The sequence below is a fragment of the Mustela putorius genome, unplaced genomic scaffold (genome assembly GCF_011764305.1).
Source record: "Mustela putorius furo isolate JIRA1106 unplaced genomic scaffold, ASM1176430v1.1 tig00003863_pilon_pilon_pilon, whole genome shotgun sequence".
Taxonomy (NCBI): Eukaryota; Metazoa; Chordata; class Mammalia; order Carnivora; family Mustelidae; genus Mustela; species Mustela putorius.
Genome location: NW_025422015.1, coordinates 15337620 through 15409353, shown reverse-complemented (window position 1 = coordinate 15409353; position 71734 = coordinate 15337620). Strand labels below are relative to the sequence as shown.

The 71734-nt window shown below is 41.3% G+C and overlaps 1 protein-coding gene across 6 annotated transcripts; it reads left to right on the top strand.

Annotated features, from left to right (window-relative positions):
- Positions 1-25298: 25298 nt before the first annotated feature.
- HECA (hdc homolog, cell cycle regulator) lies at positions 25299-69923 on the top strand. Of its 6 annotated transcripts, XR_006602326.1 has the most exons (6): positions 25303-25876; positions 56169-57209; positions 62414-62568; positions 66305-66684; positions 67911-67941; positions 69459-69923. XR_006602326.1 is itself a non-coding variant. In XM_045066300.1 (4 exons), the coding sequence occupies exons 1-4, from the start codon at positions 25606-25608 to the stop codon at positions 66467-66469; spliced, it is 1632 nt and encodes a 543-aa protein (XP_044922235.1). In that variant the 5' UTR covers positions 25303-25605; the 3' UTR covers positions 66470-69923. The 6 variants fall into 6 exon arrangements, 3 of the variants coding, with proteins under 3 accessions (XP_044922237.1, XP_044922238.1, XP_044922235.1); XR_006602324.1 differs by having other exon boundaries at positions 67911-69923; XR_006602325.1 differs by having other exon boundaries at positions 66305-67941.
- The last annotated feature ends 1811 nt before the right edge of the window (positions 69924-71734 follow it).

The following is a 71734-nucleotide window of genomic DNA, read 5'->3' as shown; positions in this document are numbered from 1 at the left end:
GCTTCTTTGCTTGCTGTGTGGTACCATGAACCTCCTAAACTAGAAATTAACATAAGAATTGATCTCAAATCGGAGAAGAGAAAAACACAAAACTCCCTTGGAGGCACTGTCTTTTAATCTAGGCTGAATGGGATTTCAACAGAATTAAACCTGTTAAAACAAATTCACTGGCATACACAGAAAGTTGTAAAACAAACAGGGAAACAAGCTACCATGGGGGAGAGCCAGCAGGTGCAACAAATAAGATTCATGCCCCCAGGAATTTGAAATGTAAGATAAAAAATGAAATAAAATATGAAAAAGAGTATAATTAAGTCAGTCTGTAAAACAAATAGTAATGTCTATTTGTGGAGTTAAAAACAAGGTTTACTAGAAACAGTTCTATGTAAGATGGGGGGGAGTTATTAGAGTGTCAGTATTTCAAATACTTTTACTGTCAAATATGAAATCTAAGATAGTAATTAATTTAGATTCTATAAAGTATCTACAGGTAAAGTAGTTCTGCAGAGGACTGATTCTAGATCTTGAAGAAAATGAAGACTTTGCCTAATAAACTGTGTACTACTTACATTTTACTGTCATGAACTCTAAACATAATAGAACATCAGATAGAACATCAGACAGACAGATATTCAGTGAACTTCTCATGTCTCCTTCAGTGTTTCACAGACATGCTTGTATTGGGCAATAATATTCTGCCTGTTGAAGGTAGAGCAATGTTTATGAAGCCTCTTAGTACCTCAGTTTCTCAACTTCAACATAATCAGCTTTCATGGTTTCATGCCATCTTTATATAGTTATGTCATCGAATAGTTCTGGGCACAGAAGTTGTGTCATGATGTTTAGGCTGTGGTAGCCTGCAGACAGTCATTGGGGTTTCAAATTTGAGGATCAGTTAGGTATGGCAAGCTTGCCTATAACCTACCACAGCATGGTAAAATTTAAGAAAAGGTGAAGTAAAGTAGTCGTAGGAAGAGGAGAAGGAGGAGGAGGAATATAAGGTAAGACCTCCAAAAGAGTTGAAAAAGAAAAGGGAATCTAAAAAATTAAATTCACTGAAATGAGAGATAGACAGATCCACACAGGGAAGGAGGGAAAGAAAAAGAGAGAGAGAATATAAACCAATAGTTTAAAAAATCTACCTATAAACATAAACCAAGCACAAAAACCAAGCACATGAAGCCAAAATGATTTTATAAGCAACTTCTGAATTTTCAATCAACAGAACAGAATTTTCATCTTATATATAATATTCCAGAGAGCAGTGAAATAGAAACAATCCCCCAGCTCATTTTATGAGAATAAGGTAACCTTGATTTCAAGAACTGAACAAGAAAGGAGAATTATTAGGTAAATGTACCAGAAGACACAGGTAGGTATAAATGTTATTAGATGAGAGAGGTTTAACTACATCATCGACTCTTCCAGCAGGGGGGGCCCATGGACAGTATCCTCATGGCAGCTTCTTTCCAATGGTTGAGGAGTTGCAACTGCTAGATTAGGTCCCTATCTGAGAATTTAACTGTTTTAGTCTCTCACAGTAGAATGTCAAATTGGTACCTATTATGAATTGAATTATGTCCTCCTGGTCAAAATATGCTTAAGTCCTAAACCCCAATATCTGTCAATATGACCTTATTTAGGAATAGGTTCTTTGCAGATGATCAAGTTAAGATGAGGTTATTAGGGTTGGCCCTAATACTATGTGATTGGTGTTCTTATTACACAGGAGATATTTGGACATAAACACAGTCACACCGGGAGAACACCATGTGAAAAGTGTATTTAAAAGATTCAGACTACCAGAGGGTAGAAGACTCTCTTTCAGAGCCCTCAGAAAGGGCCAATTCTGCCAACACCTTGATTTTAGACTTCCAGCCTCCAGAACTTTGAGGAAATACATTTGTATTATTTGCACTATTTTAAGCCACCTAATTTATGGTTCTTGGTTATAGCTTCCCTAGGAAACTAATACAGTATCTAAACTTTAGTTCCAAGGCTAAATTCCCCCCACCCTATGACAAGCTTGGATGGGGCCAAGATGGCATAAAGATATTCCTGGTTCCCATTCCTCTGTTACATTAGTGGTCTTCCAGATACCCATGCCCAACGGTAGACATAGTTGTCCAGTCTGCTATTAAAGTGTTTTATAGACATCATGAGGTAGAGGCTTCAGAGAGGGCGTTATATAGAATGCCACTACTTTCCCCCAATATCATATCTTGATAGAAGTCTCCTCTGGGTCTTGGAGGAGGGCAGCACTCAAGCCCACTCCTATATAACTCAGAGAAGGTAGAATTGTGATTCTCAACTGTGCAGTGTGAAGGTGGGATACCCTCTTATCGTGATTAATATCAGAGATTAATATCTCTGGGAATGGATGGACTACAAAATTTTTTTAAAAACATCTTCATTAATTTATTGCCTTTAGTCATGATTTTCCATTTTTTATCTTTTTATTTTATGAAATAATTATAGAGTCACGGGAAGTTACTTTTCCATTTATTTTGAAATTTTGAATAGATCTGTAAGAGGGTACATTAGTATGCTAGGGCTGCCAGAGCCAAGAACCACAAACTGGGTGGCTTAAAACAACAAAATCCGGGCGCCTGGGTGGCTCAGTGGGTTAAGCCTCTGCCTTCGGCTCAGGTCATGGTCTCAGGGTCCTGGGATCGAGCCCCACATTGGGCTCTCTGCTCAGAGGGGAGCCTGCTTCCCTTCCTCTCTCTCTCTGCCTGCTGCTCTGCCTACTTGTGATCTCTGTCAAATAAATAAATAAAATCTGTAAAACAACAACAACAACAACAAAATCCATTGCCTTATGGTTCTGGGAGCTCGAAGTCCAAGACTGAGGTATCAACAGCTTTGGTTACTTTGGAGGGAGAACTTGTTTCAGGCCTCTCACCTAGTTTCTGGTGGTTTGCTGACCATCTTTGGCATTCTGGACTTGTGGACGCATCACTCTGACCTCTGCCTTCATCTTCAAATGTTCATAGTTTCTTCATAGTTCCTGTGAGATATGTCTCTGCCCAAATTTCCCCTTTTTATAAGGATACAGTCATGTGGGATTAAGGTCCTCCTTACCGACCTCAACTTAACTTGATCATTTGCAAAGACTACATTTCTAAACAAGGTTACATCCACAGATACTGAGGATTAGGACTTCAATAAAAGGAGGGGGGAGAAGGACACAATTCAACCCAAAAACAGAGTATATAAGCTTTTTATGTTTATTAAAAGTAGAAAGGGTTTACAAGGTTGAGAACTTCAAAGCTTAAAAGGTGTACTGAAGGGGCACCTGGGTGGCTCAGTCTGTTCCCTCTGTCTTCCTTCTGCTCAGGTCATGATCCCTGGGTACTGGAATCTAGCCCTGCGTTGGGCTCCCTGCTCAGCCAGGAGTCTCATTCTCCCTCTCCCTCTGCCCTTCCCCCACACTCGTGCTCACATGCGCTTGTGCTTTCTCTCTGTCTCAAATAAATAAGTAAGTAAGTAAGTAAATAAATAAATAAATAAATACTTTTTCTAAAAAAAAAAAAAGGTGTATTGAGACAGGGAAAGAGACAGACTGCATAAAAATCTGCTTTTTCTCCCATTTTTGGGAACCAGAACTACCCCTCAAGCAATAAAAACTCCCTGGATGGACAGCTCTGGGGGCTCCAACACAGAACACTATGTTCCTTGGGTCTTTGCCTTAGTTAAGAGATAAACCAGAAAGATGAGCTTAAGGAAAAATATGGAACAAAGGCTGGTGGGTACAAGCCGGTAAGTAGTTTTGGGGTCTGGCTGGTGACAAAAATGTATCTTCTCCTGCTGGAGCTACAGCTGCTGATCTTTAAGCGTTGATTGGACAATCCCCAAGGAAGGATGTTTCAGGAAGGTCATGTTTGATTTTCAAGCAAGTCTCCTTAAAATTTCACTGTCAATTAATTAACCAGCAGTTTCTTTATATATCGCACAAACTATCCATGTTTGACCATTCTCTCTTGAAAAGAGATTACTTAGGGGTGCCGGATGGTTCAGTCGGGTAAACATCTGCCTTCAGCTCAGGGTCCTGGAATTGAGCCCTTTGTCAGCCTCCCTGCTCAGTGGGGAGTCTGTTTCTCCCTCTCCTTCTGCCCCTCTCTCTACTCATGCTCTCTTTCTCTCTCTCTCTCAAAAAAATAAATAAATAAATAAATAAATAAAAATAAAAAATAAATTAAAAAAAGAGAAAATATTTAAAAGAATGAGAAATATTTTACAATTGTTAAAAAGAAACTAGTATAACTCTTAAAATATTAGATTCTAAATTTCAGTGAAAATGTATTATTAAAGTATCTTTTTTCCTATGGTCATGGGACCATCATCATAGAACATTTAAGAGCTATCCACTGTGTTGGTGGATATGGGGAAACTTTATAAGACCTTGAAGTTATTTTTCACTGAATGGGGTCAGAGTAACCTTTGGGCTGCTGAAAATAAGGAGTGGAAGTTGCTAAGGGGATGAATTTCCATTCATTGTGCTCCTGGAAAGATAATATGCAGTGGGAAGAAAGAGAGAACAGTGATCTTTGAGCTCAATATTTCTAAACCTTTGAGAGCAGATCCAGGCTTAAATGGATACAGTGATAAGTACAAAACTTAATTCAAGCCACTTAATGATTTTCCATTAAGATTATTTCAATTCAATTACAATGAAATTTAATTAGTATTTATTGAGTGCCTTGAGGAAACAAAGTTTTGATCATGGGTTTCTTGGTATTCCTTGATAGTTCTCAGTTAAAAGCTCTGTTCTAGCTCTGGACATAATTCATTCTTACTCTGCTAAGTCCCTGACCTAATCTTGGCTCCTCTATTCTTATAATAAAATTATACTCTGTTCTCTTTTGAAACTCTGCTTAGGCTTCATCTCCTTTAAAAGCCTTTCCAGTCTAATACCAACAGATGCCTGTTGCAAAGTTTTATTCACACAATTCCTGTAATACAAGTAGGAATATAGACTCTCTCTTTTTTTCTAAAATTTAAGATTTTCTCTTTTTAAGAATCTAAAATGTAGATTCCCAAAAAGAGACAGTCTTCTGCCCAACTTGTATTCTCCAGATGCCTCCCAGACACCCACAACGCACCCCAAATCAGTGGCTCTCAGTCCTGGCTGCACATTAGAATTAACGTGGGGAACTTTAAAGTTCTTTGTAGGAAGTTTAAGAAAAACATTTAATTTGGGAGCTCTTTGCCAGGCTAACTAAACCATCATCTCTGAGGGTGAGACTCTCAATGAATTTTTTATTTTTGTCTTTTTAAATTTCTAGGTCATTTTATTTTTTTTCTTCCCCTCTCCATGGCCCTAATTTCTAGGTCTGTTTAAAATTTGCCCAAGGAAGAGACTATTTAAAAAAAACAACTCAACAGGGAACATTTGAAGCTTTATTTGGCTTTATTAAGCAATTCATAAATATGGTATATAGGAAGCAGAGAGGTACTCCCAGGCGTCAGAACATGGAAAGTTTTTATCGGAAGGAGGGTGGAGCAAGGAAACTATTAGCAAAAGAAAAGGATTGTCTGCTTACCCTTGGGGAGAGGGGGGAAAGAATAGGGGATCTTGTCCTGCAGGTTACCTCATCCAGCTTTGGGGGTTGGAGAGAGCCCCTGAGGCAGATTACTCCCTTGGCGTTGATCAGAGAATTCCAGACTGACCAGTTAAGACTAAATTTCTGGGGTTCGTTGAAACTGCAGTTAGGTTAGGTATTAAGGCCCAATCCGGCGCCAAGTCCCACCATTTCTGGAGCTTGTAGTTTTCTCTTTAACAAGACTCTGTCTTATGCAAATATATGTCTATAGCTCAGCCTCTGTTTTTCTCTGCCTTTGCGATTGTAAATTTCATAGGCTCAAGAGTTTTAAAGTTAAAACGTACCTCAGAGGGCATTTCTTCATATTCATTTTTAGAAATCTCCTGCAAAGGATCCAGCTTATTCACCCATACATGGAAGATAATTTTGAAAAATTTCAAGACTTTGTAAGATGACGATGTTTGGAGATAATTATATAAAAAAGCAAACTTTATGTGGAACAGCAGCCCGAAGCATGCCCACATGTCCCCGGAGTGGCTGTGCGATAGTGGGCATACCTGGGCTCTGATGGCAGGAGACTTTTTCAAGTTTGGCCCTTGGGATGTTGGGCAAGTCTCAGTTCTTGCTATTTAAACCACTTCCTTATTTTTATTTTAATTTTTTAAAAAGATTTTATTTATTTATTTATTTTATTTATTTTTACTATTTTTTTTAAAGATTTTATTTATTTGACAGAGAGAAATCACAAGCAGGCAGAGAGGCAGGCAGAGAGAGAGAGGAGGAAGCAGGCTCCCTGCTGAGCAGAGAGCCCGATGCGGGACTTGATCCCAGGACCCTGAGATCATGACCTGAGCCGAAGGCAGCGGCTTAACCCACTGAGCCACCCAGGCGCCCCGATTTTATTTATTTTTTGACAGACAGAGATCACAAGTAGTCAGAGGGGTAGGCTGAGAGAGAGGGAGAAGCAGGCTCCCCGCTGAGCAGAGAACCCAATGTGGGGCTCCATCTCAGGACCATGACCTGAGCCGAAGGCGGAGGCTTTAACCCACTGAGCCACCCAGGTGCCCCTAAACCATTCCTTATTTTTTAAAAAAAATGTGCAGGATAATGCCCCTGGGCTTGTTTTGGGGTTGAAATTGGATAAATATTTATAAAAGTGGGTGATATATAGTTTGATTGCTTTTAATAGTTGTAAAAATTGCCAGAACTTTCTTTCACTGACCTTAAAAGAGAAAGTGAAAAAGAATTAGTTACTTTGCATTTGAATAGGTACTTCTTACTTCTGTCAGTTCTTTAAATATCTCAGATTCCCAGCATAATCTCTCTTAATTTTGCCAGTTGGATTAAAAAAATGTATCTGGAGTGCTTCCTAGAGTTCATTGCTGTCCTCAATTCTGCTCTATTCTTTGAAGCCTGTGAAAGAAATGTAAACTCCATTATTGTTCCCTAAAGGCATTTAGTATGTTAGTAACCTATGAAAGAACTAATCTATGTTAAAAATACATCCTTCTAAAAATTATTTTAGAGAAAGAAAAAAAGAAGAATTAGTTACATGATGAGAATAAATCTCTTTTATGAATTTATTGTTACCAAAACCCAAAGCAGGTAGAGGACATGGTGCTTTACCCATCACACATGAGGAAGGAGAGTTGAAAACCCAGCAGCAGTGGGGCTCCCCGTCTCAAGGGCGACTGTAAAGCATTGGCTGTTGTGACTGCAGGTTCCTGACGAGCTTCTTTCAGTTTGAGCCTCAAGGAGAGCAAATATCAAAACACTTTTCTATTTTGTCCAGAAGAAGTACCAGGGCAGCCTATCAGAGAAAAAAAAAAAAAAAAAAACAAGAGAAGATAAGATCTTAGCTAGAGTATCTAGGGCAAGCATTTGCTTTTAACCTCAGAACCAAGAGGAAGTGGTAGCTTGTCAGAGTGTTGTTTGCGAAGGCTGAAGTTCTGCTCGAGCCTGGAGCAATGCAGATGTCTCCCAAGGCCTCTGATAATAAGTGACAATTTCAACATCAAGTTTATTGGGCTAAAAATAAAACAGAAAGAAATGCCATCCCCTAATATTTTTAGGGAAAAGATTCTTGGAGAAATTATTTCCCTATGTCTCTTACTCTTAAAGCCTTTAACCTGCTTGATCTTAGGCTGGGGAGATTACTGAAATCAGAACAACATGAGAAACTGAATGATGACAGTTGAGTCAAGTTAGAAAAAGTATCACATTGTACTTAGTAGTGACATACCCTTAAATCTTGACTACTTATACTAAGTCTTCGTATGCAAGTCCCTTGCATGTAAATTGGAATAATGATTTATGCTATTTGCCTTGATCCAGAAGATGTTGTTGGTTATAAAACTATATATTATTAAAAAGAAAATGACAGGTCCAAGGTGGAGTCATGTGCTCCCAGGACAGAAAACCAAGACTTAATTTCAATTTCAACCTCTCTAAGGAGTGGAAGTTTTAATTCAATCAATCTGGAATATATATATGTGTATATATATATATGTGTATATATATATATATATATATATATATATATATATATATATTTTTTTTTTTTTTTTGGTCAACACCAAAGCGTAATTTATCACTGGAGGCCCTCTCCCTGCAAGGGAAAATGAGGTTATCCGCCTGAAAAGACCTCCTACCACTTCCTCTAAGGGAAGGTGACCTTGCCTGTAATCCTTTCTTTTCTTTTGCTAATAACGTCTTGCCCCTCCTCCTTCACATAAAAGCTTTCCTTTTTGTACAACACCTCAGAGCTCTCCTCTGCTCGTCAGATGAATTTAGTTTTTTAAACAGTATTTTATTTTACCTTTTAAAATTCCCTACTATTTGGACCCAAGATAGCTCAGATTGTCACTCTGTCTGCCTGATGGCTTCTCTACAGATTATAACATAGCAGCCTCCAGATAGCAAAACCGTGACCCATGGATAGGAATTAAGTAGGTGAAGTATTCACCTGAGAACTCTCTGGGAGCTAAAAATGTACAGCAATGTAGTAGGTTGCCTTCCAGTGGGCTTAGCTTACTGTCATGGGAAGTATGGAAGCTAAGCCTAAATGATCATCTGCTCACGAAGTTGTGGAAGGAATTCTGGGGCTCTGGAGGAGGTAGACTGCAAGGTCTCTGACCAATATAAGGTTATATGACTTTGAAGTAAATTTGACAGAAAACTTCGGTTTCTGCCACTTTTTTTTTTTCCCACCCAAATTTTTGTTTAAATTCTATTTAGAACATACATTACAATATTGGTTTTGGGAGTGGTTTCTGCTGCCTTTCTGATTTTAGATGATAATGAAAGCCATCCAAGTACTTAAGAATAAAAACACTAATTTAAATGTGAGATAATGAAGAGTATGGTCTATTTGTAAGCTGAGCCCTCTCAAGCTCTACTGGGGGTTTGTTAAAGAAGAAAAATTCAACCGAGTAAATTTGAAGATCTAATTGGCTTTATTAAGTGATGGATGATTCTGGCAATATCCTATATAGCAAGCAGCAGCAGGAGCTTTGAGGAGTTGTACAAGATGGAAGATTTTTTTATAGGAAGGAGGGTGGAGCAAGAAGTCATTGGCAAAAGTGAAAAGAAACAAAACAAAACAAAACAAAACTATTCCAGGCAAGGCTACCTTAAGGGAGAGGCCAAGGTGCTTACCTCATCTTCCTTTGGGGGATGGAGAGGGCCCATATGACAGGTTATCTCATTGGTGCTGATTAGAAGATTCCTGACTGATTAGGTAGGACTATATCTGGGTGAGGGGCTTAAAAATGCAATTAGGTGAGGTATATATTAAGCTTTGATTTGGTGGCTGGACCTAAGTGACGCCATTTTGGGCCTGTGGTTTTTCTTTTTAACAGATTCCTTAGACGACTGTGTGAGTACTTTTAAAAACTGAAATGTCACTCAGCTTTATTGTCTCAGATTCCTTTCCCGTGTATTCCCTGGTCCCTCTTCTGTCTTACTTTGCCAGTGTGTTCTGTTTCATGTCTTACCTATTCATTAGATCCATTAAACCCAATTACAAGATACTTTCATGGTGGATTGATTTTCATGGCAGACTCCAGTGAAATTGCATACATCAGTTCACCAATAACCTTGGCATCCCGGAGTCCTGTGCTCTGTATCTACTTCAGACATTAGGAGAGACACAAAGGGTCGATCATTGGTGCTTTGCATGAGAAGTACATTGCATAAAACATAATTTATCTCCTTAATTCTTTGTGAGCTCTTTCAAAGCTGATTTCCAAGTTTATTCCTTCCCCAAAAAGGTGAGGCTGCAGATAAAATAGAGTCCTCTTCCCCAGTGCCTGGGCATGGCACATGTTGGGATAACAGCTGGCACGGGGGATATTAATAAACAGCCATTGTCCTTGCACCTGGCTGGGGGATCGCAGTCAAAGCCTAGAACCAGTGCAGCTGCACAGGGGCTTGTCAGATTTTTTGGAGCCACAGAAATGAGAAAAATAATTATTTAGAAATACAGAGTATACTAGCCTCCATGAAATACTTAAAATACTAAGAAAGGGTAAATGAAGTACACAGTAAAATAAAACTATTTTGAATCATCTCCAAACTACTTAATCCACTTGCCCATTATCATAAAGATAAAGAACATTGACTGTAGAGAAAAATAAAATAGAAGAGCTATTTGAGTAGCATAAAAATATGGGGCTAATATTAGTATTGGAATATGTACAAATGCCATGTAGCTTCAGTTGTTCGGAGGTTGCACTAGGATGCCCAATCTAAGTAAATTAAGTTAGGGTGGGCTCCGCTGGATAAATGAAGTAGAGAAAAGTGTGAGGGGCATTGAGGGGTGGGAGAGTTTGGGTTCTGCCAGCAAGCAGGGAAGGTCGTGCCGGTAAAATGGCTGTGGAAATAGAGTGGAGGGGGGGGGGTCTACTTTTGAGAGACTGTGGAGGCAGAATCCGTAGGATTTGGAAACTCAACGGATAAAGTAAACAAAATGAGGTGGAGACAAAGATGCTTTCAGCCTTTTAGTTACTTGTACTGCTTCCTCACGGAGTTAAGGAAAACACAGCGGATGAATGTACCGATCCTCTCATGGCAGCCTCTGTTCTTGGTCCTCTCCAGCTGGGAAGTAGGATTAAACGCTACTATTGATTCCACCAAAGAAAACCCACTTCATAAGCCAGCATTCAGAGGCTGGTCCTATCCGTGGCGGTGGGGGAGTGTGTGTGTGTGTGTGTGTGTGTGTGTGTGTGCTGGGCGGGTGGAAGGTGGTTACAGTTCATTATATGAGGTGGGTCTCCTCCCCCAAATACCTTCTTCAAATATCATTCTGCGCTGCCTGCGTCGCCCTAGTTCATAGTCTCCTGCTCCCCGTCTTTCCTCCTCCATCCCATGGATAAAACCTCCAGCCTCCTCGCTTTCTTGGTTCCTCTGCACTTACTCTCCACTCTCTGATACGATCTCCTCACCCATCGCCTCCTACAGTCTGCAGGTGTCTGTGATTCTGAAGATGACTTCATTCGCACTCAACAAACAAGATCCTTAAACTGAAAGATTCATCCCCTTTACAGGACCGCCAATGGATTTTAAACACCCGGATTTTATTTCTGTCGCACACAAAAATGTCAAGCTTGGTATCTAAAGCCCTGCTCGGTGAAGATTTTAAATATCCTTTTGTAATCTCAGCAACCAAGCACATGTCCTAGGAGATAGAGAAGTCGATGCAAATGTTTCCGAGTGCTCTCTGACTGGTGGTTGTCAAGTAGGATCTCTCCTGATTTTGCACCTGTGCCAATCCTTCTCATTTTGTGCATTTTTATTTGTAGGGGTTTAACATTATCCTCTGTTATTTGGTGTTAGCCCCAGTCTCAGTGTTATGGAGGTGACTCTTTCTGCCACTCACCTCCATGGTCCACGGAAGCCACTCTATACCTATCAATGTGGAAGTTAGTCACAGTATAAGAGAAGCCAGAAAATGCTACTCCCCTTTCATACTTGGCTGAACACTGAAGAAAAATACGATCTTCATAAAACCAAACACAGAAGCATTTTCCATTCTTCCTGCCTTTCCTTTCCTTCAATACACATCTTGTCACCTCTTTTTATTGAATGGATTAGAAATTCAAGACTTTCTCTTTGATGTCAAAAAATTTATTTTTTTTTTATGTTGAGAACTTCTTTTCTGTTTGCTCTTTTCTTTTCCTGTTGTTTGGTAGAAATATAACTCTTGACCATATCATTTTTTAAAAAATGCAGTTCAACAGGGAACCAGAACTAATCCCCAAAGAATTCCTTTAGTTCTGTAGTCTTGGATTTCTTGGGGATCCTACTTTAAACTTGATACAACTGTAAACCCTCACTGATTCTGTGAGCACCCACCCTTCAGGTAGGTAAACTCTATTTTCTCAATTTATTATTCATTGTATTTAGTAACAAGGGTGAGCCAAGATACGTAAACGACAAAGAAAATAAGAATCTTTCAATGGAAGGTGGGTTTTTTTTTTTTTTTAAGATTTCATTTTTAGGTAATCTCTCCACCCAATGTGGGGCTCAAACTCACAACCTCGAGAGCAAAGCTCGCATACTCCACCAACTGAGCCAGCCATGTGCCCCGAAGGTGTGTTTTGATTTTTTTAATGTGAATTTTGCTGTGATGAGGATGCCCTTCTAAAACAGCATTCCATCCATAATAAATATTGGAATTCTAAGAAAGTTAGGTGTTTACAACAAAACCTGTATTTCTTTTGGAAATTGAATAGAGGCTGCCAGAGTCTCTCCTTGGCGGTGATGTCTGCTCCAACCTTGAATAATGAAATTGCACCTGGGCCCCCTCTGTTCTCCCACAGCTCTTTATGCATATTTCTATTACTGTACCTATCATGTTATAATGGAACTTTCTGCTTAAGTGAATTCCTACAAAATTGCTTTTACTGAACTGCTTTTAAAGACTTTGATGATAAGCCATCAGTCCATACTTTGATGTGCTGTAAGAAATAGCTCCACTTTGTCTGGTGTAAGGATATTACTGAGGATATTGTCACTATATTCATAGCATTTTATTTGCAGGACACTTGAGGGTTTGTTTGGGCCTTATAGCAGGACTAGTTATGTTCTTCCTGAGCAATTGGTCTGCTGTTATCTGGTGGAACCTGTAGATTGTATAACTGGTTATGTTTCTCCTTTTAAAGAGAATGCTGAAAAGCTTAGAACCAATTTCCTGGTGGATCCTTAGCAAATACAAGTAGGCCTTCATTGTATTTATTTTGTGTGTTTAGCCTACCTCTGTTGAGTTCCTTTCTGCCTCATCTTTCTTACTTGCTTCTAATATACTTTACTTTCTTAAGTTGTGCATCTCTTTGTTCTCTGTAAGACCTTTTGAAGAAAAGCATGAAAATAAACATACATCTGCATCTTTCTCTCACCAGGCTGTGGGCTCCTTGAGTGGACTGGATTGTTTTCACATCACTTTGTGTTTGGAACTGGAACAGAACTTCATCGTAGGCTTAGTGAATGTTTTTGAAGATAATGGCCAACGAAGTTGCCATTATGGAACAGAAAAGAATTATCTGTTCATTTAAACAATGATAGTTTTCTTTTTCATGGTAAAACAAAGGGAAAATACTGTGAATCAAACTGTTACTTATAGACAAAAAGTTGGAAGATGTTCCTTAAGTGAGTCAAGGATGATAAGATGGACTAAATAAAAAGTTCCTTCCTTTTAACCTGTTGTTGCTGTGGTCATGAGTCTTGTGTGGCCTATAAACTAAGGGAAAAGAAAGGTGTTTGCTGTCTGTCTGGTGCACAACATCATGCAAAACTGGTACTAGATAAATACATGTTGAGTTAAGTCTACTCCTCTGGATGTTAGGTGGGGAAACAGAGTATCTAGAATCCTTGGCAGAAAATGTCTGGCCCTTCTTTTGTCTCAAACAGGAACCTAAAAATGTCTTAGGAAACCACTGAAGCAGGATTGCCAACCTAATTTAGAGTCGTTAATGGGATAATGTCTTTAATGGTAAGATGTCCAGTTTTACCTAGAACTTTCAAGTCTTGATGAATAGTAAATTAACTTTTCCTTTAAAAGCAAACAAACCAACATAATAAATATTGGGTTCTCTTTTACCCTTCTGGGATTCCTTAGAATAGAAGATGCTCACAACTTACTTGTAACTTGAAATCCATGGTATCCATTTGAACAGAGCAAGGTGATGATGAAGTTGCCTTTTTTTTTTTTTTAAATCAAAGATTTTTGTCTTTAAGTTCTATGGATGCATCCCTAAAAATGTCTGCCATGTACATCCTTTCCTCCTCATTCCCCTGTTAAACTATCCAGTCCCAAACTTTCAAGATCTCATCCCAGCAATGATACAATAGATTTTTCAGCTGGCTTCCCTGTCACTACTTTTTTCTATCAGTTCAATCCTGAATGTTACTGTTAGACTATTCTTCTAAAAATAATGTTTTCACCATATCATTTTTTAAAAGATTTTTTTTATTTATTTGAGGGAGAGCTCTAGGCAGCAGCGGTGTGGAGGGGGCGCTGTCAGAGGGAGAAGCTGACTCCCCACTGAGCAGGAAACCCAGGGCAAGGCTCCATCCCAAGGACCAAGGACCCGGAGATCAGGATCTGAGCCAAAGGCAGACGCTTACCTGCCTGAGCCACCTGGGCACCCCTCATTGCAATAATTTCTGTCCACACAAATCAACATCAAATTTTTGGGTAAAGGGGCACCTGGGTGGCTCAGTTGGTTAAGCCTCTGTCTTCGGCTCTTGTCATGGTCTTGGGGTCCTGGGATTGAGCCCCGTGTCAGCCTCTCTGCTGGGTAGGGAGCCTGCTTGCCCCTCTCTCTCTGCCTGCCTCTCTGCCTACTTGTGATCTCAATCTCTGTCAAATAAATAAATAAAATCTTAAAAAAAAAAAAATTCTTGGGTAAAGCACAATGTTTCATCCTGGCTTCCAGTTGTGTACACCAGAGTGCGCTCTGTGGCAATCTTAAGCATCCTGTCTGGGTCCCCTGTCTTGACTGGCCCTTTAAGGTACCCATATTTGCATGCAACAGGAAATAGGGTGTGGTTTGTTCTTGAATGAGACAAAAGTTGAAGGCCAAAAGCAGCTTATCCTTGACCTAGAACAGGCACTGCTTTTAGAAAAAAAATCTTGTTTACAGTTAAAACGTAGAACGTTAAGTAGCATTTATAGTTAGAAGGAAGAAAGTAAACAGCAACTGTGAATACAAACTTTTAAATACTCCTGCTAATATAATAGCTATGATTTACTGAGAGCTTACTATGTGCTAGGCACTACCTACTGTCTAACTTAACTGTTAAATAGATACTATTATTATCCGTATTTTCACAAATGTGTTCCCCAAGGTCATACAACTAGTAAACCAAGACTGAAAACAAGGAAGTTTGGCTGCCTGGATAGTCTCCTAACCACAAAACTAAAATAACTTTTAATAGAACCGAAATCCAGTGTCCACCCTAAAAACCTAAGAAATGGCTGCTCTAGGAAATAACAAAGCATGTTTTGGGCTCATATGCAAGAAGAAATTGCCTCTATCTGGAAGGAAAAGATTATTTCTGAATAAAAGTGTGCTCTAGCATGAGCCCAAACCTGGCACGGGTGATCCTCTTGTTCTCCTAGTTTCTTTTGGCCTAGCTCCTTTACCTGTTGTCCAGACGTTTCTTTTCACCAAGAAAACCCACTGTTTAGTGAGGGCAACCTTTTATTCCATATCGAACTGCTGACCTCAGTCACCACAATTTTGAGGGTGTTGAGGGATGACTTCAGAGTGGGGTCCACTCTATGATCCTCGGTGGCAGCCTCTGGGCTAAACCCAGTCAGTTCATTTTAACGATGCAAAAAATGGTGCAAGCCAGAAAGACTGCGGAGGAATCGATGTGTCAGCATTTCAAGGAGATGCTTCCAATAGAAATGTGACTGTAATATACAAGTAGAGAGCCCTGACCAGGCAGTCCACCCGATACAGGAAATGCCCATGATTAGAATTCAGAAAAAAACAAAAAAAACAAAACTACTTTGAACACAGGATGTTGCCTCAGTTTTCTGTTGCAGTGTGGACAAGCCCTGCTGGCTCCCAGAGCTGACTATGCACACTTCTTCCCAGCCTTGAGGGCAGTGGCTCATCCTTGGTAGCCTAAAATTGGCCATGGTAGGAGTATTCAGACCACAGGCTCCCTCCTTCCGCCCCCCTCAGTGGTTTAACAATAGCACACCATTGAAATTACCCCAATAGTTGCTTAAAGCAGCAGCTCTGTATTATTTCTCCCAGTTCCGTGGATTGACTGGGCTCATCTGGGCAATCTGTTCCGCATGGTGAAGCGAGGGTGACTCATACGGCCGCTTTCCGCTGGAAGAGGATTTCTCAACCCTCTCACTACATTTGGGGCTAGGGAATTATTTGTTGTGGAGGCTGCTCTGTGCACTGTAGGATTTAGCAGCATCCTTGGCCTCAACCTACTGGATGCTAATAATAGTCCACAGTCAGAACTGTCCCTCGGGGCAGAAGAACCCAGGCTGAGAACTACTGAGCCAGAAGCTTGGTGGAGGCAAACCTCAAAGATGGCTCCCGGGAATGGTAAAATTGAATGGGGTTGCTTATGTCATGGGGTTTTAAGATGGAGTTAGGAGGCTATTAAGGGGGGTGGGCCTTATGCATGTCCTCACTGGTGGAAGCCTGAACTTTTGAACTGGGCCAAACCACAAATATTCCAAGGACTCAGTCAGAACACGTGCAACTTGCTACAGTAAGAGATTTTGCTTAGTGATAGCCTTAGCAACCAATTATGTTCAGTCAAGGTTAGCTTTCTGCTGCCAACACCAATCAAAAATTCTTTGTAAATGATGTATACAAGCATTCCCTTTTTGCTTTAAAAACTCCTGACTTTTACTCCTGAATGGGACACTATTTAGTTTGCTACCCAAATCTGTATACCCTGAACTGCAAATCTTTGATCCCATATAAATGCTCTGGCTAATTATTGGTTCCTTAGGTTGACACTTCTCATCTTCCAGGTGTCTGGGATTCTTTGTTAAAAAGATATTTGTTTACGATACTTGTTAAAGATGTTAACCCAAGATATTATTCACGATACTTGTTAAAGATGTTAACCCAAGATATTATTCACGATACTTGTTAAAGATGTTAACCCAGTGTTTATCTAGAGGGACCACTACAATGGAGTTTGTAGTAAGGGAGTGAGAGTAGGCTCAGCTTTGAATACAACAAGGAAAAGTGGGAATTTAAAGCCAAGGAGCAGGGTTGTGGGGTCCGTGGATGGAAAAATCACCAAGAGGAAATATCAGGGTTGTGGAACCCTGGCTAAACTGGCATGACAGGATTCTTGTTGAAGGAAGCCAGAGTGATAAGAGACTGAGGGTGATCAGGTATTAAGAGGAGGTATTTTCAATAGACTAATTCAGCAGGATTTTTGCTAAAATGGAGTGAGTAGACCAAGGACAGAGCCTAGGGTAAGGACTTCTTCAAAAAGAGGACCCGGAGGAGCCTGATACAAGTTTGGGTCAAGGAGAGAGTCTTTGTTGGGCGCCTGGGTGGCTCAGTGGGTTAAAGCCTCTGCCTTCAGCTCAGGGCATGATCCCAGGGTTCTGGGATCGAGCATTGGGCTCTCTGCTCAGTGGGGAGCCTGCTTCCTCCTCTCTCTGCCTGCCTCTCTGCCTACTTGTGATCTCTCTGTCAAATAAATAAATAAAATCTTTAAAAAAAAAAAAGAAAGGAGAGCGTCTTTGTCACCACCTCCGTTTGGCCTGTCATAATTCCACAGCATGATGGATGGCTTTAAACTAAAAGCTTTTAAGCAAAAGCTAAAGGGATGGGAACCATCCTGTATTTCTTGTTCATCAAAGCAAGTCCCAAGGCCAAATCAGATTCAAGGGGAGGGAAAATAGACTCCACGTGTTGGAGAGAGGAGTAACCAACTCGTGGCCATCTCTAATCTGCGTAGTACCATATTTGCATTCAAGGATTCAGTATGAATATTCTGCAGATGGAAGGGAAATTTTGTGAGAGAATTCTATTGAACATCAATCAAAATGAACTCCAAAAACGGACATAAAAGCCCTTATCTAGACCAAATGATTATCCATGTGATGCTAAAGAAGAGAACTGTATCATATACAGAGAGTACAAAGCAATATATTTTTAGATTCTATAGTTCTCTTACATCAAAGATTTGTAACAAAAGTTGGAATTTGCTTCTCTGGTTAGAATATTAGTAATGATGTCTTTCCACTAGAAAAAAAAAAAGTAGTCCTTACAGGGTTGTTGACATAAATTTTTGTTCTTTGATGGAACAATGATAACATTATTGATGTTTCTGAAAATGGAAGCAGTATTGTGAGTGTTCAACTATTTTACATTAGTATTCAATGCATTTATATCACTATAAATGTTGGAGATTGCAGAGTTTTAGAGATATTTCTCAAGACATTTTCTGAAGACCTGGTTGTTTATGAGAAGGATCCAGTGCCTATCTTTTCACTTGAATTTTTGCCAGTGCATCAACTCACCTGAATGCTAAAGATAGAAGTAGGTATTTTTTGCTCCAAGGCACTCTCCCAAAAAAAGTATTTAGCAGAACTCTAGTTTCACAGGATGTTAACGGGTATTGCATGCAAAAGGATCTATGGGTTGTATAAGCTTGGGAAATTCTAAATTGAGAGTAGGCTGGTTTCTTTATTGCTGGATTTTTTAGGGTCTTCACTACGGTCATGTATATTATAAGTATTAAAGTATACAGGGTTTTCTAGACTTACTTAGCCATAGAAATAGAGGCATGTCTTACATAACTAGTGTTCTTCAGGGCACTCTTGGTAGAACTTGTTCTAAGTAGAAATAAAGGAGGAGGAGGAATCTTGAAACAATTCTATTCAAGCTCAATCAAAATTAACTCAACAAACAGGCAGAGCGTAGCCTTAGCACTTAAAAAATAGGTGTCTGTGAAGCCGGCCCTCTGTCCAATAATGTACTACACTGTTGGGTTCGTTCCATGCATCAGTAGAGTTTTGAATACAGAGGACTGAAACAGTTTAAATAAAGATTATTTTGCAGAAGTTATTTTAGATGCATGAAATTGACTCATCCAAGATCACCAAAGATTAATTAGTTGAAACAGTAATTTAGAAAGGAAGAACCAGAATAAGTGCAGACCTTTTTCTCTCTTCTTGTCTTATTAGCAAATAGCAATTGTATATATTTACAATGTACAAAGACCAATGTTTTGACATATGTATATACTGTGAAGTGATTACCACAATCCTCCCTCATCTTATAAAATAAATCTGAAGCCCTTAGGAATTAGAATTTGGATTGCAAGCAATACGTTAACTTAGCTGTGGTAGGCAGCTTCTAGGATGGTTTTCACTGATCCCCGTCCCCTGGTATTTATGCCCTTGTAAAACCCCCTCCCTCTGAGCTGTGCTGAACCTGGTGACTAGCTTCTTGCTTCTGATATTAGGTTACAGAAGAGACTGTCTTCTGTCTTGCTTATCCTTCTCTTGCTCACTTGTATGAAGCCAGCTGTTCTCTGCAGAGGCTCATATGATAAGGAACTAAGGGAGGCCTCTGGCCAGTTACCCTGAGGAACTGAATCCGGCCAACAACCTCAGGAGTGAGTCTGGACATGGATTCTCCCTGAGCTGAGTTTCGACATAACTGCAGTCTTATGAGAGATCTGAGCCTGAGGACCCAGCTAAACCATGCCTAGATTCCTGACACAGAAATTGTGAGATAGTACATGTGTGTTCTGAGCTGCTACGTTGTAGGGTAATTTGTTAGGCAGCAGTAGATAATTAGTGCAGAATTAAAAGAGGTACTTTTTAAAAGGTTTTATTTATTTGAGAGAGAGAGAGAGAATGAGAGAGAGCACGAGAAGGGGAAGGGGCAGGCTGAGGGAGAAGCCAACTCCCTGCCCAGCAGGGAGTCCAATGCAGGTCTCAATCCTGGCACTCCAGGGTCATAACCTGAGCCGAAGGTACTCGCTTAACCAACTGAGCCACCCAGGCACCCTAGAAGAGGCACTTAGAGAGGGTCAGTGTTGTATTATCCAAGTCAAACCTTGCAGGTAGCCAAAAGAAGGACTAAAGCGCTGTGGTTAAATTGTGCTTTTGAATGACAGCATAGAAAAATACTGATTTAATTGGGGAAGAACCTGGAGGATCCTGAAGATGAAATCTAGGTGATATAAATCTGAATTTTCAGTGCTACTTCCAGGGGAGCTATCACAAATACAAGGTGTAGAAATTGATAATTGCCTGGCCACTGTGATTGCTGAAGAAGCTATTGCTATGATAGGGTCCCTTGCTATAAAACTTGCCTCAAACACAGCCACCCGTTTTGGTTTAAATATTTTAGCTACTGGGGAAGGATGTTATGTCTGCCCAGAGCATAGTAGTGTTGGTTTAGAAGGCTTCCTCTCTCTCCTCCTTTTTTTCTTGAGGTCTGGTTTGGATTATTTCTTTTGGGTGTCCTTTTATGTGTTCTTGAATTCCACAACTATGAATCAAACACTAGTGCTAGGTGTTGATTTAGGCACTAAGGAATCTTATTTCATTTTATTTTTAAGTAATCCCCACATCCAGCACAGGCCTCGAACTCACAACCATGAGATCAAGAGTCTCACACTCCACCAACTGAGCCAACCAGGGGCCCCTGCACTAAGGGTTCCATGGAAAAATCCTCACTCTGTTGAAACTTCCATACTAGTGAGGAAAGACAGAAAGTAACAAAGCAAATAAAAGTAATTAGGTAGTATCAGCAAAAAGAAGGAAGGGAAAGAGAGAAGGATGGTGAGTTCTAGCTTCTGTACCAGTTATCAAGGTCTGACTATAACCAGCTGTATGTCCATTGCTGCACGGTGCCCACTGTGATCTGCTTTCCAACTGTACCCAAGAACACCAGAGTCTCTATGGCTTCCTCGCTTCCCTCCGTAAGTGCTATTCTCATTCTTGCTTTCATGTCCTTTTATTATTAATTTATTTTTTAAGTTTATTTATTTTTTAGTAATCTCTACACGAAACGTGTGGCTCAAACTCACAATCCCTGAGATCAAGAGTCACATACTCGTCCAACTAAATCAGCCAGGTGCTCCTGCTCTCATGCCCTTTTAAAAGACTGATCTTCATGGCTTCCCCCTGAAGACTTCTTTGATAATTTTGCTTCCATTAACCCCTCTGTCTTCTGGGGATCTGAGGAGACCATTACCCCTCTAAAATAAAAGGTACCGAAACAAAACAAAACAAAACACAACTTACCCATCTTTTTTGTTTTCTTTGTTTCAGGTTGATAGTTGATTTTTACTTTTTCCTTTGTGTGTATATGTGTGTGTGTGTTTTAAAGATTTTATTTATTTTTGAGAGAGAGATAGAGAAAGAGAGTGCATGAACAGTGGGGAAGGGCGGAGGGAGAAGCCGACTTCCTGCTGAGCAGGGAACTCAATGTGGGGCTCATTCCCAGGACCCCAAGATCATGACCTGAACTGAAGGCAGAGACTCAACCAACTGAGCCACCCAGGCTCATCTTTTGTGTTTGTTGTTTTGTTGTACATCCCTCCTCTTCACCAATAGAATTTCAGGTTTTTGAGTTTGGTGAGTTTTTACACTAAAACTCAATATATAAGTATGTATGGAATATGCAAGCAAAACAATCTTGATGGTAGCTTCATTAGAAGAAATATGAAAGATAAAAGATATGATGTCTGTCTTTGCAGAATTTAATATATATTTGGAGAGAGAAAATGCTCTTCCTTAGGTGGGAAAACCATGGAAAGACAGCTCATACAAATCAAATGCTTCATGGTATGTTATAGCAAGTGGCTTCCAAATATTTTTGGGTTGCAACCACAATGAGAAATGGACTATACAACATGATTCTCTATGTATATACATATTTGCATGTGTGCATATAAGTGGAATTTTACAAAAATAATATGTTTTACAGAACAATACTTAATTTCTATATGGAATACATTCTGATGTTTCCTCTTCTGTTCCAGTTTTCAAGAAATGCTGGTGGAAACCCTCTGAACTGATCTCACAAAGAACAAGACCCCCATTTTGGAAAACATTGGTATAGCCAGGTGGTGGAAGCACAGAGGTGTGAAGTAAAAGATTATTGAATAGTATGAGTCCAGGGATGTTGTCCTGGAAAAGATAATTGATATATCTCTTGAAAGGAGTGCCTTATTTAAATTATTGGGATCCATGACAGTGTTGATGCTGAGTTGGGACAATAGTATGAGCAAAGAAGGCACAAAGGTTAGAGTAAGATGCAAGTTCAGGGATTTGAAGAACAGAATTCTGGTCTTCTATATGACTGCTTTTGTAGATTATGGAAATAATATAAAAGTCAAACTAAAGGCCTAAAACAGATTATGAGGATACATATTTGAGAAAAATGTTACTATTGATAATTGGGAAGGTTTAATAGGAGAGCAGATCTATGGTATTTAATAATTCGTGCCATTATTTGCATTAGTATTCCCTTTTGTAAAAATTCTTTATAATCAGAATTATTACCATTCCTCAAAGTAAACCTCTGGGCATAGGAAAGACTATTTCTAGAAGAAGAAACTGGTGCATACAGATAATAGGCATTGTTCAAGGTATGTTTGCTTGAAGTGACTTTAGTAGATCAGGCTAATTCTAGCCCAAAGGACTTAGTTGACCCCAAGACTTTAGAAGACAGGTACACATGTCAAGCAAAAATGGAAACAGAACAAGAACATTGAAACAATGACCACTTATTCTGATGCAGTCTGAAAATTGGCTTGTCTCTTTCCTCGGGGGTATAAATTGTTTACCCTTGGTGACCTGGATTGTTGCTGTGTTTTACTCAGTTTTGTGAAGACCTGGGTATGGAGTGGGTGATGAACTTTGGGGGAAGGAAACATTGGGTATAGGTATACTTTTTAAAAAAATTTATTTCAGTGTGCATGGGTTGATCAGAGAAATTAAAAAAGGGAAGCCAGGTGTGGAGGTACAGAGCATAGGGGCTCGCATGGTTTCCTAGAGTTCTTCATATTTCCTTCTAGAAGCATCTGAGGGGAGGGCTTTGTGTCACCATCCATCTTTTGCTCTTTAGATAGACTTTCTCCTTTTCTCTCTCCTTTAGAAATGGTGTGAAAAGAGAAAGATAAAAGGGCTAGAATTCCAAGGAAATTCCACATGTTGTATGGAAGTAGGAAATGGAGTCACTAAATTTATTTAAAAATTTTGTTCCTAATATCTTCATTTTAGTACTTTTTTTCAGAATAAAATTGCAACTGTTGCCTCTGCATCAAATTTGACTAAGGCTAAAAATAGATGAGCAAGGTTAAGCGTGGAAGAAGTGGCCCAGCATCTCCTTCCTCCTTTTGATTTTGTTTTCGTTTGAATGAGAAGGAGGTGGCTTACACAATAAACAAGAACAACAACTGGCTGGATGACTGTGTGCTTTGAGCCAATTATGATATTTTTGTGGGAAAGCTTCCAGTTCTTAAGTCTCTGTTATGTAGAGGTGGGAGGCAGCTGGTGTGAATATCTGTCTGCAGGGTACATGTATACTTACTCTGATCCAATATGGCATGACAGCAATGTGCTTATTCAAGAAAATAGTTATCTCAATTTTCTTGTATTCTAACATAAAACTTCTTCATTCTTCCCACTCAAAAGAAAAAGGAAAAAAAAAAAAAAAGAAAGGCCAAAGTCAAGGTCACCAAAATACTGTGAGATCGCTTAGCCGCCTTCAGTGAAGGACCTTAGTAATGAAATTAACCTACGTCCGAACTGGCCACATTAACTCATTATCTCTGTCCCCAGCTCCTCCCACTTCCCTCCTGAAGTCTCCATTTAATCAACCACTGGCAGCATTTCCTTCAGTTTTCAGAATTTTTTGACTTTACAGGTCCAGGTGGTGATCAAATCCTGCTGCATATACCTTCAAAGCATTTGTCCATTCATTTATTCATGTAATTTTCATGCATTTAATAAATACTTATTGTGTACCATGCACTGTTTTAAGTACCAAGGATACAGTGATCACTAAGGTAGACACAATGTCTGCCATAATAGGGCTGGTAGTACAGTGGGGCCCCCGGCAGACGAGTAAACGCATTTTCAATACCTTTCTGAGCAAGCTGTTTTGGTGGGGAAGATACCGGGAGCACAGGGGGCAAATCTAGCTTTGGGCTCTCAGAGGAGACTTCCTAGATAACTGATGATTTAGTTGAGACTTCAAGGTTCAGAAAAATGTAGCCAGAAGAATGTAGGCTCCTCCATTCAACAGATTTGTACTGACTGCTTTCTGTGGGTCAGGCTTTCTGTTAGATTCTGAAGAGTTAGGTAGAAAGATAGACTCAATCCCTGCTCTTCTAGTGCTTAGAGGAAGTCAGGTTAGGGTAGAAATAGATGTAAAAATATAGGAACGAAATATCTATCTAATGTAACCATCAATATACACTAGGGAATTAAATGGTTCATCATTTTCTTGCTGAAAAGTCTAACCAGCAATTGCTCCTAAGTATCCACCATTCCTCCTTGTAGCTCCAAGCTCTGCTATGGGCTCTGTTCCCAGTCAGAATCCCTCCATTAGGTGAGAAGCACGGGGAGGGTTCTCTTCCTTGTGCTTCCCTGCCTGTCTCTCACCAAGCCTTTACTGGAGAGCTGGGTTAATTAAAAAAGATTACACTATAGGAGGGGAAAACTGTAAATTGTCAGCTAAAATACTTTTTCCTTTATAGTTTATGAAAAAAGAATCTAATTTATACACTCAACAAATACAAGCTAGCTGTTGTTCCCTGAGGTGTCCAAGACTGATAAAATCTACTACCTGTGGAGCTTCATGTGAGTAAGAAGGAGATGGATAGGAAAGAAGTAAACATGTACATTGACAACTTAAAGAGAGATGGATGAAACAAACAGTGATACTTCTGATAGCTCCTCCGGGAAGGTGTTTCTGTTATAACATCCTGAAGGAAATGCGCTTGATTTGGGACCTGAGGTTTGGGAAGGAGCTGGTCTGTGAAAAGACAATAAAGTTGCAGAAATGCGAGCCCATGTAAAACTCTCCCCACGGGTCTTTCTCCTGCCCTCATGTCTTTGCCTCTCTTCACAGGTGTCACGTTCTAACCTTAGCCTGCTCACAACGCAGCCATCTCTTTTTCAGGACAGCTCAGCCCTATCCATGGGGGTTGGGTATTCCCCTCACCCGCTTCGTGATCGCAGGCAACGTTTAGTTTCATCCCTGGATGGTGGGTCCTGATTGTATGAACTACTTTCACCACCACACTGTGCCGGGTTCTCATTCAGGGACTGTGCTGTTCATTTCCATTGTCTGGGAACTCAATCTTGCATCTGTAATTACCGACCCTAGAACTGATGTTGAAGGGGAAGGTGTTTTGATGGATTACTAATCCGAAATCCTTTGTTTGCACTTCTTGTTTTAGTTACCTGCCTATTTTTCCGGACCATATTGTTCTAAGACTTGATCACATGAAGGTCAGGAGGCGACGGAATAACTACTTGAGACGCTCCCGGATTGGCTTAGGGGGCGACTTCACGTAGCTCGCTTCGCAGATGCCCGGGAGCTCCGCAAGCCCTCGGTGAGGGCGCCGGGATGACGTCACTCGAAAGTGGCCGGCTCAGCGCGAGCGTGACGTCACGCGGGCGGGCCAGTCCGCCGTGAGGTCACCTGGTGGGCGCGGCCAGGCCGAATCCCCAGTGTCGTCACGGGCGTGGGCGGGGCCAGAGCGTGTCAGCGGAGCCGAATCAAAACAAGCCGGAGACCCGCCTTTTCCCTCCGGCTCGGGAGCGTCTCGCTCGCGTCCCGAGCCCGCGGCGCTCGCGCGGCTGCGAGCCTCGGGTGGCCGCGCGCCGGCTCCAGGAAGCCGGAGAGGGCGCGGCGGCCGGGATGGCGCGGCGCGGGCCGCGCGGCTAGACGGGCGCCGGAGGAGCCGCCGGCCCGCGCCCTCCATTCTCTGCCTCCCGGAGCCCGCTCCGCGCGGCCCGGGAGCGGCCGTGCGGCGGGGAGTCGCCTTCGCTGACGCCGGGCACCTGGACGCTCGCGAGATGCCCAACCCCAAAAACAGCAAAGGCGGCCGCAAAAACAAGCGCGCCAACAGCAGCGGGGACGAGCAGGAAAATGGAGCCGGGGCCCTGGCAGCGGCGGGCGCGGCGGGCGCGGCGGCCGGGGGGGGCCTGGCGGCGGCGGCCGGCTGCGGAGCGGCGGCGGCGGGAGCGCCGGGCACCGGGGGCGCGGCGGGCACCGGAGGCGCGGGGACTGGCGCCGCCAACGCCGCGGTCGCCGCGGGGGCTGCAGCCGCGGGCGACGCCAAGAACGGTAAGACGGGGCTGGCGGGGCGAGCGCCAACTTCCTCCCCGACGGGGACGGCGCGGTGGCGGGGCGCGGGCGGTGCGTGGACAATGCGAGAGTCAGGAAGTGCTCACCCCGCCTCTCCGCCCCGCGGCGGCTGCCCCTTCCCGGTCCCCACGCCTGGCGGCGGCGGTAACGATTCCTCGGCCCCTTCCTGGGGTCTCTGCCGCTCCCGGGTCGCGCGCCCGGGGTCGGCTGCGCCTCGGACTCCCGACTCCTTCTCCGACTCCGAGGGGCGCCCGGGTGCTCGGTGGCGGCCGTGCTCCCCTCGGGCCCTGCGCGTCCTGGCGGGACCAAGTGTGTGCCCCGGGCCGCGGGGGAAGGGCGGGGGAAGAAGAGAGCTGCCCAAGTTGAGAAGAGGGATCCGATTGGAAACTTAGACACCAGTTCGTTCTTCCCGGTGTCCCCCTCAGCTCCCCGTCTTTCCTTCCGAATGAGGAAGTGCCTTAAATCCCTGCAGATCCGGGCTTGCTGCGGCAACTGCCACAGGTGAAGAGGCCCCGAGACATTTTTACTATAGGGCGTGTGTGTGTGCGTGCGTGTGTGTGTGTGTGTGTGTGTGTGCTGGCGCGCGCGCTCTTTAATTCTCTTGCTCGCTTGAGGAAGGAAGAGAATCTGAACTTGACTTCCGTTCTCAGACCCGAGTTAAAAAAAAAAAAAAAAAGAACCTCTGTATGATTCTGTTTCACAGTTTTAGAAGGAAGCCAACTAATCTTAGGCAGTGCCTGAATGCACCTTTGGAGGGGCACGTAGGGAAGAGTGGACAGGGTTCCCGTTGTCACTGCACAGGCATGGCTTTCGTTACACGGTGCCTGGCAAACACTTCTTTCTTGGACAGTTCTTGGAATTCCTCTGTTCAGGCGGTTTTTCAGGGAAGGAAATAGAGGTATATTTAATAAAGGGAGAATAGGATTTTTGTATCTGGCTTTTAACTTGTAGTTTTTCAGCTTTTGAAGCCATTCTTTATGCAGATCAGTCACTTTTTAAACGGCCACCTGCACTTAGAAAAACCCCACAGTGCTCTGAACATAGGAGATTGAAGTGTAGCCTGTTAAGAACAGAACCATAGGCCCCATTGGCTGTGTGTCTGCAATATTGAAATAAGTTTTTTCTTTTTTCTAGGAATAGACATTCTGGTTTTGAATGTGTGATAATGCAGTTTTTGGTCAGGCTATCTTCTCCATGTTCTTTTGTTTTCCAAGCTCTACAGTTCATTTTGGTATTGATGTGCTAGAGGAAAGGAAGACAGACTTGTGGCTTAGCCCTTTAGAGCTCTGCCTTCTTGGGAACGTTGGTCTTTCTCAGACTTGATTTCCTCAACTTTAAAATTGAAAAAATATTATATATATTATTACATTGGCTCCCTCATAGGGTTATGGTGAGGCTTGGAGCGTCACTTTCTTGCCCAGTTTGCTGTTCTTGTTTAAAGTCTTGTTATGTTTCAAATGTGCTTACTAAATTTCCTCAAGGAAAGTGATCAATGAGTGATAGCTGTCATTCACTTTTTCAAAACTATTAAACACTTACAGTGTTACCACTACTGTGCTAAGTATTAAAGGGTACAGTGGTAATTAAGAGAGGACATCCTGGTCCTCAAGGAGCTTGCATTCCAGGTCTGGTGGCGGTGTGGCTTGCCTTTTTTTTTTTTTTTTTTGTCTGTATGGAAGCTTCAAGTTCTCTGTTTCCTTATTCTCCAAAAGATTGACTACTTTCACAGAACTCTATCTCTGAAACTAATAATACATTCCATGTTAATTAAATAAAAAAAATTCTTTAAAAAAAAGATTAGACCGCTTTAAGGTGGTGTGGAGAAATTTTTTTCTCAGGCTGGTGATATCTCCTCCTTTGTAAACTTCAAGCTAGTTACGACGTCCTGATTATTTCCTTGGAAATGGCAGACTCAGGTATATTTAGCAGTTCTGTATATGTTTGTGTGAAGCTGTGTGTTTCTGATTTGGAGCTTGTTTTAGGAAATGAATGGGGAAAAAAGGGAGGAAATGGGCCAAACATTGCCATAGTCAGGGTTAGAGAAGGTACAAACTTTGATCAGTGAGCTGTATTTTATGATGCCACATTTGGTTCTAACATCGTATCATGTCTCAGTGAATGATCCACCTTAATTTGAAGAACTTCTCACCGGAGTTGATACCTGAACATGGATGCTAAGGCCTCCTGTGTGCAAAACTGATAAGTAAAGTAAGGAAATTATAAATGCTCCCCCCCCCCCCCCCGCCATGTAACACTGTACTTTATAATGTTGGGGTGGGAGAGGTGGTATGGGTGAATTTTAAAGGAAGGGGTAATAGATATGCAGATTCTCAAGAATCAACCAATAAGGCCAATTATTTTTGAATTTTGGAATGACGTCAGTTGGACTAGTATAGTATTTCTTTTTTTTAAAAAGATTTATTTATTGAGAGTGAGAGAATAAGCAGGGAGAACAGCAGAGGGAGAGGGAGAAGCAGACACCCTGCTGAGCAGGGAGTCCAATCTTTTTTTTTTTTAAGATTTTATTTATTTATTTATTTGACAGAGAGAGAGAGAGAGAGAGAGAGAGAGCGAACAAGCAAGAAGAGCAGAGGCTGAGGGACAGCAGGCTTCCATTAGAGCAGGGAGCCCAATGGGGGGCTCAGGCTCCATCCCAGGGCTCTGGGATCATGACTTGAGCTGAAGGCAGACACTTAACTGACTGAGCTGCCCAGGGGTCCCAGTTTTTGTTGGTTTGTTTGTTTTTTTTTTTTTTTTAAAGATTATTTACTTGAGAGAGAGCACGTATGAGTGGTGTGGGGTTGGGGAGGGTCAGAGGGAGAGGAAGAAGCAGACTTTGCACTGAGCAGGGAGCCTGACAACACGGGATTCACTCCCAGACAATTCGATCCCAGATGGCAAGATCCTGACCTGGGCGGAAGGCAGACGCTTGACTGCTTAAGTGACTTAAGTATACCCCAATTTAGTATTTCTAAGTATATTCAATTTTTTTTTTAACTGTGACATTAGATTTTGCAGTTATGAATATTGCAAATCAAATAATTCTAAGGATGTAATCTGAATTCTGTTAAAATTTTAAAGGGTTTGTTTTCACTGTGCAACTTCATTGTGATCTGCATATGCAAGCATGCCAGTTTCATGAAGTTAATAGTAGTTGTAGCTTGTACTTGTTTGGAATTTATAGAATTGTTTTATGTCTTGTAGTTCTTGGGCATTATGGCCACCAGGGAAGGGTACTATTAGTTCTTAGTTGTTCACTGCCTGTCAGTAGGTATAAATAGCTGCTTATTTGATAAAAGAGGACTGCTAGTTAGGGAAAGCTGGGGAAGCTATGGTAGGATTGTAGGTGAAGAAATTGAACTGGTTGCAGTTGTGCATCTTGAGTAAGATGAATATTAATCGCAAGGACTTTGTACGCCTAATAAATTTCTTAGTACATTTTTAGATCCTGGTTTATGAAGCCTTTTGTAGGAATTGGAGTAAAAGATGAAGTGCCATCCTATTCCTACATAGTAAACATCTGTGCACATACTGTAGCATTTTGATTGTAGGTGGACAAGATTTGCCAATCATTATTTTTAGGATCTAGTAATCATGCAGTCACTTATAACTATGCAGTTTCATTCTGGAATTCTGGTTCCATTAGGCCACTGCTTTTTCGCTTAAGGCCTAAAAAAATATGAACCCTTGATCACAGTATCTAGTTTTCAGTGGGCCTGGATCCCAGATCCTTTTATTAATTCCCGTTTTATGGATGATGGTGGTTCATCACGCCACTCATTCCTGACTGCCACCAGAGCCCCTGGGTAGCTGAATCTGCCTTTAATCCATTCAACAACACTTTCTAGTAAATGGAGCTAGTTTGTATGGTAGGCATAGATTCCTGTCCTGGTTCCTCAAATTATTTGCCATATGATCTCAGGCAAATCATTTGGCTTCTTTGAGACTCAGTTTCTGCATATTTAAAATGGGATTACAATACCTACCCATACATATACAGTAAGACCTATAACATATATTACAGACATATTACTTATATACACATATATGTTGTTTGACTTATAATATGAGCTTACTAAGTGTTAATTTGGCAGATTCTGGAAATAGTCTTTGAAACAGAGATTTTATGTGTAGGAATTTTACTGGAAATGTGCTAGCTGGGCAGTGAGGGAAGCAGGATTGAACAGAGGGAGGAATTGAACTGCTCTGCAGTGCAGCTGAGACTTCTGGAGCTGGGATGGTCCTGCAGAGTTATCTCACCTTGAGACATGGAGGCAGGGCCTTTAAACTCACCATCCCCCCTTGACTGGTCATTTGGACATGGGTTGCCCCCAGAAAGAAGGTATATGACCTGGGAAGTGGCATCTCTTAGTTAGAGAGGTTTCTGCTTTGAGGGAAGCTCTTTTAATTGCCCTAGCATTATCTCTTTCTTCACTTAGAACACTAGTGCTGTTCATCTAAGACATAGGTGTGGAATAGTTCTCACTCCTCTTTATGGATCAGGTTGGGAGTTCACTACCAGTCTGACATTGTTTTGATGGGAAATGTGTTCCGAATTCCGTACATCTTTACAAGTAGGTTTTTGGAACCCTATAAACAAGATTTGTGTTTTTCTGTATACTTAGGCCAGTAAACACGTTTAGTATAACCCCAGGTTTGTAGTATATTTCAAATAGTTTCTTTTTTTAGGTGCTTACTTGAATTCTTACTACATTTAAATTATCTAGTGGTGCCTGGGTGGCTCAGTCGTTAAGGGTCTGCCTTCTGCCCAGGTCCTGATCCCAGGGTCCTGGGATCGAGCCCTGCATCAGGCTCCCTGCTCTGTAGGAAGCCTGCTTCTCCCTCTCCCACCCCTCCTACTTGTGTTTCCTCTCTTGCTGTCTCTCTCTGTGTCAAATAAAATCTTTAAAAAAATTCACACAAAAAATAAATTACATTTTTCAGAAGAAGAATGAGTGTTTGCCTGATGTTTATTTTCAAATCAAGGAGTATTAATTGCAGGTCTAAGATATGTTGAGTGCGGTTGTCATATTGGAAGACATTTTCTTGCCTTATTTAGAAGTTACTTTTGTCAGGTCTTTAAAAATATCTTCTACTTTTGGACCTTGCCTTTTAAAATCCACCTTTGTAATGGGGGATTGGTAGAAAATATTGCCTCATCCATCAAAGATTCATCTTGTGCACTTTTAAGAAGTATTCTGTGTTCTGCTAATGGAGTTTTGCGCACAGTCCTTACTCTTTCCTTCTTGTTAGAGGACCTGAGTTTAAATTCTAGAAACTAAACCTTCAGTGTCAGCTTTCCTGCAAGTCCAAGAATATATATTATTCCATAGAGAATTGAAAACAGGAGATAAAACTGGGAAGACTCTTGAAGCTTAATCCTCCTATGAATTTACCCTGGGCTTAGCTATGAACAATTTAAAAGACTTGAAGGCATCAAAAGGAAAACTTAAGGAGGAAAAAAACCTGTTCTGACTGATTTTGTGAGGTTTTTGGCATTTTTAAGGGATTGATTTAAGTAAAAGTGTTTTGTTATTTCATTATTTAACAGTAATAAAATGGCCATTAAAAAATGAAGAAGATTGGTGAAGTTCTCTTTGCCCTTCTAGTCAAGCACATCCTCTTACCACTGAGATCACCATTGTTAACATTTGGATGCATATTCTTGGACATTTTTAATTTTTTCTCTTACAGACTTTTCAAAAATATGTATACAGTTTTCAAAAAGGATTATATATTTTATAATCTGTGTTTTACATATGCAGTATTTTGTAGACATTTTGGCAGAGTAATAAATACACCGGTACATCACCATTTTAATGACTGCATAACATGCCATCATATGTTTGCATCTTGGATAATTTGATCATTCTACTGTTATCTGACCTTTAGTTTCTTATTTATACATCTGTAGGCATTACCCAATTACCTCTGGACTTGCTGTATCAAAGGATAGGCATTTTTTAAAAAAATTGCTTAATACATGGTGACACATTGTCTCATAGAAAACTTAGAGCAGTTTGATCCTGCTGTGGTCAGTGTGTCCTTTCCCCATAGCCTCACTAGTCTCTAGGGACTGTTGCTTTAAAGGCATGTGGGAGAATTGCTGGTATCCCTGACCCTCTCAGCAGTAAGAGGGCCCCAGTAGGATCAAGAGCCAGGAGAGTGTGGTAGCAACCACACTTGAGGGGACTTTCCAAAGCTGCATTTATTTGTTTTGGGGACTTCTGTGCTCTTTAGTGATTTGGTGGCTAACAAGGATTCAGTAAGATATCCAGTAGTGGTGAGTGGTATTTTAGCAGTTGGTAATAATGAAGGTGAAAACATAGGCTTTTGAAATTCTGTCTGCACCATTATTCTAATCTTAAGAAATAAGGCCTAAAATTTTTAAAGTTTTAGTAAGCGTGTGGTCTGAACAGGCTTGGGTGCAAACCTAGGTGCCCCAGTTTACTAGCAGAGTGACTTGGGGCAAGTTATGTAACCTTTCTCAGACTTCTTTTTCCAAACACAATCCTTTAGAGTGTTTCTGAAGATGAAGAAAAACTATATTAAAGATCTTGGCTCAGAGCCTGGCAGATATGGCACTATCCGTAATAGCTTTGTAAGTTTTGTGATTGGTTCAACTTTATTCAATTACAAGACTTTTAAAATTATTCTACGTTGAGAACAGATACCAGGAGACAATAAGGTGGTGAAGGGTCTTTGAGCATATGAGAAAAGACTGATTTCATACAGGTTGTTATTCAAGCCCTGAATTGATTACAAGTGATCTGTTCTTCCTCATCATCTCTCTCTGATTAAAGTTTACCTGGAAAAATCAGATGATTTAACAGAAAAGAAAAAAAGTGCAAAGCAAAATGTGACAATTGTTATGTCCTCCTTTCTTCACTTATTGAGGGCCTGCTATTTGTCAGGCACTGTGTTGGGCTCTGGGATTACAAGGACAAAAGAAGTGGCTCCAAGGGGCTTATGGTCTACTTGGGAGCCTTTATAGAAACCAGTACATATAGGTTATTACATGTACACTACACATGGGTAGCTTAGAAATAAAGAGCCAGAGCTTCTGAGGTGATAAAAATTTGGATTAAAGATGGGAATTATGGGGCCCCCTGGGTGGCTAGCCAGTTAACTCTGACTCTTGGTTTCAGTTTAGGTTGTGATCTCATGGGTCATGATCTCATGGGTCATGAGATTGAGCCCATGTCAGACTCTGCGCTCAGTGAGGAGTCTGCTGGAGATTCTCTCTCCCTCTCTCTCCCCAACCCCACAAATAAATAAACCTTTAAAAAACAGAAAGAGATGAAATTGTATTACTATGCTATGGAGAAGTGAAATAAACATGTGGAGTTGAAGAGTAGCTGAAAGGAGGTAGGGAGCTCAGGGTATTCTTTGGGGATCGGTCAGTGCTTAATATTACTAACATAATAGTATTAATATCCCCTCTCTCCAGTCCTCAGCTAGAACGTTCATCAGTTCGAGTGTTTATTTGTTTGCTTATTCCTTGTTTTGTTTGTTCATCTGTGTATACCCATTTTTCTAAATATTTATTATGTGCCTATTGTCTCTTCTATGATTGGAAGTTTAATGTTGAATTATAGTTGAACGCATCAGAATCTACATTCCTACAGGCTCATAGTGATGTTGGGACAGAGACATGTGAGCACCATGAGGTATGATAATGTGCTATGGAGGCCCAGTGGAGAAAATGATGTTTCCTGGAGGAGAGGATGTTTGAGCTGAGCCCTGCTGGAAGAGAAGCAGTTAGCTCTGAAAGCAAAGAAAGAGACTTAAGTTCTGGTTGTTGCCAGGAGTTTGTGACTGGTCTTAGGTGCAGTGGTAGGACAGGAGGCTAGAAAGGGCCTGACAGTCAAATCTGGATGTTTTGTAGCCAGGAAAGGACCATCGTGGAAGTTTATAAGCAGACACATACATGATCAACTATACCTGCAAAAGGGCACATGTTCATTTATTTGGTTTGCCATCATTGGTTGCTAACAAGCTGATAAAGTTGTAATTTCAATAGAGTGGTATTTTAGCAATTTTGATACAACTAGTCAAGGATTATTGGCCCAGCCTGCCATGGACCTTTGATTTTGGTTTTTCAGTAAAGCAGTGGGCACAGTACCCAAGGTTGCTGTGTCGAGAGTCTGTCTTCATTGTGGGCACCTGCATCCCTGTACTTTATCAGCCATGGAAGGTTAGCTACTTGAGGTTAACTTAAGAGAACCAACTGCTGATGGTGTGGTTGGGGCCATCTGAGCAGAAAGGGTTTTCTCTGGAGGGAGAGTTGTCCCTATGATTTATTTTTCATACCCTGTAGGAAATGTATATATATATCTGTGCCAGGATGGATTAATTTTCTTGGCTTGTCATTCTGTTTTTATCATCATTGGATCAGTTTTAAAACTCTGGTTGGGTGTGGCTCTCATTGTTTTGTACGAAGTAACTTTGTATATATATGTGTGTGTGTCTTAATTCTGTATATTTGAGAAAGCTTCCAGTTCTCAGTGGTTGGTGAAATAGCAATTTGCTTTATTTAATCAACAGATGTTTCAGTTTGATTGTACTAGAGTGTTTTTATAAATGGCAAAGGGTAGTGTTTCTAATGCTTAATTATTATATGTCCTGATTTATTAGAAGTAGAAAAGGGACACAAATTCTTTCTGCTAAATTATAAGGATAATACCTGAAAACAATCTAAGAGTTAGAAACAGATTCAGAGGAAGTTTAAAGAAAAGAGGAAGACTTAAAGAGGAAGTATAAAATGTTACTCATATAATTGCTTTGACTGCAATTAATAAGGTTAGCATGATTTTCGTAAATATTCATATGTGATCAGAAGATTTAAATTGTCAGGAGGAAAAGATTTTCCTCCATTCTCTGGGTGTAATGATTGGGGTCTGGAAATTAAGCCAACAAAAGATAAATTAATAAGAGAAAAGATGGATTTATCACAGGAAAAGAATTCAACTCAAAGTGGGGGTGGGGGTTAGAATTTGTGGCTTATATACCACCTTCACAGGAGAAGAGGAGGGGAAAAGACAGGGGAAAACAGATGACTTCTTAATAAGAGAACGGGAAAGGAAGATGGACACCTTAGGAAAAGAAATAGCTTTCTGGAAAGATAAATGGGCCCTTAGAAAATATAGGGAGATGATAGTTTTGTGACAATGTCTGCTTAGTTGTGTGTGGAGACTTTTCTCTGGTAGGAGTCAGTCTTCCTTGATTGCTCCTAGGAGGAGACTTAAATCAATTTGTTCTTTTGTGAGGCTCTGCATTTAGGCAGATAAGAGATTGCAGGAACTCAAGTGCCTTCAGCTGAAAATAATTTTTAGGCTACAGTGGCCCATTCTTGATCTCTTCAAAATATTTTGCAGTTCAGATCACATTACCCCCCTAATAACTATTACAGGTAGTTGGGTTGCAAAAGACAGTGTCATAATTCCGGATTTTTAATTTTTACTTGTTGGAAATTTATTAGAAATAGATGGTCTTAAAGCATATGCCTTTAAAAAACTGAGAAAAAGGGTAAGTTTAGGCAAAAGTTAACAGGTATCAAATTGCTTATATAGGTAAGGAACCTATTTGCCAGATTTAAAATGTAGATTTTTCCCTAGGGATAAGCATAAGTTTGATGATACTTCAGATCATGTCCTTTCAAGTTATAAAAGCATCTCAGGAGAGTCTTTTGACACTGATGTTGAAACCCAATCACAAACTCTTTAAGATTTCTAAATGAGCACTCTGGAATGTTTTTTTCAGTATAATATTTAGTAGAACTCTAATACAACTTTTTTTTCTTTTTAAGATTTTATTTATTTATTTGACAGAGATCACAAGTAGGCAGAGAGGCAGGCAGAGAGAGAGGAAGGGAAGCAGGCTCCCTGCTGAGCAGAGAGTCTGATTGGTGGTGGTGGTGGGGGGCCCATCCCAGGACCCTGGGATCATGATCTGAGCTGAAGGCTGAGGCTTTAACCCACTTAACCCACTGAGCCACCCAGGTGCTCCAGAACTCTAATACAGCTTCTTAAATTAATTCATTACTTGTTGTGTTTCAGTTCCTGACGAAGCTCAGTGTCTGCAGAAATGGACACTGGGGAATATACAGAATCAGGTTCTGGCTATTTCTGATTGGTAGCGTGTGCAGTTTGTAATCTGAGAGGCTGAGCTGGGGTTGGTTTGTGATGGTTGTTACTGAACCCACTCAGTGCTGCCGGAAGCCACAGAGAGAGCCTGGCCTTGAGAAATAGAAATGTGAATATCTAACATGGGGGGCCACTCCAAGAATGACTCCAGGTAGTTTCCAGCCCCTCAGACCTGTTCTTCATGGTGGTGCTCACATGTTGCAGTGCTGTTGGCCTTGTGTTGGTATGGTGCCACCTTTAGTGTTAGGTCTGCAGATAATGTCTTGCTTCCAGATTGCTTCCAAAATTCCTGGGTACAAGTTGTGCTGGGGCTGCAGAACCCATAGAATCCACAGAAAGGAGAAGAAGCTGCTTCCAGCAGCAGTTGGAACAGTGGTGATGCCACAATTGCCCTTTGTTTTATTATTTTTTTTAAGATTATTTATTTATTCATTTGACAGAGATCACAAGTAGGCAGAGAGGCAGGCAGAGAGAGAGGAGGAAGCAGGCTCCCCACTGAGCAGAGAGCCCAATGTGGGGCTCCATCCCAGGACCCTGGGATCATGACCTGAGCCGAAGGCAGAGGCTTTAACCCACTGAGCCACCTAGGCCCTCCCACAAATGACCTTTATTGAGTGCTCTCTAGGAGCCAGCTAAGCACCCAGCAGTGGGCAGTCTGCACTTGAGGAAGAGGATACTAAGCTCCAGATATTGCCTCTCTCCCTTTTTGCAGAAGAGGCGTGTTTGGGTTACGGAGACGTGGCGGACCCAGATGCCACAGTTTGATTCTGTGTGGTATCGGGCCCATCTTGATGGACACCCATGCATGTGTATAAATAATGAACACACTTTAAGTAGAGGACTTAAATGCAGTATAAAAACATCAAAGAAGCAAGAGGGCTATTTAAATTATTTTAAAAAGGCCTTATGCTTATCATTTGGGTACTTAAACTGAAATTAAATTTGGGAAACAAAACACTTGACCAAGGAAGCACTTTGTTCATGCATTTTCCATTCATGTTTGTCTAATTCCTTCTCTTTATGATGGAAGGATTTCCTGGTCTTGGAATTGTGGGGCTTGTGAACATTTGAACTGACACTGTATTTAATGGACTGTAGTTCATGACTAGGGTGTGATTATCTTCTCTAGGCTAAAGTCCTAGATATGGGATCACTGGTGATGAGGCTTTTTTTTTTCTTTTTTAAAGATTTTATTTATTTATTTGAGAGTGGGGGAGCGGGGAGCACAAGCAAGGAGAGCTGCAGGAAGAGGGAGAGGGAGCAGACTCCCTGCTGAATAGGGAGCCCAGTGTGGGACCATCCTGGGACCCTGGGATCATGACCAACTGAGCCACCCAGGAGCCCAAGGCATGTGGTTTTTAAGGCTTTGAGACAAAGCGCCAAACTGCCCTCTAGAAAGGGTTTACCAGTTTGCGACCCCTGGGGTGCGCCTTTCTTCACAGTCCTCAGCATGGATTTTGGGTTTTGATGATCATTTTCATCTCCACCCATCAGATAGGTGAAAAATTACATCTCATTGTTATTTTTATTTGCATTTGGTGGATTGTCACTGAGTGAGTGCCTTTATACGTATACCACTCATTTGTGGTGTTTTCCCCTTTGTGTTTTTTGTTCATTTTACTATTTGTGTTCTTACTGATTTGCACCTAGTTTTTATATATTCAGGATACTTTTTTGATGTACATTTTCCCTGGTTTATTGTTTATCTTTTGTCTTATTTCAGGTGTCCTTGCTGGTTAGAAATGTTACGGTTTTGTATGATCACAGAACATCCATATAGAGAGAGAACTTGAGAGAAAGGTAGGGAGTTTGAGGGAAGGAGCCTGTTTTGACAGTACTCTCAGGAAAAGCAGTGTGGGCCTGGCATAAGGTTAATCACTTGGATATCAGTGCACAGCAGTGCTCTTATGGTAGTGAGGTTCTGTTTCCTTTTTGTATTTAATTTTTGAGGTCTGTTTTCACAGAATTGGTTGCAGTTCCTACTGCCTTCCCTAACCCTTTACTTCCCTGACTGCTGTTGTCGGTTGACAGCTGGGCTGCAGTGCTCAATACCTGTCATGTCTTGCACATTTCTAAAATCCCTTGCAGTTTTTATTCTAGCTGCTTAGGACTTTGAAACTTGTAGATAAAGGTTATCTATCCATTAGTTACTTATCACCTCTTCTCAAGAATAAAGCTGCAAACTCAGTCCTCTTAAGGCTAAATTGCCCTTAAGTTCTTTGTGATAACACACTTAAATGCCAAATCACAAGAAAGTTCTCATTTTTCTCATTGTGGCACTTGGATTGAAATTACATTTGTATGTTAGTAAGATGAAGATACAGTTTTGTGGCACTTAGATTGAAATTACATTTGTATGTTAGTAAGATGAAGATAGAGTTTTGAGTCAAACCAAAATTTATTTACACCCCCATGCATCATGCTGATGTCAGCCCTCGTGCTTCTCACATGGCTGTGATTTGAGCGAGGTTCCCAAACTCACCTCTTGTTCCAGAGAGTGTGAAATTTGACAGACATAGGTCATAACTTGAGATCTGGCATTTTGCAAGACCAGTGAACTTTTCTCTGTGCAAATGTTCTGTTTTTAAAGATTTTATTTATTTATCTGTCTATTTACTTATTTGAGAGAGAGAGTGATCTAAAGACCCCAAGATCATGACCTGAGCTGAAATCAAGAGTCAGAGCCACCCAGGTGCCCCTCAGCCCAAATGCTCTTATCTGTAGAAAATAAAGATGTTATGAAATAGTTTGTGACTGTTTGCAAATGAAGTGTGGAGCTATTTGAAAAAGTGAATTGTTGGGTCGTGATTTGGGGGTTGTAGTGTTTTCTGGGTGAATTTTTAGTTCTTAGTTACCTTTGTGGTAGTGGGGCTGCTTCCCACTGTGCGGAATGCACACTCTGATCTGTTGAAGAACCCAGGGCAGGCCTTAGCTTTCCCCTCCTTGAGTTCGCAGTTAATGTTATTCTTCCAAAATCCTTATTCGGGGAGCCTTTAGTTTCTTTACACATTCAGGTCTAGGAGATCTGCTGTGTAGATTTTCCAGGAGAATCTTTAGTGCATGCCTGTTGTTCTCAGGGCAAGTCCTGCTCCTTGAGGGAGGAGCTCTTCAGACTTTATGCAAGGGCTCTCTGACCCCACTATGAGGAAGGACTGTGGTGAAGCCTTGGGCAGGGTTCTTTTCACCAGAGTGAGGATAGCTGACTGGGGGATTGTTCTGTTGGGATCTGTGAATCATCTTGTCCCCAGGTGTCATCATAACAGCAAATGCCACTGTGATTTTAACCATTTTGTTAATAGGGATTTGCTTTTGGCTATTGTGCTGCATGATTTATGTGTGTGCGCCTATATCTGTAATCATGCCTCACTTAATTTGTACCTTGATTCACTCAGGCCTTTCTGCTTTTTGTTCTTTACCGGCCTCTAGGGTCCTATGGAGTGGGAGTTTAAGTGTTGCTGTAAAAGCATTTGAAATGCTTACATGTGGCTTCTGTTTGTTTTCTTACCTCCCTTTAAGATTTTGCATTTTTATTTTATTTTATTTAAAAGATTTTATTTGTCAGAGAGAGATTGAGAAAATGAGCACAAGCAGGGAGAACAGCAGGCACAGGGAGAAGCAGGGTTAGCACAGGGCCCAATGTGGGACTTGATCCCAGGACCTCGAGATCATGACCTGAGCCGAAGGCAGATGCTTAAGTGACTGAGCCACCCAGGTGTCCCTAGATTTTACATTTTAAATTACATTGAAGAGGGGCACCTGGGTGGTTCAGTGGTTTAAAGCCTCTGCCTTCAGCTCAGGTCATGATCCCAGGGTCCGGGGATAGAGCCCCGCATCGTGCTCTCTGCTCAGCGGGGAGACTGCTTCCTTTCCTCTCTCTCTGCCTCTCTGCCTCCCTGTGATTTCTGTCTGTCAAAATAAATAAAATCTTTAAAAAAAAAATTACATCGAAGAATTTTGGATATATCAAACTATATAATGGATTTTATCAAAACAAGTTATATAGGCATATGATGCTTGGTATGTGTAAGTATTAATGTATGCATGCAAGTATATCAATATGTTTATATTGAATGATTGTTTTTCTTGAGATTTGGTTGATTTAAAAACACTTTGTAAACTTCGTCCTTGAGATAATCAGATTTGAAACTTTTGACTAAATCCCTTTTTATCATAACTTTTTAATCTTTGATGAGATATGTGATGACTTGGAAAAATTTTTAAGGAATTAATTGGAAATGTTTTTCTCTTGACAGATTGGAAATACTATTTAGAATTCATTTAGTATATAATCATATACATTTATATGTATTTATATATATTTCAGTAGAATTATATTTACTCTGACATTGTCTAATAGCAAAAAGAAATTTCCAGATATTTTTGGTAACTTTATAAATGACATGTATTTTTTTCCCCTCTAGTTTAGAAATAAATAGTTTTGAGTCTTTGAGAGTGGCTGTACTATCAAATTAATCTTTGTTCCACAGAAGTAATTGGAAAAGGAGTGAATGTCTAGTTAGAATGACATCACTGACTTAATATCTCAGTGGGGGTCTATAACTTTGAGTTTGCTTAGCAGCAGAAAATCTTTTGAAATACCGTCTTGAAAATAAGTCATATTACAGCAGGTTGTATTGAGTGTGAATATGTGATAAACTGCTGGGCCAGGACATAGACATGACTGATTCTTGACTCTAGTTTTTATTTTTACTGAGGTATGTATAAGACTTAGACATGCTCTCTCCTTTGACAAGTCTTTCCTTGTTGCAACAGATTCTGTAACTTGCTTGTTGGTTGCTGATGCAGCATTTCAGAAATAGACTAGTGTGGCCCCCAGGCAAAGGCTTTGTCTTTTCTCCTTGGATCCCAGGAGAGTGATTGCCCGGCTGGCATTTTCCCAGGTTTATTTTGAAGGGAATACAAGGGAGCAGAAAGTGTATTTTTCAGGGAACTTAACAGGGCCGAAAAGGCGTGTGGAAAACAAAGGAGTATAAGGATTTAGTTTAGTTCGGGGTTTGCGTAGGGTAGGGAAATGAATTTTGTTACCGTGTGCTGTGATTTTATGATTTAAATATACTAGTCTTAATTAATCTCAAGAGTTGGTATGTTGACCCAGTCTGTTGAACCAAACAGAGATCAAGCAAGACAGGCTGAGCTTCTCTTTCTCAACGTCTGCATGTTTTTTCTGCAGTAGTCTGCATACCAATAGAATGGGTAGAAGGGTGTGTTTCTTTACATTTTTTCCAAGGAAAATTGCTTTATTCTCGTTAATGACAATGTAAGCCTTTGCTCATGACCGTTTTTCTTTTTTTTTTGAGTTTAGCAAGTCTGTTAGAGTAGAATTATCAGTCTTTTTTTTTCTTTTCTTTCATTTTTAAATTTTTTAATTTTTTTTAGGATTTATTTATCTTAGAGCCTATATGAGTGAGGTGGGGGGCAAAGGGAGATGGAGAGACTCCTTAAGTAGACTCCTTGATCCCAGGACCCTGAGATTGTGACCTGAGCTGAAATCAAGATTCAGATGCTCAACCGAGCCCCTCTCTATCTTTGTTTTTAAGGAGTGCAAAGATGGGGTCCGGAAACCTTTATATCGTAACTGGGTTTAAGCACTTGCTTCTTTAATTTGGATTACCTTATGCCTAGTTTTAAGGTAAGTCTGAGTGTTAATATGAGTATTGAACATTCTGAATAAGTTTTTGGGTCATCAGATCACAGTAAGTAGTGCTGTAATTTTGAATGAGATGCTGTTCCAAATTATGGTACTACTTATGATCTGATTACAGAAAGCTTATTGGTCACTGCCTCTTCTTATAAGGTGGCTTTATGCAGTTTATTGATCTGTGTACAGTATGGGTAAAAGTGGAAGAGGGAAGGCCACGTACTAGCTAGATGACCCAGGGCAGATCATTAAAGGATCCCGTGTAGGCTCAGGAAATATTTATATAATATGGATGAAGAGATTGCCTTATTTCTATTCTGTGGAACTGGGTATTTTTAAGAAGCATTCTGGAAAACAATGGAACCATTATCTTTATTCCGATAGCCTAAATCAGGCATATTTAGTTCTCTGTCCTTTGGGTTTTGACGTGGCCGCTATTAGAAAAGGAAGAACGAATTTTCTGCTTTATAGTCATTATCAATACAGATTCTTGCCAATAACAGAATGTGAAAGCCAGAATAGAAATAAAAACATAGGTACAGTAGAAGCCTGTAGCTTTCAATTTAGTGTGAGCTTGAGGCTAGGTAGGCTGTGGGTTTTAACTGAAAGTAAGGAAAGAGTAGGTCTAAGAGAATAAACAATGTATTGAGAGAATGTTAAAAACCCAAGTTGTTAAATATAGTTGAAGAGCTCTTTTTTTTTTTAATGTAAAACTTCCATGTTTATTTGTGTAGAATGGATTGTCTGAGTAAAAACATGTGTTTAAACCCTATTCAAAGCATAAAAACATGTTTAATTGAATGTAACCACTATGTACTCAATTTGCTACCCACTTTGGAGCAGTCTCAGCTACTAAAATAACATAAGGAAGGATAAACTAAATTGGAGGTTAAGACAGATGTGCTTATGTGAGCTTATTTATAGCTCCTATATTAATTAAAACAAGTTGACAAAATATTTTTGTATTTTCTCTTTATATATAAGACTTAGTGTCTTTTTTTATGTAGTAGAGAAAAGGGTCTCAAAATACTTAAGAAAGAAAACTTTTTAGTTTTCACTTAAAGAATACTCAATCAAGAAATGATAAGCAAACACATAGTGAATTTGAGGTGTGGTGTGGGGCAGTGGGGGCTGTAGTTAGCTTTTCGCAGTCTATGCCCACTCATTCCCCTCTAATCTGCTTTCTGTGCTGCGGCCGCAATGAGAGACCATGGCTGAAGCAGAGTCTTCGCTTTTGGACCTGTTGGGTGATCAGATGGGAAGGCCAGACCAGGGCCTAATCATGGAACTTCTTGACCACACGCAGAGGAGTTGGGGCTTCAGTCTGGGAGTTTCTGAGTTGCCTGAATGTGTGTATGATGTAATCATAGTGTGATTTTTCAGAGTGGTAGTCAGACATTTTTGCTTGTGTGACCCCTAAAAAAATTTGAAAACACAGTTCTTCTTGCACATTTAATGGCATTACACCCAGTTTTTTATTTAAAGGTTTGAATAAATACAGAGGCTATCATTTCCAAATATATTGTAAACATCATTTAAATGTCTTTAAATGAGACATTTAAATTCTCTTAAAAGAGAATTCCAGTATCATAATAACTTGTATTTACCAGCTATTAAAAAATAGTAGTCAGAAATTATACAACTTTTCTTGATTTCTGTTCAATTCTTACCCAGAATTTGCTTCTAAGACCAAGTATTGTCTTTTATTGATTATTCTGTTGTATTTTTCTGTAACAAAGTATGTGTATAAACTTAAGTTTATATTAAGAAGCACTTATGTAATGGTAGGGTAAGAACCTCAAGAAATCTGCTTCTCCATAAAAGCAATGAGAACAAAGGTGAAAATGATTAAACCCAACTTTTTCAGAACTCTGGTTGTTAACCATAGGCTTGTAGTAATCCTTGGAGTGTATATTCAAGGAAAAGGACTGAATCAGAGTAAGAACAGTGAATTTTGTGTTTTAACTTGCTTTATTCCCACTCCCTCTCCCTGGCTCCATGGTAGCTTTAAACAAGTAGCCTAGAAGTCATTGGAGGGGTAAGAACAGGTTTGGAACTTCCCCAAAAGCCCGAGCTCCAGACTGTTGTCACTATTTACTTGTCTGGAAGCTCCCCACTAAAGGCTCATTTATAGGGCTTGTCTTTATTTGACCTGGCTCAAAGATTGCCAGTGGTAAAGTCCTGTTCTTAGGATATCTATTGAAAACAATCAGCAGCAACTGTTTAACATCACAACTGCCTGTGTCAGTGATACCAGTTGGGGCAAACAACAGGTTGGTCAAAAACCTTAAAAAGAAAATCTTGGGAATGAGTTATCCATAGGTGGCTCACGAAAATCGCTGATATATTCATATATTCCAGTGCTCTAGAAGACTGTGCCCATGGGCAGGGGTGTATGCAGGCCCAGGAAATACTGGAAGCAGGCTTCAGTTCTCACCTCTGGCCTTGAGGCTCTGTACTAGCAGCAAGTAATGGCTGAGACGGTTGTGAACTGTTGAAGCATTGAAGGCATGTCCCAGCACACACTCAGCCCCCTTGGTGAAGGGTGGGAGACTCAGTTATTACCTCAGTTACCACTAAACTAACTGAGCAGAGACTTCAGTGGCTGCACATGACCAAAAAAACCCAAACCAAAACAAAACAAAAAAACAGATTTCACAGAATTAGTCCAAGAAAGTCACTAAACAAACAAACAGTGATAGTAATAACAGCATGTCCTGTGAGGAGAGGGAATCTGGTTTTCAGAGTTACCACCTTATATTTTTTAAAATGTTTAGTTTTCAACAAAAATAAAATACTGAAGTATGGCTTATGGTCTTGTTCACCACTTGACATCTCCTGTGCTAAACTCTGCACTGGCCACATAACAGGTGTTCAGAAACATAATTTGAATTGATGTGCAGTGATTAGCAGGATAGTCATACTTAGGTGATTTTTGAGAGCTGCTAGTATTTCCTTTCTTCCATTGTAAGTGTTTAACCCTAAGACAAACCCTGGCATTTTCATCACATCTCCTAGAACAGGGTCCTTGTTAAATGACATCATACATTTGCCCAAATGTGTGTTGATTTAGTATCCTGGAAAATTTGAAGGCTCTTTCGTTAGGCAATTATGTACAGTAAACCTGCTAAGAAAACTTGACTTACTCAGAAACCAGATCATTTTGAGATGTCTCCTATGTGAAATTTATCTTTATAGTTTGAATTTTTTAAGCATTTTAGGAATAAAACTATTATACTTTTTTTTTCCAGACATCCAGATCTCTAGTGACCTACAGTTGAGTACTCACATTGTATTGTATTTGACGTCTTTATTTAATGATTCAGAGGATTTTGGTGTGTCAGACCTAGACCTAGTGAATTAAGACTGTCAGCACATGCTCATTTAAAAAATCTGGCTTCAAATCCGTAATATTTGCAGATGACAGACTTTTACTATTTTCATGATCAATTGTGATGTTGAAGGTATTCAGGGTTGTCATTTACTGTATTGATGTTCCCTGGTTCATTCCAGGAGCAGGAAAAAGGAAACTGGAAATACTGATGTCATCACATCTGTGCACAGAGTGTTATCAATATTTCCCATTTCCAAATACTCATTTGTGTGTATTTTTCATCATTCTCTTTTACTCCAGCATCTGAAAAAAGATGAAATAAACCTGCTAGACTGGCAAGCTTCAGACTCCTGTGTCCCTGCCAGGAGAAGATGTGCACCTATGTAGCATTGATGCCAGCCAGGGAGGCAGGGGCTGATGAGGGTCTTTGAGAATGTGGTCAGAATTCTGAACGGTGATGACAGAGTGCTGCAGATGCTAATGCTGAGTTGGCCAACCTTCAAAGAATTACACCTGAAAGAGAACCCATAAAGTAAACAGTTGTTTAGCAGCAATTGTGAACAAGGCCAGAAATGACTGGGGTTCACAGTGGATTAGGAAGTTAAAACTTAATTGTTAAGGAACCTGGTTAGCAAAACCATCTTTCCCTTTCAAGGACTAGTTTGGGTTTATAATAGGTTGAAGGCCCTTGTCTTTCTAGTTGTCTCACAGTTTTCTGTTTTAAATATATAAGAACATAAGCAGTTTTCCTATGAAAGAGCATTTTGGGTTTTCTGCACTAGAGCAAGTGAAAGTAAAATGGAAGGGCTTTTTTTTTGTTTGTTTTTCACTGTGGAAATAGCATGTAGACAGACATATGCACATGGACATGTGTACATGTGTCTAAACTTACAAAGAGAAAGTTACATCTATAGTTCTTCATAGATAAACTCATGCACATATGTGAGTGCGTGTGCCTTATTTCAGTGGACATCTGTTATAAATTTATAGTTTTTATATATGAGTACATGTAGCTGTCATTATATTCATTGTCAATGAATATAATTTTTTCTTATTAAAGCAAGTTGCCATTATAATTGCTAATGCCCCTGATAAAGACTAGATAGCTTCAATAATCTTTCTTTATTTTATATATAGAAAGAGTGGGTATGGGGGGAGGGTGGGGAGAGGGAGAAGGAGAGAAGCAGACTCCCCACTGAGGGTGCAGCCTCAGTCCCACCACCCCAAGACCACAGCCTGAACTGAAATCAAGAGTGGGACACTCAGCTGACTGAGCCATCCAGGCATCCCCTACATTGACATTTCTTATGAGTCAACCTAGGATGATGAAATTTCCTGGACTCCTGTCATTATCATTGGTGATGTGATCCAGGTGTAGATTCAGATTATGTGGCCACTTCTTAATCACGTGTCATTTCTCAGTTCATTGCTATTTGTCTGCCTTTCCTCATAGATCTAGTCTCTGAGGTAAATATGAGACTCTACTTTTCATATTTGTAGGACACGAATTCCCAGGTTTGATAGGTGAGGGAGGAGAATAGGTGAAGGTAGTGGTCTTGAGAAGAGCTAAGTGAAGACAAGACTGGTCCCACCTGAGGACGATAGCACCCTGAGAAGTCTGGCCTTGGTTAGAGCCAAGGAGAGGACCTTTGACAGAAGACAAGGCAGGATAGAGTTGGGAGCAACCTGAGTTCGTTTCACTATTGTCTCAGTTTCACCAGTGAGTCTGGGAGCAGGTAGGGGGAGGTAGGGGGAGAGGCACCTGCATGGACCAGGTGGACTGAGGGCTGGGTTGGCTGTCAGAATAGAGTGAAAGGAGCAGTCCAGGCTGTATGTGAGAGAAGAGAAATGCTGACAGAGAAACCAGGTGAGAGAAAAATATGTGGAGACCTGGGTGTGAATAGTAAAGTCTGAGGGTGAGGGAGCTGAGCCAAGGGGAGGGAGAGGAGGGGTGAGCAGTGGATGAGGTGAGTAGTTCAAGGATGGAGAGCACTTGGCTTGTCCGCAAGGTGCCTCTCTGAGGAGTAGAGCCCGGGGCATGGGAGAGAGGGTGACCCTCCTGAAAGGTGCTGTGTTTGTGGGATCCCTGGGTCATCTGGCCTTCCCTCTTCCTTTACACTCTGCTCTGGTTGCCTTTGAAAAATGAGGAGGGGAGGGAGTGCCTTGACACCCATCAAGTACAGATTTTAATATCTACTAGGCAAAACTGATTGGAAAGTTAGGAGAGAGATGGCGAATGGGTTTTTTCTTTGTGATCATTTATACTCTCCTTCACTGTAAAATACAGTGTTTTTCAAAAATACAGGTAATACTATGAGATAGATCATAAATGAGAATATTCATACTAGGAGTATTATTAGGAAGATAATAGATATCCTGAGTCATTGCAAGAGGTAGGTCACAAATAGGGCTTTCATATTTCTTGCACACAGAGGGAAGAAGCAAACAGAAGCAGTGCTATACTTTATAGTGTCCATCAGGTTAAAAAACAAAAACATCACTTAGCTGTTTATGAAACATTGTCAAATAATACTAAGCAATGTCCACAACAGTGTCCTTTTATAAATAAAATACATTTATTAGGCTTGCATGTGTCATTAAAAGCAGTCTGTCCAGAGAATGAAATAATATCGTCTAGGTAACCAACTCTGTGACACCTAGCTTAGCTGAGGGATAGCTTTTGTCTAGCACAGGAGTCACATATGTAGATACCTCCAGAGTCCTGGAGTGAGTAAGTGTGAATGGGGCTGGAGTGGAGGCCTGGATGACCTGGAGAGGACGAGATGCACTTAACAGGCATTTGGGTTCATCTTCTATTACAAAAAGCCCTGTGTGGGTTTAAAAAGTCATACTACAGGCCAAAGTGCCCCACGGGAACTCTGATCTAGAGTGTGTGGACATCACCTATGAAATCCTTCTTAAAAAATTGTTTCTCTCAGTTGAACTTTTGGAAAATACCGAACAGCAATGAGTTACGGGTTTTATTCTCTGACAGGTGCCTAGTCTGTAGATGACCTATGTTTCCAGTTTATCATGCAGCTGTATGTTTTTACCTATTGGACAGACTAGGGAGGAGGTAAAGCCATTTGTCTTTTCAGCTGAGGCTACTGGAAATTATAGGGGAGGAAAACTTTTCCCTTCTTCCCTTCCAGGTTCTTTGGCTGGCCTAATAACTAATTTGATATAAGACAGATTAACAGGAGAAAAACCAGTTTAATGACATATGTTTGGGAGCCCCACAAAGACGGGAGAGGCTCTCTTGCAGTCAGGCAATCGAAGTTTATATGCCACCCCAAGCTAAAGAGAGGAAGGTGTAGGAGTCTGGGACTTCAGAGGGGAGGAAAACAATTTAAGAAAATGAGAAGAACAAGTATTCGGTAAATGAATGTTTACCCTGCAGAGAGGTCTTTCTTATGTAAAAAAAAAAAAAGTTATCTTTAGTAATAGCTCTCCTCCTGGTACAGACTCGGTTCTAATTTTTTTTTTTTTTTTTAAAGATAAGTTGGAGGGGTAAAAAGCTCTTCTTGAGTCTGTTGTGCCTTGGTTATCTTAAGCTCAAAATAATTTGCATGCCAAAGTGGCACATTATGAGGTGGCCTGCCTTGAACCACATTAGAATCTAGAGGTAAGGGGAGAAGGCCGATGCCACTCTTTCGTCTCCAGGTACCCTTTTGGGTCCACCAGGAGAGAAGAGGTGGGCCATCATTTTGGAAATGTTGTGCTAGAACTTAGATGGGAAATGGGTATCACATATTAAAAAAAAATATGTAAGAGTTTTGGTTATGGCCACCTTTTGGACATTTATGCTGGTGAAGGATAGGACATTGACAAAGATAATCAAGTTCTAATTTCTTTAAAATTGGAGTATAGTACTGAAGGATGACCCGACGTCTTTTATCAGTCCTAAAAAAAGGTGAGATCTTCCCATTTGCAGCAACATGGATGGACCTATAGTGTATTATGCTAAGTGAAATAAATCAGAGAAAGACAAATACCATTTGATTTCAGTTATATGTGGAATCTAAAAAATGAATAAACAGACTCTGAAATATGGAGAACAGACTGGTTAAATACGGGGCGTGGGTGAAGGGATGGCATAATAGATAAAGGGGATTAAGAAGTACACATTTCCAGTTCTAAAATAGGTCATGGAGATGAAAAGTACATCATAGTCTGTAATGCTGTGGTAATTTTGTATGGTGACAGATGGTGACCGCACTTACCTGGTGCTCACCAATTAATGTATAGAATTGTTGAATCAGTGCGTTGTGCACTTGAAACTAATAAAAACATTGCATGTCAGTTATACCTCAATACTAAAAGAAATGGAATAGTTCAACAATTGGGTAGTTTTTCTGCAGTTACATACAAATACGCGTAGACTTATGCAAATGCACACATACTTAATCTGGAGCTGTGTTCCCAGTTTATGATACTGTGATTTGGTTCTGAAAGCTCTGGAACTTACCTGTTCTTCAGGGTCAGTGCAGGCAGTAAATGTAATGCTAGGGTGATGTGTGGTTCTCTCTGATCCAGCATCCTCAGGATCAAAAAAAATCTCCAAGCAAAAGAAAAGGCAGCCTGCTAATTTATTTCCTAATACAGTGTGATCCCATTATATGCAAATTAAATTATGCAAATTTCAAGTAATGACACAAATACTATTAATAAAAGCTTCACAGGATGTGCAGAATTTCAGTGGATACATTCCCCCAAATTGTGCATCAAGCTTGTCATATTTTCAAAGCTGGCAGGTCAACTGGATTGTAAAAATGCTTTGATACCCACTGGCATCACCTTTTCTTGTAAAGAGAAATACCTACTAACCCTTGGCAATATTATTTGAACTCTTTGTTGTTTATAGAACTTCTTTAAGGATTTTGGTGACATTTGCATTATTATTTTAAAATTAGGTATTATAATTTAAGTCTTTATCTTGCAGAATATCCAGGTGTACCAGTACTGGTGCTGAAAAAATCTTGCAAATCAGTAACTTTTGAACAGAAATGTGATAAAACACAGGATGATATGCCATGCTATCAATTTATGAGCTACAACTGAGAAATGCTAGAGATAATGCTGATATTAAAAAGCAACAGTAAAGAAAAATATAACACAGTGACTGTAGATTTATGTGTTCTGAGAATGCATTCCTCACACCCTTCCTCCAGACTGTGGGATAATCAGTTCTGAATTATGTGAGTTCTTCAGGGATACATCCTATGAATCAAATGCAGCCATGCTTTATGAAACCCTGTTACCCAAGCTTGGAAAAGATTGCTTAGGTTGAAAAAATAGCAAGGTACTTATTTGTTTGACGTGCAGTAGAACATCTTTAAGGGCCTCGAAGAAAATTTTGCATCTATTTCTTTAAAATTTGTCATTAAATACTGAGTGAATTTTTTTTGCATGCCACCCTGCTCTGTTGTGGGGAAGAAGTGCATTTCTGGCACTTATTTATGTATGGGGAAAGGTGGATGGTCATTTCTTGCTTGTAGGTTTGCATTAAATGATTTCAAAGTTCTTTGGTTTTTACATCAAGTAATATAAAGTGATAGGGCTTTTCATAATAATTGCTTATGTTTAAATGGTGGCTGTTCTGTGCCAGGCTCTGTGTGAACTGCCTTAATAACCCCTTTAATCCACATGGCAGCCCTTTGAGTTAAGTTACTTTTATTTTTGCACGTTAAGAAGACAAGCACAGGGAAGTCCAGTGACTTGCCAAAGATCCTAAAACTACTAAGTTGCAGAGCTGAGAGTCAAATCCAGCCTGGTTCGCTCCAGAGTCTCTGTGCTCATTGACCAATCTCGGCCCTCCAGGAAGCTGGAGTTGAGGATCTTCTAGGCAGAAATTTCATACCCTGAGGAGAATTTGCTCTGAAAACCAGGGGATGAGGCTGAATGTGACCAAATGCCCACCTTAGATTTCATCTAGGAAGCCTTGCTTGACTTCAACCCCCTCCTCCCCCTGCCAGCCTGCTGAACTCCCCACCTGCTTGTGATGCTTGCAACTATTTTAAGAGGGGTGAAAACATTTAATTTTGCAGTTAAAAAGCTGACAGTGGCTGTGTCTGTCTGGTGTTTGGGCCTCCTGTTAGTGTGAATGGGTGTGTCAAAGGATTTGGGTTTGTTGGGCGGCCACATAAATGACTGCTCTCAGATCTTCCCTTTTAATAGGTGTGGGAGGCAGGATACAGGATGAGAAGACTGGGAAGAGTGACAGACCTTGCCCAAATGATGTCAGCCTAGCTATCTTCTTGTCCAGACTTGAAACTGAGAGAGACTTCTGTCCGGAATGAGGTGATCCCTAATTGTTTTCACTTGGGCAGGGAGAGGTAGAAGCTGGGTCCTGAACTCCTGACAATGGAGCTGTAAAGATGCACTGGACGGTTTATAGACTTTCGTGCGAGCAGTGCTGACTGTATTGCTTGTCAGGCTGTCACAGCTTTGATGAGTGTCCTTAGGGGTGTACGTGACACAGGCCCTTGCTTACCATGCCGTTCCCTTCTCCCCCTCTCTCACAAATGGTTTTGTTGTATCAGATCAGTCTATATTCTATTTAGACCTTTTCCTTTGTGCGACTGCAATTCCTAAGAGCTAGGAATTTTATAAATGTAGAGACCATGTTCAGGAAGCAATCACATGCATTTCTATAAGACCGCTCATTTGTGGGGTAGCCTGGGTGGCTCTGTCAGTTAAGCATCTCCCTTAGGCTCAGGTCATGATCTCAGGGTCCTGGGATCGAGCCCCACATTAGGCTCTCTGCTCAGTGGTGTTTGCTTCTCCCTCTCCCTTTGCCTCCTCCCCGCTGCTGTGCCTGTCTCTCTTTCTCTCTCAAATAAATAAGTAAAATCTTAAAAAAAAAAAAAAGAAAGAAAGAAAGAAAGAAAGAAAGAAAGAAAGAAAAGACTGCTCGCTTGTTATAGGTATGATCTGAAGGGCGCTCATGCTCTTTCTTAAGTTCTCAAATCTTTTCCTGTATGTTTTAGTTAACTCTAAGATGTTGGAAATTAAAAAAAGAGGCATGGCCTCATTGGTTACTTTCTGAACCCCTTTTGTGGGTCCAAACATTAGATAGAAAACGTAGGAGGTCTCTTGCAGCAGTTTGCTTTTAGTCATGGAGTATCTAGGATCCAGTTAGAGGAGAGGTGGGTGGCATGGGAGAGCTGTCAGGGAACCTCACAGAGTGCTTCCATGTTTATTTGCAGCGAAAGAAGGCAAGCATTTTTGTCCTCACTTTACAGATGAGGAAGCAGGAAACTGCTTCATGTCAAACAGCTGATCACCCAGACCCTGCTCACACTCTTCCCAGCTGCCTCTCCAGTGTGGACAGTGGGAGAGTGAGGGCAAGTTTGAACTAAGCCTTGAAGTGTGGAGGCTAGCCTGAGGCCTCATCGGGAGGCTGTGTGAGATGTAAAAGCCAGTCAGAAGCCTGTGTGCTACCCCGCCCCCCCCCCCCCCCTTACTCACCCTGTTCCTTGGAGCCTCGCCCTCGGGCTGGAGGTGTGTAACAGGGTGAGGTGTCTGTTGCACATCATATTTGGTCTCAAGCCTTTGTCTTTGTTTTTGAGGCTTAGCCACAAAGACCGCATCAGAGTGGCCGAGATATAAACAAGCAGGCTGGCAGGTTGGCGTGGGAGCGCTTCATGGCCGAGCCCTGGAGGGCAGAAGGCAGGTGAGGACGAGCAGTGTTAGAGAGACAGGGACATGGAGCCACACTGCCTCCTCTGTGATTCCTGCCGAGATTTCTGTGGGAGCTCTTAGCACCATTTGTGGATTCTTCAGCTCGAAAGACCCAGGACGTATGGAGTGCTCAATATTGTTTACATGATGCATTTGCAGCTTTTTGAGGAAGATAGAAATAGGACTTTCCTTCTCTTAATCTATCTTTTTTAATGCAAAAATACTTTGAAAGGAATTATTAAGCCAACCTCAGCATTTAAAATTTTACATTTTGGGTGTTGTAAATGCAGAGGTAGAGTTTGGCTGTCCTTCAGTTGGACTTCAGGAGGCTTGGCTTAGAGAGTGCTTTGGCCGCTCTCCTACATTTCAGAGACATTCCCTCCAAGGCTGTGTCTCTGAAGGGTTTAAGATAAAAGCAACTGAACTTTGTTTAACTGACTTATTAACATTTTAAAGGACACTAAAGGTCACAGCCCAGGTGACTGCAGTTAATTTACTCAGTTTACAGACCATTCTTCTAAGTCTTATGCTTAAGTACATGTAGGTCTTTCTGTCTAGGATTTCAGGTTGCTTTCTTCCTTCTGCTCTGCTGGTCACATTGGGTTTTGTGTGCCTGTTTTAAGGTGACTTTATTCGGCCTGGCATGTGTGTCAGGTCTAGGCCCGGTGATGCCAGGAACACAAGGATGAGTAAGAGGCGTCCTCCTTGGAGGCCTCAACCTGGTGGGATCACAGTGGGGACTCAAATAAGGTTCAGGCCAGACCGCTCTGGAGAAGGGGTGGTTCTGGTGAAATCAGTGTGTAGAGGTGGGAGGTGTGTAGAGGTGTCTTGAAGGATGGGAAGAAGGGGCGAAGGTTTACCAGGTGCCAGGCCCTGCTCTGGGTGCCACCTGTGTAGAATTTCTCCTTATAACAACCAGATAAAGTACATTCTGTTGTCTGCATTCTGTACAGGAAATTAAGATGAAAAAGAAGGAACTTGTCCAAGGACCCACAGCTCAACAGTGGTACTGCTGGGATTCTAGCTCAGGTAGTCTGGCTGAGAGTCTATGCTGTGAGCACTGCATGAGGCGAGTGGGATTTGGACCAATGAAGATTAAGGGCTATGGACTCCCAGGCAGTAGATGGGGGAGCTACAGTTATTGAAGGAGCCGAGGCAGACCAGTTGGGTAGGGCCTTGTGATTGATGCCCTGGGGTCCCACACTGAAGGGGATGATTGTAACGTCCCATTGTTCTAGGATTTGGGGTCCCTGTGCTGGTGCAGCATTATATTTGTAATGCAGTGGCGAGTGGGGAAGTTGTGAAGGTCTTTGAGTCCTGGAGTTGCAGAGGTTCTTGACTTCTGCTCTTTAGACCAGCCTAGGTTTTTGGCATTCATTCCCTGAGTAGGTGAACGTGTAGGTCTCAGCCCTTGCTGGCCTCTTCCCATTGTTTTTCCTTCCCTTCCTTGTTTCTGGGAAGAGTGTTCTAGAAGATCATCTGAACTGCTTCTACTTCTTTACCTCATCATCCAGTCTTCACCATTACCTTCAATCTATTCCGTGTCATCCCACTGGAACTGGTGCTACTAAGGAGTCTGACTGGCTGACTGATCATTCTGGTGAGGACTTTTCCGTCTTTGATTTGCCCAGTAGCTTCCGACCAGGGGCAGTTTTGCTCCGTCTCTTCTCCCTTGGATATCCCTTGGATAGCTGGCAATGTGTAGAGATACTTTTGGGTGTCACAGTTGTTTTGAGTCAGCCCTCTGTTCTTAAAACTTTCCATCTGCCTTGATAGAATTCTCTCCTGGCTTGTCTTACAGTGAATTCTCAGTTCATTCCTTACCGTCTTCTGTAGAGGATTCTTCTTCAGCCTTTTTATGTTGCTTCTCAGGATTCTTTTCCTCTCCTCATATGCCTCTTGGGTGAGCTCCTTAGTCCAGGGATTTAACTTCCATCTCTGGCTGTGTGGCTACCCATCTGTTGCAGGCTCCAGGTCTTTGGACTCCAGTCGTGTCTTTCTCCACCTCATTGGTATAGGTATTTTCAATTCAGCAGGTCTAAAATAAGGCCAGCCCAAAGTTGTCTTTGTCCATTTGTCCAAACCTGCCTCTCCCATGTTTGCTGTCTGTCAGCGTTTGCTCCCCTTCAACAGTGAGCGCCATTTTACTCTGCTGCTGCTGTTGCTCAGGCACACACCCATGTCTCACCTGGATTACTGCCTCTCTGCCCCTCAACTCTGCAGCCTCATGTCCCACACTGCTACCAGGGGGAGCTTTCTAGAACAGAACTCTGAGGGTTTTCTGCTACAACAGATAAAGTCTGAGGTGAGCTTGGCATGTGCAACCTTCTAGACCAAGCCCTTTGGTTTCAACTAGGAGTATTACTGCTCTCCAGAAAGTCCTTTTGAAAATGTTATGGGCGTTGGAGTAACTGGAATCCCCTGGAATCTCCATAAATCCTATTTACTTCTTAAGAGCGGAGTTCTACTTTGTGTCACCAACTTTTCCCTCCTTTTGGGGAAACTGGCCATTTATTTATTTATTTAAAAAAAGATTTTATTTATTTATTCCACAGAGAGAGAGATCACAAGTAGGCAGAGAGGCAGGCCGGGGTGAGGGGGTGGGGGAAGCAGGCGCCCTACTGAGCAGAGAGCGCAGATGTGGGGCTCGATCCCAGGACCCTGGGATCATGACCAGAGCTGAAGGCAGAGGCCCAATCCACTGAGCCACCCAGGTGCCCTGGAAACTGGTCTTTTAGATGGCCTGTGGAGCATGTGATTAAATAGGTATAAGTATGTTGGTGTTCCTAGTTTCTGTCCTGATAGCTTTAGGAGAATTCTGGTTTTTTCCTTCATGTCCTGGCAGTGCAGTTCTGTGTAGACCAACAATTAGGTTGACCAGATAGATATTCCTGCCATTAGGTATCAGACCATTCTAGAAGGGAATTGGGGATGAGGGATTTCTGTTTTCTAATTTTTCTGTGGTATTCAGTATAGCCTAACACTTGTGATAAAGGACTTTCAGCGTCCTTTTGGAGCTGGTAGGTTAAGTGGCTTCATCATATTATTTCCTAGTTCACTGGAGTGATTCCTCTCTAAGAACCATGGAACTGGCTGTTATTACACCCACATCTTAGGAAAACCTCATAGTACATTACAATGTTGGAAGTACTGACATACAGCTAATTGCACTTTGAAGGATTTGGACTTTTTGAAGCTTACTGGTGTGTTTTTCAGCAGATAACAAATATCTGAAAATAAATTCCCCTGGTACAACATAATACCAGAAGAAAGTAGTCAGTGTTTTTTAATCTTGTCTGGTGTGACTCCAGCGGTGGAAATCGTGACACCATAAAATTGTACTGTTGGCACGAATGGGCTTGTGGGGATGGTAGCTTTGCTCTCGCCAGCGTGGTGCCTGCTGGAATCCCAGCTCCTGCGTGCTAAACCTCTTTCCGTGTTTCTCCGCAGAAGCCCCGTGTGCCACGCCCCTGATCTGCAGCTTCGGGAGGCCGGTGGACCTGGACAAGGACGACTACCAGAAGGTGGTGTGCAACAACGAGCATTGCCCCTACAGCAGCTGGATGCACCTGCAGTGTTTCTACGAGTGGGAGAGCAGCATCCTGGTCCAGTTTAACTGCATCGGCCGCGCACGCAGCTGGAATGAGAAGCAGTGCCGGCAGAACATGTGGACAAAGAAGGGCTACGACCTGGCCTTCCGCTTCTGCTCCTGCCGCTGTGGACAGGGCCACTTAAAAAAGGACACGGACTGGTATCAGGTGAAGCGGATGCAGGATGAGAAAAAGAAGAAATCTGGGTCAGAGAAGAACACAGGGAGGCCTCCCGGTGAAGCGGGGGAGGAGGCCAAAAAGTGCCGGCCGCCCAACAAGCCCCAGAAAGGCCTGAGCCACGACCTCCCCCGGCGGCACTCCATGGACCGGCAGAACTCCCAGGAGAAGGCGGTCGGGGCAGCAGCCTACGGGGCACGCTCCCCCTGCGCCTCCCCGGGCCAGTCCCCGCCCACCGGCTACTCTATCCTCTCCCCTGCCCACTTCAGCGGCCCTCGCTCCTCGAGATACCTCGGGGAATTCCTAAAGAATGCCATCCATCTGGAGCCTCACAAAAAGGCCATGGCCGGGGGCCATGTGTTCCGAAACACCCACTTTGACTACAGTCCGGCTGGGTTATCGGTGCACCGGGGGGGCCACTTTGATGCTCCCGTGCAGTTCCTGCGGCGCCTGGACCTGTCCGAGCTGCTCACGCACATCCCTAGGCATAAGTTGAACACTTTCCACGTGCGGATGGAAGACGATGCCCAGATGGGCCAGGGCGAGGATCTGCGGAAATTCATCCTTGCGGCCCTCAGTGCCAGCCACAGGAATGTTGTAAACTGCGCTCTGTGCCACCGGGCACTCCCGGTGTTTGAACAGTTCCCTTTGGTGGACGGAACTCTGTTCTTAAGCCCGTCGAGACACGATGAGATCGAATATGACGTCCCGTGTCATCTTCAAGGTACAGGTGTTCATCCACCTTGCCTGTTTTCCCTTGTTAAAAGCCGAGAAGCAGAATGGGCTTGCTCTCTTCTGGAGTCAGTGTAATGGCGGGTACCTCTTGTTCTTGTTGGGTGCCCGGCACTGTTGGGATGTTTCGGCTTTGCCCCTTGAGGTGCTGGAGGGGGTGCTGGTACCAGTTTGTACATTTGGTACAATGACTCTTGATGTCACTGTACCAAATACAGTTGTCCTGGTGGGCCATTTTATGTTTTTATTCTGCTGTCATTTGAAGGGAGGATTCCTCGTGTACAGTTTTCCTTCACTGGGAGGGAATTGAGTAGGAATTGCATAACTATATCACTTGGTGTAAAACAGTTGCTTTTGCAACCTGTGTTAATGTGCCCAGCATGCTGTGTATTCTCTTGATCCTTGTAAACATAAGGGAGTAACAGAAGAGGGTCAGGGAGGGCCAGTGTGTTTTTCAGATGAGCTGAATTAATCTTGAAGTTTATGGAAAATCAGGCTTTCTTGATAACAGCAAAAGGAAAGTGGACGATTATTGGAAGCTGAGGCATCACCCTTCTGGCGAAGGCAGAGAGCTTAGTGCTGTGGATGACATTCAAGGGCACAGCGATATTTCAGCCTGACTTGAATGATGGGTGTTGGTCAGGTTAAGTGAGCAATTGGTCAATTTGTGTGAAATTACTGAGTTTATATAAAGGTGAGATACATGAAATGTAACATGCTTATAACTTCAAAAGTGTGCTAAAAAAAAACCATGGTAGAATCAATATATCTCTACCTGTCTTTGTCCCACACCCCCTGTTGTTTCAGTTCTCAGAGATAGCGTTTTTTCAATTATGACTGATTTTTAGGTTTTTATTTTTTTTTTTTTAAAGGAGTTTATTTATTTGTCAGAGAGAGAGAGAGAACAAGCAGGGGGAGCTGCAGACAGAGGGAGAAGCAGACTACCTGCTGAGTAAGGAGCCAGCCATGGGACTTGATCCCAGGACCCAAAGATCATGACCTGAGCAGAAGGCAGATGCTTAACTGATTGAACCACTCAGGCATCCCACCATTGTAATTTTAAAACTGCCGTCTTCATATCCAGTTTTAGATATTGTCTATTGACTTAAGGTGGATGATTGTGCTTTCTTAAATCTTCCCATTTCTCTCAGGATAATGTATCACAATTCCTGGTGAAATCCTTAATGTTTTTACTGCTTTGATTATGTAAATATCTAGTGTTGAGCACGAAGTGTAGGTGTATTTCCTATCATATAGTATATTCTAGGATGTCTTTTGTTTTGTTATTACAGTTGATAATTGTTTCACAATTTCATTTGCTTATTAGTCTTCTTGGAACCATTGGCTGGTTGCTCTCCAGCAGCTTCCACAAAGCTTTCAAATCATTTGCACATACCTATCCTCCATTTAATGAACTTCTTTTTGTAGAAATTAAATTTCCTTCATGGAACCTTTCATCTTCCTGCTCCTGTCTGTCTGGCTGTACTCATTAGCTGCTATACTGCATGGCTGCCTTTCTAGGAATTCTTTGCTTACTTTTCTGTTCTTTATCTTCTATTTCCTAGATATCATGTTTTCTTTTTTCTTGGTTTATTTCCTCAGTTTGTTAAGAAACATTCCCAGGAGGTTTCTGAGAAAGGAAGCATGGGCTTAGGTATTTTCAGACTTTGAAAGTCTGATAATGTCTTGATTCTGTCTTCACACTTGATTGCTATTTGGTTGGGTAGAGTCTTCCAAGTTACAAATATTTTCCCCTTAGGATTTTGAAGGCATTTCTTTCTTCACTATATCTGGTCTTCCAGTGTCAGTGTTGAGAAGTCAGTATTTTACTGCTGTCCCTTTGCTTTCTCCTCCGATCCCCTGAGGTTTTAAGATTTTCTCTTTATCCCTAGTGTTCTGAAGTTTCACCGTGACACAGGTCTTCCTCTCCACCCCCATTCATTGTGCAGTGTGCTTTCTTGGATTTTTGGCTGTGTAAACTCATAGTCTTCAGTTTGGGGAGATTTTCTTCTGGTTTCTTTCTCTGATCATTTCCTCTTTCATTTTCAAATACAGCTGTGGAACTGTTAGTCAGATATTGGACCTCTTAAGTTTAATCTTTTTTTTTTTTTAAAAGATAGAGGGAGACCTTACACATCCTATTGCTTATCTTTCTCTTTATCCTGCCTTTTGGAAGATTTCTTTGGCTTTATATGTCAGGATTTTTACTGAATTCAAGATTTTCTGTTCTATAAATACATAAATTATAATTTCCAAGAGCACTTTTTAATATCATCTTGTTCTTGTTTCATGGATGCAGGTTCCTATTTTAACTGTCCCCTCAACAGGAAAGAAGTGAGGTTGAGGGGAGTGGTCTCATTCCTTTTCTAAAATTTCACCTAACCTTTTAGCCCTTTAGCCTTTGTTAAAATCAAACTGATCCAGAACATAGTGTTTGAAACCAGGGATGGTTTATGATTTCTCATAGTTCTCTGGGTTGGTTGGTTCAGATGATCCCTGACACATGTCTGACAGTTGGCTGACTGGCTGGCCTGGCAGGGGTCCTCCGCTGGAATGAGTGGCTCATCCCGGTTTGGTGTGGTCTTTTATCTTCCAGTGGGCTAGACTGGGCTTTTTCCTGCATTCAGGGGGTGAGAAGGTGGGGCCTGCTCTCTCAAGAGGCATAAGCTTGGAACCGAGTATCATCACTTCCATCACATTGTGGTTTTCAAAATAAGTTGTAAGGCTAGCCCAGATTTAGGAGATGATTATTAAATAGACTACTTCTTGATGGAAGAAGTTGCATAGAATATTTGGTTACTTGTCTACTCCACTGTTTCCCTTTTGGCGCCTCATTCCACTGCTTGCGTCCAGTTTCAGAGCTAAGTCATTTAAAATTTCTTCATCTGATTTTGTGATCTCCTGTTTTGCTTCAGGTTTGCAGGTATGTATCGTTTCTTGTTCTTTATACTGGTTGGGGTTAATTTTCGAGGGAAGTAGGTAGAAACCACTTTCACTTTAAGACTGGAAATCTTCTCTGTGAAGATGAAAGGAGAGTACAGGGATTCAGCATAAACGAGAGGACTGCTGTTCTTACTCTGTCTGTGATGACGGATTCTTTTCACTTACATCAGTGAATCAATCTTATATATTCCATGCCTGGGCTGGTTGCTATCAATCCTTGCCTTCCATCTGAGGTTAGTAAGATGCTCTTACAAAAATGGAACTACCTTCACCAGGCCTAACTTAACCACCATCTATGAAATGAGTAACACCTGGGTATGATGTACTTTAAGCATCCTATAATTTCCAATCAGGAAGGGGCCACTGGGTAGTTAAAGGAGGCAATTTGAAGGCAGATGTCAGAAGGTGGATGGATTTTGATAACAAGAGGGTCTGGCTGTGTAAGGCCTTTGTTGATAGGACAGAGGCAATCTGAGCAAAGGAATGGTGATTTAAAAGTTGAAACAGAACTGGGGAGAAGAGATTGGTGAGAGTGGAGGTTCTCCAGTGGAAAATGAGTAGGGTAGGTAGGGAGAACGGATTATGGGTGTCCTTCCAAGCCTCAGTAAGGGCTTTGTCATGTTCTTTAAGAGCTGAAGAGTCTAATTTTTTTTTTTTTTAAAGCAGATGATCACCTGGGGGCAGGGAAGTTGTTTGAAAGGATGGGGGGGAGACCTTTCTCCAGAGAGGTGGAACTTAAATCTCCTGCCTAGAGGGCAGGAGATGAGAGATTGCTGGGTGATGACAGTGGGAACTGAAAGGTAGGAATATCCACAAGAGGTTGTTTTAAAGAAAAAATTGTGGCTTTGGGGATAACTTGCCTGTTGAGGATGAAGCTGCATCCTGGTTGGCTCACTTTGGCTCTAGAGCGGATAAAGGATGCTATCATGGACGGGATTGGAGAACACTGGGAAGGAGACCTGTCTTAGGGAAAGGAAGATGAGGGCATTGGCTGGAGATGTCTGTTCAGCAAGCACTGTTAGAAATAAGCATCTGGGATGAAAGCTGGGGAGCTTATTTTATAAAGGGTGGTTCAGATCTTAAGATTGGAGCATTCTTGAATAGGGAGAGAAGAGAAAGAAAAGGAAGAATGTGCGACAGAGCCCAGGACCACGTGTGAAGGGTACCTTTCAGAGAATGGTTGGAAAAAGGTGAAGATTAGATAGACCTGAGAAACAAGAGTGGTGTGTGTGTGTGTGTGTGTGTGTGTGAGAGAGAGAGAGAGAGAGAGCATGGTGCCCTCTGTTGAAGAGGAAGAGAGAGCCTTGTAAGCAAATGAAATGGAAAGTTACCCTGTCAGTACTATTTACCTCTTTCCAGAGGGTAAGGAGCAGGCTGGTCCTAACCATAGAAAGGTGACGAGCCATGGTTTGGCTCCTGGCCAGGAGCGGCGCATTCTGAAGGAGTATAGCGTATAGCACTGTGGCGCTCCCTGATGCCTATGTAGAGAGCAGCAATGTTGCTATTGTACACCGTCTAGGTGGATCCTGGACATGCCCAATCTTTCCTAATGACTTGAATCCTAAACCTTTCCATGCAAACAAGGGTGACCTCTTTTCCTTTGCAAGCATTTGATGTTAACAAATGATGGAGAAATGGGGTTGTTTCTCTTAAGAGCCCAGTAGATAATAAGACATTGTACTCCATTTAAATCACCACTTACAAGTTAGATATGATCCTGGTTCCTAAATTAAATATGGTGAGGCTGAGCAGTTTTGGAGACAGGGACAGTTAACACAGTAATTGTGGCTGTGGGATAATTCTGGGCCACCAGTACCAAGACAGACTGTTGACTTTCCTACGGTGGGACTTGTCAGTGGATGAAAGCCCGTGGCTGCAGACTGGCGTTGTTGGTTCAGGCTCTGTGCCACACATAGGCTTCTGAGCTGAGAGTCCTGTATGACCATTGGTTGGTTTGTAGGATTTGTACCTTGGTCATTTGAATTTGGATGTCCATATTATAAACCTGGCAGTATTTTTTAGAAAAGTGAATTGAAGCCCTATTTAATAAAGATACAACTTTGGAGTATGTGTCCCATTGACAGTTGTAATTCATCATTATTCTAAAAGGACAACTTGGGGATATAGGCTGAATATGACCTATTTTGCTACTTATTTTATCTGAATGGTAACATGTTTGCTTATAATTGATAGATCAGCCAGTGTTTTAGCCCCGATGATGGCCATTCTCAGCACTGTGTCTTCTGTGCACAGGGAGGCTCATGCACCTGTATGCGGTGTGCGTGGACTGCCTGGAAGGGGTTCATAAGATCATCTGCATCAAGTGTAAGTCGCGGTGGGACGGCAGCTGGCACCAGCTGGGCACCATGTACACCTACGACATCCTGGCTGCCTCTCCATGCTGTCAGGTTGGTATCGACACCCTAGACCAAGTTGCGTGTGAACTCTGGCTTCTGTCCCCTGGCAAATGCAGAGGAGATAGAGCCGCACCATCGTTCGTTCAGGAGAGGGCGAGGAAGATAGCAAGTGGCTGTACCACCTCATCCCCGAGTCCAGGAATGATGGCTAATTTACCATGGTTTGATGAAGCTATTGCTGGGATACTCTACAGCCATTGTGTGGGGGGGGGGGGTATTGTAGAATAGGGGGTAATGTAGAATAATATATAATTAATGGGAAATATTTTTAGGGTACTAAGTAAAAAAGGTAGTTTATAAAATGGTGTAACAGTATGCTTCTTTTTGTAAAAAGTGACTACAGAAAGGGATCTGCTAACCTATAAGCCCGAGGTTGTGTCTGCGTGCTGGGATGCTAAGTGGTTCCTGTCGCTTATATTTTCTTGTTTTGTGTGACTAACATATACTTATGTTCTAATAAGAAAAAGTTATTTATTTATTTATTACAATTTTATTTATTTGACAGACAGAGATCACAAGTAGGCAGAGAGGCAGGCAGAGAGAGAGGAAGGGAAGCAGGCTCCTTGCTCAGCAGGGAGCCTGATGCTGGGCTGGATCCCAGGACCCTGGGATCATGACCTGAGCCAATGGCAGAGGCTTTAACCCAGTGAGCCACCCAGATGCCCCAAGAAGAAGTCATTTAAAAGGAAGAAGAAACTTTTACTTTCTTTGGTGGACAGCATTTTCTTTTTGCTTCCTTTCTGTGGGGTAGCACAGTTACACAGGAACTGCCTTCTTCTACTGTGTTGGAGGCTATCGTGAAATGTTTGTAATCCTTAAAGCATTGCTGAGAGGAAGCATTTTCCGAAGTTTAGCTGTCACCAGAGGAAAGGGAGGTAGTAGTCCGGGAAAACACGTTAAATAAGTTCATGGAAACACAGGAGGCAAAACAAAATCCTTGGAAGTATCTTGGTTCATTTCCAAGTGCTTGGAGGAAAAGAGAGCCTTGTTTTAGAATTCCTTCATGTTCATGGGTAGGAGATAATTTTACTTTGCTCTTTAGTCTCCGAGCCTGGCTTTAATACAAATAACTATTAAGCACTTCATTAGTTACTATATAGCTTTGTATCTTTAGCACTATGGTGTGATTTTTAAAAAAAGAATATCCTGTGATAAGCTGTGCAGGTTGAAGAAAAAGGTTGGCCGAGTGGGTGCTTCAGCCATACTTCGTCTATACTAGTGTTCTCAAAAAAGAGCTATGGTCAGGAGAGACCTAAATGGCCATCCTTAGCTTGTCATTTGATTCTAGACAGGGCTGACTTTTCTCGTATGCTATTCTAATATATTGTCCACATTTCCATTTTAAAATTCCATTAGCCTTGGAAATGAGATCTCAAAGTCTTTTTAGCTGCACCCTGTAGCATTTGGTAATACTCAACTGTGCTATAGCGCCAGCTCTTGGATGAGAGAAACAGAAGGAAGTGGCTCCTCTCGTTGATACACACAAGAGAGGGTTCTCTTTTAAAGAAGTAAGGAGGGGATGCCTGGGTGGCTCAGTTGGTTAAGTGACTGCCTTCGGCTCAGGTTACGATCCTAGAGTCACAGGATTGAGTCCCGCAGCGGGCTCCCTGCTCAGCAGGGAGTCTGCTTCTCCCTCTGACCTTCTCCCCTCTCATGTTCTCTCTCTCTCATTCTCTATCTCCCATAAATAAATAAAATATTTAAAAAAAAAGAAGTAAGGAAGGAAAAGAGTTTGGGGCCGTTCATTGGTGCTAGAAAGGATGTGGGAGAGCTAGGTTAGCCTCCTTGTTTTCCACATGCAGTGGGGGTCTTCACAAATGTGGCACAGCCATGCTAAAACCTTGAACTCCCTGTCTGCTCCTCTTCCTGCTATATCACTGAGAGACAGTGGGATTATTTCCTTATCTTTAGGGAGGAGAGCAGAATGGCATCCTGCCACAGCCAGCCTGGTGGTATTCACTGTGTATTTCTTCCTTAAAACAATGTGAGCCCAGACCTCTATTTTCTGGCCTTGAACTAAAAGTGGAAAGCAATGTTTGATTACTCTTTGGCTTTAAAAAAAAAAAATGTCAGTTAACTACAGTTCACTCTTGAACAACACAGGGGGTAGGGGTACTGACCCCATGTGTGGTCAAAAATCTGCCTGTAACTTTTAACTCCCCAAACACTTAAATACAAACAGCCTACTGTTGACCAGAAGCCTTACTGATAACATGAATGGTTGATTCACACGTATTTTGTGTAAGTATTTTATACTGTATTTATACAATAAAGCAAAGGAAAGAAAATGTTATAAAGAAAATAATAAGGAAAAGAAAAAAAATTTATAGTCCTGTACTGTATTTATTTTTAAAAAGCTGCTCATAAGTGGACCTGTGCAGTTCAACCCATGTTGTTCAAGGGCAACTGTGTATTCACTGGGAAGGTGTAAATGTTAGACGCTATTAACAAATCCAGGAAGGTCTTCTGCTAAGACTTTGAGCCAAAAAGAAGCTTAATGGTTAATTATTTGAAAGGAATAACAGTTTAAAGAGAATGATTAAAGAGAGAGGTTTGCCCAGAATTTCACTTTTGTTGTTCAGAGCGATTAGTCAGCTAAAAGGGAATTTATCTTAGCCACAGAAAGGTTGTCTGTGTCATAACTAAGAATGTGGGCTCTGGAATAAGCTTCTTTGGTCCAGTCCTCAGTCTTTCTGCTTCCTAACTATGTGGCCTTGGGCATGTTGCTGTCAGTCCGTGCCTGTGTCTTCATCTAAATTCACAGACTACCACGTAACTCCCATGAGTGTGTTGAGGACAAAATGAGATTATACTTTTTTTTTTTTAAGATTTTATTTATTTATTTGACAGACAGAGATCACAAGTAGGCAGAGAGGCAGGCAGAGAGAGAGAGGAGGAAGCACGCTCCCCGCTGAGCAGAGAGCCCGATGTGGGGCTCGATCCCAGGACTCTGAGATCATGACCTGAGCTGAAGGCAGAGGCTTTAACCCACTGAGCCACCCAGGCACCCCGAGATTATACTTTTTATTACATTTTTGGAATGAATCTAAATTGAGAGTCTGTTGTATCTATCGTTTCTGGTTATTCCTTTAAGTTCTTGGACCTTGCGCTAAAAGATTCTAGTCTTGTGCTGTTAGATACCCAGGCACAAAGGAAGATCTAGTGTGTGATGGTTTCCTGAAGCCTCAGGATCCACAGAGCACTTCTTCCTGGATTGTTAATTTTGCTGGAGTATTTTCGGGAAATTTTATTTTTACATCAAAGGAAACAAGTGTAGTAAGGAGCAGAATGCAAAAATGTGTATGAATTTTTAAAATAAACTCAGCCCAGTCCATGAAGTTTCATGAGGCTTTGAATGAGGGGAGTCAGCTTCAGCGTCTTCTTACAGTCCAGGGGGAGGGGTGTCCTGTTGTTAGGGGAGCCTCCGTGGAGCAGTTCAGGCCCTGCGGGTTGGGAATTTTCCTCCTACAAGTAGGTGAAAGTGCTCAGGGTGCTGCAGGTCAGAGGGAAAGAGGAGTCAGTCTCTCAGACAGATGATGAATGTGTGAATGTGTTATCTTCCGCTCTGCCTCCCCTGCGTTTGCTAACAAGAGAGACAGACTCCCAGCTCAACTCCGGAGCAGTTCCTCAGACCTCATGGTGTTGCGTTTTGGGGTGGCTGGCGGTGACATCGTGGCGAGGCGGCAGGAAGGGCGCGGTGGCTGACCCGTCTGTGTTTCGCCCACAGGCCCGCCTGAACTGTAAGCACTGTGGGAAGCCGGTGATCGACGTGCGGATCGGGATGCAGTACTTCTCCGAGTACAGCAACGTCCAGCAGTGTCCGCACTGTGGGAACCTGGACTACCATTTCGTGAAGCCATTTTCCTCCTTCAAAGTTCTCGAAGCTTATTGATGAAAGCTTTGCTTTAGGAATAGCTATTTTATTGACTTTTATTTCTTTATTACATATCTTTTATAGGGAAACATTCTGTGACATGACTTTCTTTTCTAATTTAAAGGAGAGTTCCTTTGTGTATGTGTGCCACTAAAATGGGGTTGGCCCCTTGCCCTCTCTTGACTCCTGAGTGTTGGTCTGTGGTCCTGACTGGAGCCCAAATGGATAATCCCGTGAGTCTGGGGTAGAGGTTCACTCTCACTAAGTCTCTCGGACAGCTTTTAAGGTGGTGGGGAGGATAGGGTGGATTTAGTTAAAGGGATTATGGGATTATCAACTAAAAGCCTGGTGGGAGTTGGAAAGAAGCTCTTATTAAAATGTTAACTGTCTAAAGACCCACTTTTAGATCTGCTCTGGGTCTTGAGAAGAACATGGGATAGTCACTGTAAGTCTGTGCCTGGAGCGCTGGGAGTGCACTAGTCTGTCTTGGCTCAGGGTTGTGCCGGCACACTGACCTGTAGATGATTGGAAAGCAGATACGAGTGGTGTTTCTATCACCTCTGTGATTAGGCAGGCAGTTTTCACACTGAAAATTCTATCCAAATTATAAGACATAGGAAAACTAGTGGTGTTGCAAATGTTTTTAGGTAAACTGACCTGTAACAGAGAGAACATACCGAATGAATTTGGAAGTGCTGCACATGGACTCAAGGGGGCAAGATCAGGTGGAACCCTGTCTTGGGAATTGTGTCTTTGAAGTTGGTCAGATGAGCTCTTAAGGAGAACCCATGAATGACATGATTTGGGTGGTACTGATTTATGTGTGTTGCACTGTCCAGGGGCCATTTGATGTGAGATTCTTCTCACAGGTAAATCTCACAGCCATAGACCCTAACTGGTGAAATTCAGAACCATCATCACTATGCTTTTTCTTCCACAAAATTGTTATGGCCACATTTTATCCATTTAATGCTGAGCTTCCCAAATCATAGGTTTGACCCCAAGAAGGAAAGGAAAAAATTGCTTTGTGAGGATATGAGGAAAGGAATAATAATTTCAATATTTCTTTTTAAAGTGTGATTTCATTTCTCAAAACACGGATTGTAATATATAACAGTATTTTGAAAATAGATCATTCTGAAGCTCTCCATGATACTTCACCATTAGTGAAACAAGATGATAATTTGTATAACTTGATTAGTCAGAGCATTGGGCTTTCCAAAATACAGCCTTTTGTGATTAGAGCTTGATGATTTAAATAGACTGACACCCTATACCATCATAGAATTGGAATTGGAATATGATTTCTCAAAAATGGATTTGGTAATTTCAAGTATTGTATACATATATGCTAATAGAAAGCTGAAAATACATCTATTTTATGGGTAGCCAAATTTGGAGTGATGTGAACAGTTTGTATTACTCATGTGGTTTATACCTTTTTTTTTTTTTTTCTCAGAACAGCTGTTTTACCTCTGAGAAGTTTTTAGGTATTACTGCAAGCAAGTTTGAGTTCTACTGTATGAAATATTTGATTTTTTTTTTTTTTGAAACAACAGAGCATTGAAGAACCAATATATCAGCTAATATTCTTATCTTTCAGTTTGGATGATTGTAATTCGGTTTACTGCTTCTCATTTGGTGGTTGATGGTCTGAAAAATATTTCACAGTGGGGGGAAATGCTCAATGCCTCTATGAAGCAGCGAATTGATATTGGCCTGAAAAAGGCCTATAGAACAGAGCCCTTGCAGATGTGTCTTAATACACAGAGCTGTATTTGTGAGTTAACTGGTGCCCCACTGATTCTCTCATGTACCCAAGTATAAAAATTCGTAGGTTTCTCGTGTCTTGAGGTAATATTTGAGTTTCAGTTCTGAATTTCAAATGGATAATAAAATATTGTAATGCTGTTTTTTAATGCACCTAAAATTTTATAGAGAAACCTGCTTATTATTATTGTTCTGGATCTTAAAGGTTATATATAAATCATGTTCACAAGCTCCTTAGTCTAAAACTGCTGTGAATGTGGTGTCTGATGCATTCAGTATTTTCTTCTTCTATTGGTTTGTACTCTCCGAAAAATAAGTAGGAGGAGTTTTCCCTGTAATTGGATAAAATTTGCTTTTGGCCTTTATTTGAACCACAAAGTTAGGATTCTGTGGATGCTGCGGTTCTGAAAAAGGAGAGGGATAGGTATCATCCCTATAGGATGATTCTCCCTATAGGAGAATATTGTTTGCCTTTAAGGCATCACATTCTCTTCTAAAGTAGAAAATCTGGCTTATTTGAGAATGAAATACAATGAGTATGCAACAATGTGGAGAATAAATCTTATTTTGGAAATCTGCTATTCTTAGTATTTTCACTAGATTTTCTCAAAGTACTTTGCTCTGAATACATCAGTGGAGATTAGAGTATGTCAAAAAAGATGACTATTTTGTTGTGGTTTGGATATTAAAGGATATTAGTCACCCAAGAGACCCATTTTTCTGTTTTTCTGATAGACAGTGTTCAATAAAATGAACCACTCATAAGTGATTAATAATTTCAAAGTGATTTTTTTTACCTGTTCTAACTTTTTAAAAAAATCATTTATTTTTTTAAGAGTTCTGTACCTGGAACAAATAAAATTTTACCTGCTTCAGTTCAGTGAGAAACCATTTCTGATGGCTTTATCGTTTCTCTTTAGGCTGACTCAGTTCTCCATTCTCTTCTGGCTGCACATGAAGCAAGTGATAATACCGAGTTTATAGACATTGGCCATGAAATTGGGCGGTGGGATGAATTATTCCATTCAAACTAAGCCAGAGCTCTCCCTGGTCTTTAATTTCCAGGTTCTGCAGAAGTTTATTTTCAGAGTAAAAAGTATTTTCATTGCTTTTTGGGGGAAATTAACTCAAGGAAGGAATATTATTAGGTGTTTAAATACTAAAACTAACAGGCTGATGCATAACTTAGTAGACCATGAAGACTAATTTGCTGAAATTTTGTGTTTTGTCCCCTAAGACCAACGCCTCACGTACAGTTGGTTCTCCTGTACCCGGGTCGGGACCTCCGCGTGGCTTCTCCTCTTTGGTCTCCTGGTTGCAGCTCTTGAGCAGTTTCAGTTGGTTTGGGAGGACTTGAGGAGAAAGCGCTCCTGTTCAGTGTTTTTGCTCCTTTAATGGGATGCTGCCTAACCCAGCTCATCTCTATGTCCTTTGACTTCATTATTACTCCAGGTAATTGAAAGAAAACATAACGGATGGGCATCGTTAAAACCAGCTCAAAAATATATTCTTGTCCTAAAGATTTCTTGTCAAGATGTCTTGGATTGCACTTTTGTTGAGGGAAGACAGTGTAAATAGTTAAAGAATGTGGATAAAACTGAAACAATTTGGTTATGGAATTGTGTGTGGTGTTTGAAGGTTTCTGTTTGTGAAATGTATGTATTAAAAATAATAAAATCTCAGAAGCTAACGTTGTACTCTCTCTTTGGTGTGTCACTTTATTTTTTTGTCTGGGCTTCAGGGTTTTGGGGTTTGGGCCTATTTGATCAGAATAGATAGTGGGGAAGCCTTTCTGGGGTTTGAGCGCAGTCTGTTCTCGGTCACTGCTGCTGGTCATGAGAACCGCAGCCTCTTTATGCTGTTCGATGGTGGCGGGTCGCATGCAGCCTACCTTTGCGATACAATAAGCCTTCTATAGAACAGAGTTACTTCCATGGAGATGGTCCAAAGTTAATTGTTCTGGTTATAGGGAGCTCTACTGAATGGGTAGACAGTCCTAGTCTACAGAGTTTTCTTGGGTTCCCATGCCTGTAACAATTTTTATAATGAGAAGACTTTATCATATGCTACTTCATTTTAAGAAAATGAAAACTGAGTTGTGATTAAACCTCTTGCGACTTTGCACTGTGGTCAGGTATGTTTTAGCTTTTAAAATCTCATTGTCCCTTTCATTTCCACTGTCATTCTCAGCTAGTGGATTGAAATCCACAAAAACACTGGAACACAGGAGAAGAGGTGGAAATGTGGGTGAGGGACATGTCTCCAGTCTGCCAGTGGATTCAAAGGCTTGTCTTCCCACTTACTACAGACATCTGAGGCATAAATTTTATTTTATTTGAAGCCATAAGGACTCGGGATCTTACGGTTTCTGCTAGCGTAATTTACTCAACAAAATTCCTTTGCAGTTGTAAGAAAAATAGAGTTCTTAACTGTGGCAGAGCAGAAAGAGGAAATGAAGTTAAGCAGTGATTGATAGGAATTAAGTTTAATGGGAGAAGAATCTTGTTTGTAGTGGTTTCCATTTCTTTAAATCCGGCTTATATTGTTTTCACTTAAATTTAGCAGCAATTAAATTCCTAGTTATGCAGGCTGTTTTCTTGAGTGAAGAGGTAAATTTGGGGAGGAAAAAAAAGCTTGCCTTGAGTTTGTGTGCTTTCCATGTTTTGCTAGCTGGCCATAGTTGGGATAAACCTTATTTAATGAATATGAAATACCTTTGAAGATAGTTACTATTTTAAATAATTTTTTTCAAGGAATATTTTTTCCTGTAGTGGCAGCCTGTAGCACTGTGGTAATGACTCATACAAACTCTGTCTAATATTGCTATGCCTCAGGGGTGGCAAAATAAAAATTAAAGTACTTTGATGGAGTTCAGTAGGACGACACTGTTTACACTTGTTGGTGTTCAGCGAATGGAATCTGCCGCCATTACATCATTTCATCATTTTCTGGTGAGGGATACTATGCCAAGTGGTTCTGATACACAAGATCAAAAATTTAGATCATATCTTAAAATCAAGTTTAGAGCTACCTAGTTACATGTCTCATAAATATAAGAGTAAAAACCCATAGCCATAAAAGTCTAGAATTTAGAGATACCAGAATTTAGCACAAGGGTTATGTTTTCAGTTGTATTCACAATAGTATATGTTTGTTAATTGCATCACTATTGTACTTATTTTAGAGAGAAATGGAGGCTTAGAGAATTTAAATCTACATAATAAATTCACGTTGTTAATGGCTGAGAATATTAAGTCTGGGTTTCTTCTCCTAGCTTTCCAAATAATATCAATGGATGGGTACTTTGCTTAGAGGTGAGAGAGAACTTTGGGTTTATTTTCACAAGACAGTAGGTGTAAAAGATATAGCCCTCGTTTTAGCCAGACAGGTCCTAAAATGGCAGTAATTCTGAGTGTTTTCCCTGGGCTGTTGTATAAGGGTGATACGTACTTTTGAAAGCATCCCTTCTTTTTAGAAGAAAAAACCAAAGAGGAACACTTTTATAAAAGGGAA

Bases quoted from the DNA above. Each gene is read 5' to 3' on its own strand.
- HECA (XM_045066300.1), top strand. From the start codon at position 25,606: ATGCCCAACCCCAAAAACAGCAAAGGCGGCCGCAAAAACAAGCGCGCC. The intron at 57,210-62,413 runs GTACAGGTGTTC...TTCTGTGCACAG, and splicing joins CGTCCCGTGTCATCTTCAAG to GGAGGCTCATGCACCTGTAT. The intron at 62,569-66,304 runs GTTGGTATCGAC...TTTCGCCCACAG, and splicing joins CTGCCTCTCCATGCTGTCAG to GCCCGCCTGAACTGTAAGCA.